The sequence below is a fragment of the Lytechinus variegatus genome, chromosome 6 (genome assembly GCF_018143015.1).
Source record: "Lytechinus variegatus isolate NC3 chromosome 6, Lvar_3.0, whole genome shotgun sequence".
Classification (NCBI taxonomy): domain Eukaryota; kingdom Metazoa; phylum Echinodermata; class Echinoidea; order Temnopleuroida; family Toxopneustidae; genus Lytechinus; species Lytechinus variegatus.
In genome coordinates this window covers 19,541,444-19,597,555 of record NC_054745.1, presented here as the reverse complement: position 1 = coordinate 19,597,555, position 56,112 = coordinate 19,541,444, and the positions used below count along the sequence as shown (strand labels likewise).

The following is a 56,112-nucleotide window of genomic DNA, read 5'->3' as shown; positions in this document are numbered from 1 at the left end:
TTTATATTGTACATAATAGAGTATACAATGGACTATGGCGGCCATTTTGAATATCAGGAAAATAAATATGTTGTCAACAATTATTTTTTTTAGAGTGTATTTTACTCCTGCCACACACTTTCATGCATTCCATAGCCAATGTTCGGACAATTTTAGGATTTTCATGGGTAATTTGCATATTTTGGCGGCCATATTTGATTTTGCCAATTTGCGGAAAATGCTCAAGGTTACACGAGTGGCATCATCCAGATTCGTAATCAGCACCCTCGAATTGACAAGAAACCATCAAAAAATATTGTATATATAAAAAACAAGGTTTGGTCAAGTTTCTATGCGGCCTATCCTGGACTATAGGCGAAGGATCAAAATTGGAAAACTGCCAACAAACCTTTTCTCATTGACTTTTATATATTATATATTTTTTTTACAAACTTCTCTCTAAAAAGTCTTTGGATTATGTAAAAACTTTATTTTAAGAAAGAAATTGACTAATAATAACTGACAAAGAATGTAAAATTTCAGAAGAAAAACTCGACATAATTTACAAAAAATGAGTACCTATTGACAACATACATCTGTAGTTTATAAGGAATTACCTGATTTTATTAATTTGATTTTAATTTGTTTTAAGTAGATATGAAGACTTTGTTGATCTTTTGTTGATATAAAGTTACTTCAAAGTTTTTCAGTTGACTTGAAGAATTAGAATTTGTACATGTTTCAATGGAAGTGATTTAAATCAATGATTTTTCAAAAAAAATCATGATTTAAATCGCGATTTAAATCACGATTTAAATCAACGTGATTTAAATCCGCCAACCCTGTGTAGGAGTAATTCTTTATCTTTAGACTGTAACAATTTGAGTTGCAAAGTTGCAAAAAAAAACAAGATGCAAGATTTTCTTTGACACATTATTTTAAAGCATAGAATGTGCTTTTTCAAACTCGATGCAATTCTCAAAATTCCTTTTGGGCGACCTTTGTTGGTTGTGGGGGTGGCTGCATGGTCACATATGCTATGGATTTCTGGTAGACATGGCCAGAAAACAGCTTGTTACACAGTAATTGACCCTTTCTAAACTTGCACTCACTCTGAACTCAATAACAGAAAGTTTAAACCTAATTAGCATTCCTACCAGAGGGGGGACAATTACTTTTTAGTTTTTTAAGATATATGTTTTTGCCTCAAAAATCAAGAATTTATATATAAAAAAAAGATTTTGTCAGACAAAATAATGACTTTACAGACCTTTCATGACGAGTGGCGGTATGTTTGGACATGTATTCCCCCCTTCATGAAGTTTAATCTTAGCGTTTGTTCGTTTACATGTTGGACAGGTCTTTGCTTTTTAAAACACACTCTTTGCACACACATGCTTTCGGTGTCCATCTGAACTGTCGTTCCAGTCAGTATTGGTAAAAAATAAATAAATAATGATTAAAAAAGCATTTTGAGATTTTCTTATTGAAAGTGAAAATTATATTCTATACATATTCAAATTTCTAGGCGGCAAATTATTTTTTGTTTTTGAGATGTGTTGGGATTTTCGCGGCGATGCAATACAAATTCTTGATTAGACATGTTAGATGCGCAAATCTATAGTTAACGTTTAATGTACTGAGCAAAACAGCAACAGTGGCTGCCATTCATTGTCCGTTATGAATGTCCACAAAATAGTTTACATTAAGAACTTATAAAAAACAGTAGGCCTTCCGTATGTCTTGTTTACATTTCAAATTTCACGTCACAAAGAGGGTGAATTTAAATCTCTCATTCAAGTTCAAGTCTTATTTAAACCAATCAAACAGGATACATATTACACAGTTGGGTATTGATACTATGTGGTGGATTTATTGTATCTGGCTGCGATAAAATCATGAAACATCGAATGGTTACACAATTTTTGACAGGCGTAATGAAAAGGCCTACATATACATTTACTTTAATAATTATATACATTGGAAGATCGATAGCATTAGCCTATAATACTATGGCGTATTTACTGTTTAGACACAACAACATAAATCTGATGAATACACATACAGCATCATGATAAAAATGAATAATATATGTATTAACGATTTATTTTTTCTTTAAATGCCCGACACGAATGATTTTCTAATGAAGGCGCGCTCTAGAGGTTGGGGCCAGCGATCCCTTAGTAAACAAAAGTGCAGCGTTGTGGCCTAGTGGATTAGTCTTGGGACTTTGAAACAGAGGGTCGTGGGTTCGAATCCCAGCCATGGCGTAATTTCCTTCAGCAAAAAACTGATTCACAATGTGCTGCACTCAACCCAGGTGAGGTAAATGGGTACCGGTAGGAAGTAATTCCTTAAAAAGCTGTGTGCGCTATGAACACCGAGCTTAGCTTAGGTAATATAGGAGCGCCTTGAGCACCTAACAAAGTGGATATGTGCGCAATATAAATACCTTATATTGTTATTATTATTTAATAGTTCTTAAAGAAATAGGGCCGTGTCTGACAATGTGAAAATATCCACAGGTAAGATAATACGAGTGCACAAAAAAGCGAAAAGAAAAATGTACATGTATGTTAATATAGACCAATATCCGTATTGTCTACTTTATATGAAGTATTTGAAAGGGTGATCTCTTCTTAAATAAGAATGAAATAATTTCCGATTTCCAACTTAAATTTCGTCTAAAACATCACATCTCATGCTACATTTTCATTTGTTGAAAAACACATAAAAGCTACTGACGGTTTTGAAAATATAATAGTCTTTGACGCTATAGTCATGAAATACTTCTATATAAACTAAACAATTATGGAGTTCGTAGAAATGCCTTGGAGTGGTTTAGAAACTACCACGTAAATTGTAACAAAATTGTTAGCATAAATACATACCGAAATGTCTTCTGTACAAATTGTTAATTGCGGCGTTCCCAAGGCAGCCTACTGGGCCCACTTTTTATTATCCTACTCCCGCTTTTATCAGTAAAAGTACTGAACATTGAACTGGATAAGTTGGTGTAATGGACAAGGGCTAAGATATTGTCAGTTAATATACAAACACGAATGTATGTCTTTAGCCATTCTTTATAGCAAGTACCATTTAATATCAAACTGGATATTATCTACATCAACAATTTTAGGTCTCATAATAGACAGCGCATTGTATTCGAAGACATATATTGGATCCATATGTCGTACAATTTCGCACAAATCGTGTTATCAGTGACGTTAAGAATTTACTTCCAGTGCATTATCTATACAACACTACTTAACATTATTTGAATTACGGGATGATTCTACATACATATGCACAAGCACCTCACCTAGATTGAATATTGCGTTTACAGGTGAAGGCGATGCGTGTTATTGCTAACTTATCCTGGAGACCACACGCAGATCACTTGTTATCAACAACAGAATGTTGAAAATAAAAACATTATTACACCGATATACTGGCAATTCATGTATAAATTTTACAATGATATGATACCACCAATCGTTAAGATGTCATTTAAAAGCTTTGAAAAACAGACGTCAATCTGATCAATTTCATCTACATGTACCCTTCACACGAACCACGCTTGCAAATCAAATTTTATTTCGAAGGCTCATGGCTTTACGACACTATTGATAATAACATCAAAGATAAAACTCTTTCAAATCTAAATACAAAAAGTTTGTCCAAGACAATCAGAATCGATTTAAAGCTTCATCACTCAAACACTCGTATAATTTTATGAAAGATGGATACCATTATAAGTACACTATTATAAATTCCCTTATCACATTGTCCTGTAAACTATCCCGTTGATCAGGGAGATTTTCATAATCATTTACTTTTAATTGGTTATATGCCCCAATAGGCTTCTTTTTTTTTGGGGGGGGGGGCAGTATATACTATTTACAATAATACATTTTTTTTAGAAGACTGCGAACTACAATACCCGCTTTCAGTAGCCTCCTCCATTCCCTATACGGAGTTAATTTATAATCGGGACTATAATTTTTGTATGTAGAAATTTGCTATAACTTACATTGCTTACGTATCAAAATGTACAAATAAATGTAAATGTTTGAAATGAAAATACAATGTAGAACGATATGAATATTAAAGATTTGTGATAGCACACGAGTACAGTCCCCCCCCCTTCACATTTAGAGAATAGATATATATACCCCAAAATATATGATATGATATGATCTAATGATAGGACAAATAATTCATCCATGGTATAATCTTGTGCAGTGGTGTATTCACCTGGTATCACACAGGGTATCCACAGACATCATATGCCAAACCAAGGAGGTATCACTTTTTTTGCCAGACCTTGGATTAGATTGATTACGCAAAGTTTGCATTTTCGACCCAACCATTATGGATGGAAAATCCAAAAGGAAACTGGAGAAAATTGCAGATCAACTCTTGCATGATGGGATATATCAAAGAAAAGCAATCCACCAATAGGCCTTACTGAAATTATCATTCATTGATCGTCAAAACCAATAGCAGTTTTGCATTGAATTATGGGTATACTGACGAGGATCTGAACAGAAGACGAGTTCATCTTCGTATCTTCATGTCGAGATGGGAGAGAAAGAACTAAACTATTTTTACAAAGAAACTCATATTGTGTGGCTTGTTCGAAAGTGGCTGGTTCGACCATAGAGCTCCATGGTTCGACAATACGAAGTATGCCATTATCGTCATGACGACAGAAGCATCAGTGCCATTAACATGATTAAGGGGACCATGGCTTTATCGTAAGATAAACTGGGCGATTCATTCATGATCCGATTTCAAAAATGTTTAATCTTGCTTAAATGGTATTTATATGGGGGGAGGTAGTCTTCGTATGAAAGAAAGTGAGCTGGAAGCATGACAAAAGCTATCGAAACTCCACGGATGGCAATAAGCTGCAATTGCCACTAGGCTTGTAGAATGTGGAATAATTTCTGCACCCTTTATGCATATTTGGTGTACATTTAAAAAAGGAACCAGATATGACTTGATATCAGCTGATGCATGATGAGATTCCTGCTACTGAAACAACTTTTTCAGACATAGATGATTATATTGCGGTGGATTGATAGAATGCTTATCATCGCAAAGCTTCCAGCAAAGATCTTAAATGACTGAATCTTTAATGGAATACCAAAAGCTAAAACAACAACAACAACAACTCGAATAGACCCCAAAAGGAAAAAGACGAATGTATGAACAGAGATGGTTATGGAGAAGAAACCATTTGAGGATGTAGATGAATATTGTGTGGCGTATTGGTTGAAGACTACACAATATAGTTCAACAAGAACTATCATAACGGTGAGAGACGTCTTCACAAAGAAGGTTAATGGTGAAGAAACACCATGTTTAGATGTAGATGATCATTGTGTGGTGGATTGGTTGAAGACTACAAAATATAGTTCAAGACGAACATTTCATAACGGGAGAGAGGCTGCTTAATAAAGAAGGTTGATGGTGCAGAAACACCATTTTTAGATGTAGATGATTACTGTGTGGTGGATTGGTTGAAGACTACAAAATATAGTTCAAGAAGAACACATCAAAACTGGGAGAGAGGCTTCTTAACAAAGAAGGTAATGGTGAAGAAACACCATTTTTAGATGTAGATGATTATTGTGTGGTGGATTGGTTGAAGACTACAAAATATAGTTCAAGAAGAACACATCAAAACTGAGAGAGAGGCTTCTTAACAAAGAAGGATAATGGTGAAGAAACATCATTTTTAGAAGTAGATGATCATTGTGTGGTGGATTTGTTGAAGACTACAAAATATAGTTCAAGAAGAACACATCAAAACTGGGAGAGAGGCTTCTTAACAAAGAAGGTTGATGGTGAAGAAACACCGTTTTTAGATGTAGATGATTATTGTGTGGTGGATTGGTTGAAGACTACAAAATATAGTTCAAGAAGAACACATCAAAACTGGGAGAGAGACTTCTTAACAAAGAAGGTTGGAGAAGAAAAACCCTTTTTAGATGTAGATGATTATTGTGTGGTGGATTGGTTGAAGACTACAAAATATAGTTCAAGAAGAACACTTCAAAACTGGGAGAGAGACTTCTTAACAAAAAAGGTTGGAGAAGAAACACCCTTTTTAGATGTAGATGATTATTGTGTGGTGGATTGGTTGAAGACTACAAAATATAGTTCAAGAAGAACACATGAAAATTGGGAGAGAGGCTTCTTAACAAAGAAGGTTGATGGTAAAGAGACACCATTTTTAGATGTCGATGATTATCGTGTGGTGGATTGGTTGAAGACTACAAAATATAGTTCAACAAGAACACATCAAAACTGGGAGAGAGACTTCTTAACAAAGAAGGTTGGAGAAGAAACACCATTTTTAGATGTAGATGATTACTGTGTGGTGGATTGGCTGAAGGCTACAAACTATAGTTCAAGAAGAACATATCATAATGTGGAGAAAGACTTCTTCACAAAGAAGGTTGGAGAAGAAACACCCTTTTTAGATGTAGATGATTACTGTGTGGTGGATTGGCTGAAGGCTACAAAATATAGTTCAAGAAGAACATATCATAACGTGGAGAAAGACTTCTTCACAAAGAAAGTTGGAGAAGGAATACCCTTTTTAGATGTAGATGATTATTGTGTGGTGGATTGGTTGAAGACTACAAAATATAATTCAACAAGAACATATCATAACGGGGAGAGATTTCTTCACAAAGAAGGTTGATGGTGAAGAAACACCGTTTTTAGATGTAGATGATAATTTAGTGGTCGATAGGTTGAAGACTCTAGCAACAAGAACATATCATAACGGGAAAGAGATTTCTTCACAAAAAGGTTAATGATGAAGAAAAACCATTCTTAGATGTAGATGATTATTGCGTGAGGTATTGAATGAAGACTACAAAATATAGTTCAACAAGAACACATCAAAACTGGGAGAGAGACTTCTTCACAAAGAAAGTTGGAGAAGGAACATCCTTTTTAGTAGTAGATGATTATTGTGTGGTGGATTGGTTGAAGACTACAAAATATAGTTCAAGAAAAACATCAACACTGGGAGAGAGGCTTCTTAACAAAGAAGGTTGATAGTGAAGAAACACCATTTTTAGATGTAGATGATTATTGTGTGGTAAATTGGTTGAAGAGTACAAAATATAGTTCAAGACGAACATTTCATAACGGGGAGAGAGGCTGCTTAATAAAGAAGGTTGATGGTGAAGAAACACCATTTTTAGATGTAGATGATTATTGTGTGGTGGATTGGTTGAAGACTATAAAATATAGTTCAAGAAAAACATATCAACACTGGGAGAGAGGCTTCTTAACAAAGAAGGTTGATGGTGAAGAAACACCCTTTTTAGATGTAGATGATTATTGTGTGGTGGATTGGTTGAAGACTATAAAATATAGTTCAAGAAGAACACATCAAAACTGGGAGAGAGACTTCTTAACAAAGAAGGTTGGAGAAGAAACACCCTTTTTAGATGTAGATGAATATTGTGTGGTGGATTGGTTGAAGACTACAAAATATAATTCAACATGAACATATCATAACGGGGAGAGATTTCTTCACAAAAAAGGTTAATGATGAAGAAAAAAAAATTTTAGATGTAGACGATTATTGTGTGGTGGATTGGTTGAAGATTACAAAAAATAGTTCAAGAAGAACACTTCAAAACTGGGAGAGAGACTTCTTAAAAAGGTTGGAGAAGAAACACCCTTTTTAGATGTAGATGATTATTGTGTGGTGGATTGGTTAAAGACTACAAAATATAGCTCAAGAATAACACATGAACATTGGGAGAGAGGCTTCTTAACAAAGAAGGTTGATGGTAAAGAGACGCCATTTTTAGATGTAGATGATTATTTAGTGGTCGATAGGTTAAAGACTCTAAAATAAAGTTTAACAAGAACATATCATAACGGGGAGTGAATTCTTCACAAAGAAGGTTAATTGTGAAGAAACACCCTTTTTAGATGAAGATGATTACTGTGTGGTTGATTGGTTGAAGACTACAAAATATAGTTCAAGAAGAACACATCAAAACTGGGAGAGAGACTTCTTAACAAAATATATGTGAAGAAACACCCTTTTTAGATGAAGATGATTACTGTGTGGTTGATTGGTTGAAGACTACAAAATATAGTTCAAGAAGAACACATGAAAACTGGGAGAGAGACTTCTTAACAAAGAAGGTTGGAGAAGAAACACCCTTTTTAGATGTAGATGATTATTGTGTGGTGGATTGGTTGAAGACTACAAAATATAGTTCAAGACGAACATTTCATAACGGGGAGAGGGACTTCTTAATAAAGAAGGTTGATGGTGCAGAAACACCATTTTTAGATGTAGATGATTATTGTGTGGTGGATTGGTTGAAGACTTCAAAATATAGTTCAAGAAGAACACATCAAAACTGGGAGAGAGGCTTCTTAACAAAGAAGGTTGGAGAAGAAACACCCTTTTTAGATGTAGATGATTATTGTGTGGTGGATTGGTTGAAGACTAAAAAATATAATTCAACATGAACATATCATAACGGGGAGAGATTTCTTCACAAAAAAGGTTAATGATGAAGAAAATTTTTTTTTAGATGTAGACGATTATTGTGTGGTGGATTGGTTGAAGATTACAAAAAATAGTTCAAGAAGAACACTTCAAAACTGGGAGAGAGACTTCTTAACAAAAAGGTTGGAGAAGAAACACCCTTTTTAGATGTAGATGATTATTGTGTGGTGGATTGGTTAAAGACTACAAAATATAGCTCAAGAATAACACATGAACATTGGGAGAGAGGCTTCTTAACAAAGAAGGTTGATGGTAAAGAGACGCCATTTTTAGATGTAGATGATTATTTAGTGGTCGATAGGTTAAAGACTCTAAAATAAAGTTTAACAAGAACATATCATAACGGGGAGTGAATTCTTCACAAAGAAGGTTAATTGTGAAGAAACACCCTTTTTAGATGAAGATGATTACTGTGTGGTTGATTGGTTGAAGACTACAAAATATAGTTCAAGAAGAACACATCAAAACTGGGAGAGAGACTTCTTAACAAAGAAGGTTGGAGAAGAAACACCCTTTTTAGATGTAGATGATTATTGTGTGGTGGATTGGTTAAAGACTACAAAATATAGCTCAAGAAGAACACATCAAAACTGGGAGAGAGACTTCTTAACAAAGAAGGTTGATGGTAAAGAGACGCCATTTTTAGATGTAGATGATTATTTAGTGGTCGATAGGTTAAAGACTCTAAAATAAATTTTAACAAGAACATATCATAACGGGGAGTGAATTCTTCACAAAGAAGGTTAATTGTGAAGAAACACCCTTTTTAGATGAAGATGATTACTGTGTGGTTGATTGGTTGAAGACTACAAAATATAGTTCAAGAAGAACACATCAAAACTGGGAGAGAGACTTCTTAACAAAATATATGTGAAGAAACACCCTTTTTAGATGAAGATGATTACTGTGTGGTTGATTGGTTGAAGACTTCAAAATATAGTTCAAGAAGAACACATCAAAACTGGGAGAGAGACTTCTTAACAAAGAAGGTTAATGGTGAAGAAACACCATTTTTAGATGTAGATGATTACTGTGTGGTGGATTGGTTGAAGACTACAAAATATAGTTCAAGAAAAACATATCAACACTGGGAGAGAGGCTTCTTAACAAAGAAGGTTGGAGAAGAAACACCCTTTTTAGATGTAGATGATTATTTAGTGGTCGATAGGTTAAAGACTCTAAAATAAAGTTTAACAAGAACATATCATAACGGGGAGTGAATTCTTCACAAAGAAGGTTAATTGTGAAGAAACACCCTTTTTAGATGAAGATGATTACTGTGTGGTTGATTGGTTGAAGACTACAAAATATAGTTCAAGAAGAACACATCAAAACTGGGAGAGAGACTTCTTAACAAAATATATGTGAAGAAACACCCTTTTTAGATGAAGATGATTACTGTGTGGTTGATTGGTTGAAGACTACAAAATATAGTTCAAGAAGAACACATGAAAACTGGGAGAGAGACTTCTTAACAAAGAAGGTTGGAGAAGAAACACCCTTTTTAGATGTAGATGATTATTGTGTGGTGGATTGGTTGAAGACTACAAAATATAGTTCAAGACGAACATTTCATAACGGGGAGAGAGACTTCTTAATAAAGAAGGTTGATGGTGCAGAAACACCATTTTTAGATGTAGATGATTACTGTGTGGTGGATTGATAGAAGACTACAAAATATAGTTCAAGACGAACATTTCATAACGGGGAGAGAGACTTCTTAATAAAGAAGGTTGATGGTGCAGAAACACCATTTTTAGATGTAGATGATTACTGTGTGGTGGATTGGTTGAAGACTACAAAATATAGTTCAAGAAGAACATATCAAAACTGGGAGAGAGGCTTCTTTACAAAGAAGGTTAATGGTGAAGAAACATCCTTTTTAGATGTAGATGATTATTGTGTGGTAGATTGGTTGAAGACTACAAAATATAGTTCAAGAAGAACACATCAAAACTGGGAGAGAGGCTTCTTAACAAAGAAGGTTGGAGAAGAAACACCCTTTTTAGATGTAGATGATTATTGTGTGGTGGATTGGTTGAAGACTACAAAATATAGTTCAAGAAGAACACATCAACACTGGGAGAGAGACTTCTTAACAAAGAAGGTTGGAGAAGAAACACCCTTTTTAGATGTAGATGATTATTGTGTGGTGGATTGGTTGAAGACTACAAAATATAGTTCAAGACGAACATTTCATAACGGGGAGAGAGACTTCTTTACAAAGAAGGTTAATGGTGAAGAAACATCCTTTTTAGATGTAGATGATTATTGTGTGGTAGATTGGTTGAAGACTACAAAATATAGTTCAAGAAGAACACATCAAAACTGGGAGAGAGGCTTCTTAACAAAGAAGGTTGGAGAAGAAACACCCTTTTTAGATGTAGATGATTATTGTGTGGTGGATTGGTTGAAGACTACAAAATATAGTTCAAGAAGAACACATCAAAACTGGGAGAGAGACTTCTTAACAAAATATATGTGAAGAAACACCCTTTTTAGATGAAGATGATTACTGTGTGGTTGATTGGTTGAAGACTTCAAAATATAGTTCAAGAAGAACACATCAAAACTGGGAGAGAGACTTCTTAACAAAGAAGGTTAATGGTGAAGAAACACCATTTTTAGATGTAGATGATTACTGTGTGGTGGATTGGTTGAAGACTACAAAATATAGTTCAAGAAGAACATATCAAAACTGGGAGAGAGGCTTCTTAACAAAGAAGGTTGGAGAAGAAACACCCTTTTTAGATGTAGATGATTATTGTGTGGTGGATTGGTTAAAGACTACAAAATATAGCTCAAGAATAACACATGAAAATTGGGAGAGAGGCTTCTTAACAAAGAAGGTTGATGGTAAAGAGACGCCATTTTTAGATGTATATGATTATTGTGTGGTGGATTGGTTGAAGACTACAAAATATAGTTCAAGACGAACATTTCATAACGGGGAGAGAGACTTCTTAATAAAGAAGGTTGATGGTGCAGAAACACCATTTTTAGATGTAGATGATTATTGTGTGGTGGATTGGTTGAAGACTACAAAATATAGTTCAAGAAGAACATATCATAACGGGGAGAGAGACTTCTTAATAAAGAAGGTTGATGGTGCAGAAACACCATTTTTAGATGTAGATGATTGTCATGATTATTGTGTGGTGGATAGTTTGAAGTTATAAATTATGGATCAACAAGTACATATTATAAAGTGGAGAGACTTCTTTATACACACTAAGAAATAAAGGTTCAAAATTGAACCCCGAAAGATTGATGCAAAATCAGCACCCTATGGGTTTAAAAATTGAACCCCTAATTTGGGGTTCAAAATTTGAACCCCGTGGTTGGGGTTCATTTTTGAACCCATAGAGTGCTGATTTTGGATCAATCTTTCGGGGTTCAATTTGAACCTTTATTTTTTTAGTGCGTAAAGAAGGTTGATGGTGAAGAAACACCCTTTTTAGATTTAAATAATTATTGTTTGGTTGATTGGTTGAAGACTACAAAGTATTGTTCAATAGAAACATACCATAACGGGGAGAAACTTCAATGATAACGTTTTATTTACCCAGGGTAGCCACTTCAGTTAGGAAACTGCTCTACCAGCGGGCCCTGCATAACATATGTTATTATACAAAGAGTGTTGATGGAGACGAACTCCATTATCAGATGCAGATGAATATTCTCCGGTAAAATCGGTGGAAGACTATACAAAATATAGATCAACTAGAAGATATCAAAAAACGGGGAACAACTTCTTCACGACGAAGACGTAACACCATTTTAAGATGTACATGATTACACGTATTCGTAGAGGACTTCTGTGAAACAACAAGTCAGATTCACTATCAGAGATCAAAAAGGGAAAAGCCCAACTGCATACACAAAAAAGGGTTTCATGGCGAAGAAACACAATTTTCAGACAAAGACATTAGTATCCTGTTGCAGGACCTTTATAAACAAAAGCGAGAATAGTACAAATTATGTAGCAAATATAAAAAAACGAACATTCGAATAAATACACGAAAGAGGGTTGATCACTATTCATGGCGACGGAAAGCCATTTTCAGACGTGGATGAAAATTCCGAGAAGAATGTGTAAGACGATAAGTAAACGTATCAACTATCAAAGTGAAAAAGGCGAAGCTCAGATACAACCTATAGCGGGTTGATGATGACGAAACACCATTTTCAGATGCAGATGACAATTCTGTGTAGAATTTCGTAACGCGAAAAGAACACGTATCAACTAGAAAATATAAAAAAACGAAAACCTCGAACCCACACACAGAGATGGTATGTGGTGACGAAACACCATTTACAGCAGTAGATGATTATTCTAATGTGGATTGGTAAAAGACTATACCAATATGGATCAACTAGAATAGAAAAAAAGAGCACGTCGAATGCTTACACAAAGACGGTTTATTGTGAAGAAATACCGTTTTCCAGATGAAGATGATTATTGTGTGGTTGATTGGTAAGAGGCTATAACAATATAGATCAAATAATATAGATCAAAAAGGTGGAAACGACTTCTCAACGAAGAGGGTTGATGGTGAAGAAACACCATTTTCATATGTAGAAGATTATTCAGTCATGTCAGGGTGGATTGGTATAGGACTATAAAATAAAATCAACTAGAAATAAAAGAGGGGGGGGGGGCAACATCTCTGCGAAGAAACACCATTTTCAGATGCAGATTATCTATTGTGTGGAGGATTGGTAGGAGGCTTATAACAATATAAATCAAGAACTTCTCAACTTCTCAACGAAGAGGGATGATGGTGAAAAACATCATTTTCAGATTATTATGTGGTGGATTGGTAGAAGACTATAAAGATATGGATCAACTAGAAAAGATAAAAAAATAAAAAAAGAGGGAGCGACTTCTCAAAAAAAAAAAACAAACAAACAACCATTTCCAGGTCGGGACTTGTTCGAGGCAACAGCACAGATCAGGTAACAAATATCTAAGAAGAAAACCTCCGAATGCATTTACATACAAGGTTGATGGTGAAACACTATTTGCAGAAGGAGATGATTAGTCTATTGGTCGACTTGAGTAGCAACACAGATCAACGAACAAAGATCCATAAAAAAAAACCCTGAATGTACACACGGATAGGTTTGATTGTGACGAAACACCATTTATCATACTGTATATCAGGAGATTCACCTCAATGATTCGTATACACATTGACTAATAGGGTAAAATAATGGTAAGTCAAATTATTCATGAATATAGTAAGAGTATTAGTATGCCATTCTTTCGATATTATTAGTTGCAGAGGGGGTTCCCTGTCACTGCATCTAGCCTCCGGAGGACACTCGTAAATAGGTCCCATACACACAGCGGGGAGGGTCTGGAAAGCCTAAAACATAGTCTGATGATATAATTTTGAACCACACTTGCTTGGCTTCGTGGTATATCTACTGCCATCGTGGAAATTATGATATATCAATCAATTCATTACAGTGCATATCATTTAATGGTATTTTACCATTCTTCATATTTTCACAATTGTTTTGATGAAGGGAAAAATTAACATTGAAATGGTAAATTAATTCTGATAGCCAGGTTAAACTAAACCTGGTTAAACCCAGATTTAAAATTATTTGTTGGAAATGATAACCCTCTTTTAACCAAGACTAGCACATTTTTTTGGAAATTACTGCTGCAGGGATAGCTGCAACAAAGTTGAAAAATGTCACTAAAGTCGTTCTTTTCTTAAAAATTTGAATTTCATGGAAACTTATTCCAACTCTTGTAGTGAAAGAAAAGCATTCATCACCCATATATGGTAAGAAATTTTCATTCAAATTAACTTTATTTTTGTTAATTACTAAAAACATTTAAATCCCAAACCGAGTGACCTGCACAATTTTTTGTGTATCAATCCCATTCATTGATTTTCATGTGTGTCAAAATCTAAATTGAATAGATTCCCCTCACAGTGACAGAGCTCACCAACTCTAGACTAGAGTGTAGACTCTAGTCCTAGATCTAAAATAATGAGTTAAGAGGTCGACATCTTTATTCTAATTTTAAGTAAGGGACATTTTTTTTTTACTTTTGAGAGTAGTCTTGGGTCTAACATTAGGCCTATAGTTAGATCTAGCCTTGGCCTAATTGTTTGGAGGAGAATTTAACATGTCATTGTTTTGACTTCTTTGACTTTACTCTCCTGAAGCAAAACATCTATATAGTGAGCAACCGAGGCTGAAACTAAATATTGGTCTAGGCCTAGAACAACATTCAGGGCTTAGGCTGGCTTAGCATTGGGACAGGGATAGATATAGATTATTCTAAATTAACCGTAGATCTAGTAGAATATACCTGATTTGTCTTAGACAAAAACTTTGTTTGAACAGTCTTTGTAATTGATTGTTCCGCTGACAGTTTAAGTTGGCCTCTCTCACCAAGGCAATGTGACATGACTGTAAAATGTCAGAATTTTGAAAATAAATCCCAGAAACAACGGTTATTCCTGTCTGCAATGTTAGATCTGACTATCACAGCATTGCTTGCCAAGACTAGGCCTGGCTAAATTAGAATTAGTCCTAGACATCTCTCTAGGGCCTTGCCCTACTCCTGTTTTACATGTAGTAGATCTAGGCCCGTATCTGTTTCTTTGAAGAGTTTTTATTTTAATTAAACATTTTTGGGGAATTTTTTTAGGTTTCCAGGTCCAGAACTAAAAATCAGGCCTAAACATAGACCAACAGCTCAGTCTTGACTAGACTGGGCCTGGCCTAGATTTATGTAAGAATTTAGATCTATACCTAACGACGTTAATCTGTGCTGTCTGTTCATTCTAGATTCTATTTCTAGCCTAGCCGGTAGCCCTAACGTTAGGACTGACTAATCTAGTCTCGTATTGACTGTATGATCTAGAATAACGCTGGCCTAGATCTAGACTAAATAACTATTTAGACTAAAAGTTAAACCCTATCTAGACCTAGAACTAGATCTACATGTATATCAATCTAGGTCTACATGTAATAGGTCTAGACCTAGAGATTTGTAGACTCTCAATATAGATTCTAAATTTTAAAAACGTAAATGTAGGCTAGTCTACAGTAGATCTACTCATCTAACGTTAGGCCTGGAAAGGAAGTAGGCTAGTAGAGATCTAACGTAGGACTATTTCTTTTACTAGATCTAAAGGATCTATATCTAGGCCTAGATCTAAAGCTAGGGACTGTAGTTCGAGATCTAGAGGTCAAGCACCCCCTTATAACTAGAACAAAGCCTACAGCTACATGTAGTTCTCTGTGTAGCCAAACAACACTTACTCAGTACTTAGCATTGACCATTGTATTAATCTTATTTTGGTGTGTGTAGTTACCATACAAACACTATTTTGTCTTTTGATGATTGCTTTACCTCAAGTCAAAACCTATGTGTTCTAAATTTCATAAACCTATAGGTTCAGTCCACAAGATGTGTTTACACATTTATTGATTTAATATGATGTTACCATGGCAACACAGTTTCCAACACACACAAATATATGTCTTGCAAATCTATACCTAAAACCAATGTGTGAGCCAACGTTTATAAGAATTGGTTGAAAACTAGTGAAGGAGTTCAGATTTTCACCTAATTTCATTATGTAATATATTGTTACCATGGCAACACGATTTCTGATACATACAAAAATATGTCTTCCACATCTTTAACTCAAGACTAATGTGTGTGCCAGATTTTATGAGCATTGGTTGAAAAAAAATGAAGGAGTTCGAACTACAAAATTTTCACCTTATTTTTGTTATTTAATATGTTGTTACCATGGCAACACAATTTCTGATACGGGCAAAAATAGACATCTTCACCTCAGCATTAATGTATGTACAAAATTTTTAAAGGAATTGACCAGTCTGAAACTGATAAAGTTTTTCAAATCACAAGATTTTCATATAAATTTTATATTTGATTTGTTACCATGGCAACATTAGTTTTTTATAGAGCCATAAAATATGTTTTGCAAATCTTCACATCAAGACTAATGTTTGTGCCAAATTTCATGAGAATAGGTTAGAACTAAGGAAGTAGTTGGAACAGCAATATTTATACATAGTTTTTTGCCCTAATATACCATTACCATGGCAACACAATTTCCGACACATGCAAAAATGTGTCTTGCAAATCTTCACCTTAAGACTTATGTGTGAGCCAACTTTCTTGAGAATTGGTAGAAAACTGATGAAAGTATTTTAAACGGCAACATTTTGGCCATAATATACTGTTACCATGGCAACAGATTCTCAAAAAAAGGGGAAAAAATTCTTACACCTCCTTATCTTGCGAACAATGTGTGTTCCAAATTTCATGAAAATCGGTTAAAAAGTGAGAAAGTAGCTTGTAAAGCAATATAGGCGTAAATTCTAAAAAAAAATTGTTGGCCATGATTTGTTGGATTTAAACCAGGCTTAAACTACCCCCTGCACGAGTTTAACTTTTTGAGGATTTATTACCACAATTGGACCAGGGTTAACTTAAACCTCGCTATCGGAATACGGACCATTGTCATCGAAGCTGTCCAGAATGGACTCGTCATTTCAATATGCCTTAACGATTGGCTAGGTATAAAACCCCTCAGAATGGAGAGGCCAACTTGTTCCGAAGGTCGGCTCAAACCAAGATTGCTGTACTGACGTTCTCTGGCTCAATCAACAGCTCAAACCAAGGTTGTAGTCCTGATGTATTCTGGCTCAATCATTGCACGTACTGTCTGTAAAAATATAAAGAAGAAATAAAAAACTTATCCAATCATCCATTATTAAAAAAAATGTCTTAACAACACCATTATACAACAGTAATACTACCTAAACTATTTCAAACCCAACCGCTGGTAAGTACCTTAATTGTATGTATACAGTGCGTCCCACACACACACAAATAAAAAAAAAGAAACCGAGATTTAGCGATGATTTATCATCATTTCATCACAGATACAATGGACAGATGACGTATCATTCTAAAGCTTGGAAACTCCCCTTTTATCTGGAATGACTTAGATTATTCCTCATTCACGCATAAGTGAGAGAAAAATGAATTAAGAAAGAATACCAAAACCTAAGAAAGAAAAAAATTACATACCTAAAAAGCTCCTTCGAATTAATGCTTGTGTTTCCATGATTTCATTTAGAAACGCGTTTTTACCACTTTCCCCAGAATCCCCACAGATTCCATCGCGCGGCAAAATACTACATGCATGGCTGGTCGTCAACAAAACGAAGTGCTCAGTGAGTCTGAACGTTTTCCTGTAAAATAACTTCCTTTTATGAAATTATTGAAATTCAAGCCTTATTTCAAACAAACATAACTTTATTTCTTCTGACCATTTTCGGTAATTGAGGGAGCAAATTAAAGAGCAGATAATGAACTTTTTAAGAATGTGGTTTTCTTTTTGAAACTCAGATACAACCCGCCAAGTGACTTTTTGCTATCCTTTCTTCAAATTAGGTGTGCTCAGTCATGCGTGAAAGGGAAATAATCTAAGTTATTTTAGATGAAAGACGAGACTTTAAGCTTCATAATGGTGGGTTATTATCTATTGTATTTTGTGATCATGCTGTAATAAATCATCGATAAATCTTGGTTTAGTTTCTTGTGGGACGCACTTATGGCACGCATATAGGGAATCAATTAAATATATATTTCACTTAAAAAATATATCTTTCTCTTCCACTAAACCATTTCACTTAAAGAAATTTATATTTCACTTTCAAAAATATATTCCACTTTATCAAAAAAATATATTTCACTTTAAAAAATATGTTTCACTTTAAAAAAAAAAGTATTTCACTTTTCCCCCAAAAATATGTTTCACTTTTCAAAAAAATATATTTCACTTTTCAAAAAAAAGATATTTCACTTTTCAAAGAAATATATTTCACTCTTCTAAAAGATATATTTCACTTTTCAAAAAGAAAATATTTCACTTTTCTAAAAAAAATATATTTCACTTTTCCCAAAAAATATATTTCACTTTCCAAAAAAATATATTTCACTTTCCAAAGAAATATATTTCACTCTTCAAAGAAATATATTTCACTCTTCTACAAGATATATTTCACTTTCCAAAAAAATATATTTCACTTTTCCAAAAAAATATATTTCACTTTTGAAAAAAAAATGTTTCACTTTTCAAAAAAAAATCATTTCACTTGATACATTTTAATTTTGAGAGAAAACAAATCCTTTCACTTTTGTTGGATAACACATGCGGCTGCCGTATTAGACCGTAACTATCCTCACGGAAATATCCATTCCTCTCGCTACGAAAAACATTTCACTCGTGTTGCAAATTCATTTCACTCAATTGCAAAAAAATACGTTCCTCTTTTTTCTCGGCCTGTAGGCGGCGCGCACCATTGTTGGCGGGATGAGGAGAAGATACATGATATATCTATCTATCTATCTCTCTCTCTCTCTCTCTCTCTCTGCCTAACATATATCCATCTGTTTAAATATGTCTATCCTTCTATCTATCTATCTATCTAATATCTATTTATTTCGTTTAATGTCTGTATATCTGTGTATTTATCATTCAATCTTTATATCTATCTATCTATTTATCTACCTATCTATCTTATGTCTATCTGTTCAGAATACATATGTCTATCCGTATGTCTACTTTTTATCTTTCAATCTAATAACTATTGATCTGTCTAAATAGTTATGTCTGTTTATTTGTTTGTTTAACTATTTAATATCTATCAAATTTGTTTAATATGTTATTCTATCTATCTACCTATCAATAAATATATCGATCTATTTTTTTTTTCTCTCTCTCTCTCTCTATCTATCTATCTATCTTTCTATCTATCTATCTATCTATTTATCTATCTGTCTGTCTATCTGTGTATGTATCTACCTGTCTCTGAATCTATGTGTATATCAAATATGATATCATTATCACCGCTGGGAATCATCGTATTTTTTCATCAATCATTATCAGTATCAGCCTCCTCATCGTATTTTTTATCGTCAATGTCTATCTGTCCGATACCTATCTATCTGTTTATATCTATCTACCTATCCATCTGTCTATCTATCTATCTATTAATCAGGGGCCGCGGAACGGTTTTCAAAGCGGGGGGGGGGCTGACCATGCAAAAAATCACAATCATACGGTCATTTTTACGGTTTTGGAAAAAAGTAAAGGGGGCTGCCCCCCCCCCCCCAGCTTCCGCGGCCCCTGTTAATATATATCTATCTATCTTCTATTCTATCCACCTATCATTTATCTCTCCAACAATCTATCTATTTATCTATCTTTCTTATATGTATCTGTTTGAATATGTATGTCTGTTTTTGTCTATTTATCTTTCATACTTATATCCACTCATTTGTTTAAATAATTATGTTTGTTTATCTCTGCATCTACGACAGACCACCTAATTCGTCCGTACGACGAATTAAAATCTAATTTCACTTGTTACATTTTAAATCTGAGATAAAACAAATCCTTTCACTTTTGTTGGATAACACATACGGCTGCCGTATAGACCGTGAGTAAATTTCGTTCTTCACGTAAATATCCATTCCTCTCGCTACGAAAAACATTTCACTCATGTTGCAAATTCATTTCACTCAATTGCAAAAAATACGTTCCTCTTTTTTCTCGGCCTGTAGGCGGCGCACACCATTGTTGGTGGGACGAGGACAATGCACCACGAGGTGGGCCCATAAACACAAATTGTAAAGTTTGAATTTATCGCTGATTATGCACAATAGCCAGGGCAATCAGCTGTTGCATTCGGCCCTACGATCAATCTTTAACCTTAGCACGGTCTGGCTATAGGCATGAGGCATGAATACTTCATACATACACTATCTACGGAGCTGAATGGTCAAGGTATAAGTGTTGAAATTTCCCTTTTCTCCCTTCCGTCTGTCTTTTACTTCATTGACATACGATGGTCATAATGATTGATGAAATGAAGCTTACAAAAAGCTACATTTCACCGGTCAACTCGCTTGTACCTGCACTGCAAAACCAAATTCTCTCCATTTTGTAAGAGTCATGAATGGGGGGTCACCATCCTTAGAACAGACATAAAAAGTGAGTATACGGGACTGAAGTTGGGTAATGACATCATGGACATTCTCGGCTAACACCACAGAGATGTACACTAATTGCGCGTTATATAAGTATCTCTATGGCTAACACCAACCTTTTCGGGCTGAGCGATGACGTCATCATCCATCTTCAAGGGGAAGTTCACCCTGAAAAAAAGTTTATTATAAAAATAGCAGAAAAAATAATAAAAAATATTGCCGAAGGTTTGAGAAAAATTCATCAAATAATTAAAAAGTTATTAGAATTTCAATTATTTGATTTGTGACGTCATATGCGAGCAGCATTCCTACATAGCGAATGGTAAAATATCAATGAAATGTCATTTTCTCAGAAAATTGAAAAGGGTTTTCACTGTAACTTTTGTATATCAATAGACAAATCATTTAATACCCGATCATGAAAAGAAAACAAAATTAAGTCATCAGGAACCATACAAAATTTGAAATTCATACATTTTATATTACATAACACATGGGGCAGCTGCTCGTTTATGACGTCACAAATCCAAAATTTTGAACTCTAATAACTTTCTTACTCTCTAACGGATTGTCCTCAAACCTTCACCAATATTTTTTACTATTGTTTCTGCTATTTTTACAACAAAGTTTTCTTCAGGGTGAACTTCCCCTTTAAGTCCCGAATACTCACTTTTTATGTCTGTACTAAAGATGGTGACCCCCCCCCCCCCCCCATCACGTCTCGGACAAAATGGAGAGAATTTGGTTTTGCAGTGCAGGTACAAGTGAGTTGACCAGTGAAATGTAGCTTTTTGTAAGCTTCATTTCATCAATCATTATGACCATCGTATGTCAATGAAGTAAAAGACAGACAGAATGGAGAAAAGGGAAATTTCAACACTTATACCTTGACCATTCAGCTCCGTAGATAGTGTATGTATGAAGTATTCATGCCTCATGCCTACAAAACGTATAGCCAGACCGTGCTAAGGTTAGTGATTGATCGTAGGGCCGAATGCAACAGCTGATTGCCCTGGCTATTGTGTATAATCAGCGATAAATTCAAACTTTACGATTTGTGTTTATGGGCCCACCTCGTGGTGCATTGTCCTCGTCCCACCAACAATGGTGTGCGCCGCCTACAGGCCGAGAAAAAAGAGGAACGTATTTTTTGCAATTGAGTGAAATGAATTTGCAACATGAGTGAAATGTTTTTCGTAGCGAGAGGAATGGGGATATTTACGTGAAGAGCGAAATTTACTTACGGTCTAATACTGCAGCCGTATGTGTTATCCAACAAAAGTGAAAGGATTTGTTTGATCTCAGATTTAAAATGTAACAAGTGAAATTAGATTTTAATTCGTCGTGCGGACGAATTAATTGGTCTGTCGTAGATACAGAGATAAACATACATAATTATTTAAACAAAGGAGTGGATATAAGTATGAAAGATAAATAGACAAACAGACATACATATTCAAACAGATACATATAAGAAAGATAGATAGATGGAGAGATAAATGATAGGTGGATAGATAATAGAAGATAGATAGATATATATTAACAGGGGCCGCGGAAGCTGGGGGGGCAGCCCCCTTTACTTTTTTCCAAAACCGTAAAAATGACCGTATGATTGTGATTTTTTGCATGGTCAGCCCCCCCCCCCCGCTTTGAAAACCGTTCCGCGGCCCCTGATTAATAGATAGATAGATAGACAGATGGATAGGTAGATAGATATAAACAGATAGATAGGTATCGGACAGATAGACATTGACGATAAAAAATACGATGAGGAGGCTGATACTGATAATGATTGATGAAAAAAATACGATGATTCCCAGCGGTGATAATGATATCACATTTGATATACACATAGATTCAGAGACAGGTAGATACATAGGTACATACACAGATAGACAGACAGATAGATAGATAGATAGAAAGATAGATAGAGAGAGAGAGAGAAAATAGATCGATATATTTATTGATAGGTAGACAGATAGAATAACATATTAAACAAATTTGATAGATAGATAGATAGATATTAAATAGATAAACAAACAAATAAACAGACATAACTATTTAGACAGATCAATAGTTATTAGATTTAAAGATAAAAAGTAGACATATGTATTCTGAACAGATAGACATAAGATAGATAAATAGATAGATAGATAGATATAAAGATTGAATGATAAATACACAGATATACAGACATATTAAACGAAATAAATAGATATTAGATAGATAAATAGATAGATAGATAGATAGAAGGATAGACATATTTAAACAGATGGATATATGTTAGGCAGAGAGAGAGAGAGAGAGAGAGAGATAGATAGATAGATATATCATGTATCTTCTCCTCATCCCGCCAACAATGGTGCGCGCCGCCTACAGGCCGAGAAAAAAGAGGAACGTATTTTTTTGCAATTGAGTGAAATGAATTTGCAACACGAGTGAAATGTTTTTCGTAGCGAGAGGAATGGACATTTCCGTGAGGATAGTTACGGTCTAATACGGCAGCCGCATGTGTTATCCAACAAAAGTGAAAGGATTTGTTTTCTCTCAAAATTAAAATGTATTAAGTGAAATGATTTTTTTTTTAAAAGTGAAACATTATTGTTTCAAAAGTGAAATATATTTTTTTGGAAAAGTGAAATATATTTTTTTGGAAAGTGAAATATATCTTTTAGAAGAGTGAAATATATTTCTTTGAAGAGTGAAATATATTTCTTTGAAAAGTGAAATATATTTTTTTGGAAAGTGAAATATATTTTTTTGGGAAAAGTGAAATATATTTTTTTTAGAAAAGTGAAATATTTTCTTTTTGAAATGTGAAATATATCTTTTAGAAGAGTGAAATATATTTCTTTGAAAAGTGAATATCTTTTTTTTTTGAAAAGTGAAATATATTTTTTTTTGAAAAGTGAAACATATTTTTTTTGGGAAAAGTGAAATACTTTTTTTTTGAAAAGTGAAACATATTTTTTAAAGTGAAATATATTTTTTTGATAAAGTGGAATATATTTTTAAAAGTGAAATATAAATTTCTTTAAGTGAAATGGTTTAGTGGAAGAGAAAGATATATTTTTTAAGTGAAATATATATTTAATTGATTCCTTATAGTTGCGTGCCATACGCACTGTATATATACATATATGTTGTGAGAGAAATGAATGAAGAGTGCAACGGTAGGCGTAGCGTAAATCAAGGTTCCCCAGAGCTAATCTGCCTTTTGGAAAATTGGTGATGTCGAAGAAATGCCTCTGCCGGGAATCGAACCCTGGTCCTAAGCTTTGAATGCCAATGCAATAACCACTAGACCACAGAGACGTATTAGTGGCTAGGGCGACCCCGATCCGTACATGTGTGGGTCGTTTACGGGTATATTGGTTAAGGCACGGGTGTTCAGAGCCGGAGGCTCGGGTTCGATTCCTGGCAGAGTCATTTCTTCGGCATCAATATTTTTTTCCAAAGGGCAGATAGCTCTGGGGACCCATGATTTGATCTACGACTACCATTGTTCTCTTCGTTCATTTCTCTCATGGTATATTTAAATACAAAAGTTGCCAAAGCTGTTGTACATGTATAATTTCTCACATGTGTATGATTTGCCCCGTACATGTACTGTATCTAAGCAATAGTTTTTTTCCAGCTGAGGCACAGCGGCTTGTCATGATTCAAAACCTGCCTACACCCGTCAAAAGAAGTTTAATTGGTGGTGCCGAGAATCTGGTTATCTGATTGCCAATCGGGGCGCCCTTGCTACTAACCTGACTCTGCGGTCTAGTGGTTAAGGCATCAACGTTTGAAGCTGGAAGTCCGGGTTCGATTCCCGGCAGAGGCCCTTTTTCGGCATCACCAATTTTTCCAAAGGGCAGATAGCACTGTAGAACATTGATTTATCGCAAATAACATAACAGAAACTGCAATTTGGCAATGTCCGAATGCGTTAAACATATTAGCCAAGAAAAGCAATCACGTACAAGACTTTGTCGTCTTTGAAGACCAGCAGCACCATGATTGATGCTGCTGAGTAGGGCCATCCTCCCGTTTTCATATATGAATTCACATATTTCATTTTATATATATTGTTGTTTGTTTTTTAACGGAACTAAATTCAATTCAATTCAATTTAATATGTATCTTTGGCCATGTAAGTCATGGGTAGCATTAGCATTTCTGAGTATGAACAATGTAATTTACTGGATGGTATGCAAACAATATGATCATGAATGGCAAATTTCTACTGTTAATAACAGCTCAACTGTATTGTAATGTATTGCAAACTATAAATAGGGAAATCTAATTTCGATGACTTTCTAATTTCGAGTTTGTCCTAATGCCATGCTGTTCTGTAATTTTGTTGCTTTCAGTTTTGTCAAGTTCCTTGCCATTTTTGTTTCATTTAAGACATATGGTGAATAAGTCTAAAGGGCCTTTACTTTTGATCTATGTCATCTTTGCCTTCATAACCTATTCACAATAAAATATTATTCATAATAATCCCAACCAGTCGCCATTCTGGTACCTGCAATATGAGGATCAGCTGTCGTGGTCCCCGCAAGATGAAACTGTTCAAGGACATTCCTTCACAACAATGAGACGACCCGATGACGTCAATGATGAACTGCTGCCACCTCGAGCTGCATTCGGATCCCTGCAGCCAACGTCCACGCTTTAAGATTGCTCCACCGTAACTGATGTCACCGCCATTGCTTGCAGCGAAGGAATCCTGGACGGGGAAAACGAAGACGTAATTCATAAATTTTATTTACATAATTTGTGAATCATACAGGTAGTTTTACTTCGGGGTGATTAATCAGATACTGACAGGCAACCATCCAAAACCTCGCATCTCTAGCAGTCTAGTTAACTTTTCAAAAAAAAAGTCTTTGTTGGAACCCTTTTGTCCCTTACTGGGAACCCTCCAGAAAAAATGGTTACCAAAAAGTTATTGTTTTTTCATGCTCAAGAACCTTAAATGGCTTTGGAAGAACCTGAGACAGGTTCCAAGGTGGCTTTTTATGGTAATAAAGAGCATATTAGCAAACCTTTAACCCTAATACTCCCGGGGTAGATCTCGGCCATGGGTCGCCCGATTGCCTCATTTTTTTTTCCACTAGGGTAAATGATTATGTTATCTACAAATTTTTATAGCAAAACTTACGAAAGTCCTTTTTATTAATTCGATACCAAATTTACCTGTACGTTTTTAATGTTAGAGCCGATTTTACTCGACACAAGTCACACAACACCCCAAACCTGTTAAAAAAGATCTTTTTTTACCGCGCAGTCATCGTAGCGCACCGTGTTGGCCGTGGGGTGTACATTGCCGTTCATTTTTGCACGGCGAGGACGATTCCTCTTTCACTCCATGAGAATGACATGAATTCCGGGCATAATGCAAACAAAAATAAGGGTTGATAACGCATATAAGGGCTACCCGCCCCTCTTCCACAGATAAAAGTTTCTTGTAGAATAATTTCAGCCCAAAAAACATCCTCATAGTAAAACATTCGTGGTGTTATATACTCTGCGTTTTAACCAAGTCTACAACGCTTGAGATAACACGGTTAATATTTTGTAGATTTTTAAGTGTAATTTTAATCTAATGATCATTTTGATAATGCCTTAAAATTATTTTCAGGATCTCATACACACTTTTTAGGCATGTGAGAAGCATGAACCAACATTCACTCTGGTCCATCTTAAAGTAACACATCACACAAAGTTTATATATTGCACATTGTTTAGCGTAATTTGTCTTTTACAGATTGGTTTTAAGTAGCCAATCAAAATTTGGTATCAAGGTGACGTCATATCGGCTTTGAATTATTTTCAGTCGATTCTCCGCCCCATATTAGCCTTAGTAATCATGTTTTTTTTTTTTTTGGAATTGAATTGAATTGAATTTATTCAGTTCAGTTCATTTATTTATTCATTTCTAAAAAAGGGCATTGAGTACAGATATATACATAGAAAAAAGACATTCAAATATATACATCAGTATTTTAAAACATGCAAAATACTACTTAAAATAAATACAATGATATTCATGTATAATTAGGCCTGTGTACAGTAATAATATGAGAAACGAAAAGGAGGACTTAAAATAAAGCCAAAATTGGCCTTGTGAGTTTAAGCCTCCTACGAATATTAAATGCTAATTCGGAGGCTACTTAGTATATACAATTATCAAAGCATGTATGACAACTTAATTTACAACAGTAAATGGATTAAGAAACGGACATACGGTATAAGATAAGCAAAAAAATAGAAAAAAATTATGGCAAATCGTCTAGAATATTGTAACATAGCTGCAAAATTAGGAATATTTAGAATACAAGTATTGTTTTAATTTTCTTTTAAAGAGGGAAAGAGACTGGCATGTGCGAACAAATTTCGGAATAGAATTCCATATTGTTGGGAAGCTGAAACGTATAGCTTTTTGTACATATGACTTTCCTACTTTCCATAAATGAAACAAATTACACTGATCTTATTTGGTAATAATCTTTTAAAGCAGAAAAACCCCAATATTGCAACTTGATATTGATAAAGGTGGAAAATATTTAAAGTATTAAGTTTACGGAATAAAGGAGTTGAGGTTGAAAGGTAATGACTGTTGGTGCATATACGAACTGCTCTCTTTTGTAATTTAGATAGTTTATCTAATTTAGATTTACTGCAATTACCACAAACAGCAATACAATAAAGAATGTGTGATAATATCAATGAATTATAAATAGAGAGTAATGCAGTTTTAGGAAGAAAACTTCTTAATTTATACATAATTCCAGTACATTTCGATACTTTAGTAGTTAAATAGTTTATGTGTGAATCCCAATTCAAATTTTCATCAACATGAACCCCTAAAAAACAAACAACTTTAGACTTAGATTATTGGGTTGAATTAATACTAAAAGTAAGATCATTACTTATATTGCTTGCATTAGATAATTTGTTATGAAAGTATATAAACGAGGATTTATCAATGTTTACCACCAGTTTGTTGGCTTTAAACCATCGGGATACATGTAGTAATTCAGAATTAATGTTTTCATTTAAATACTTAAAGTCTGGTTGGGTATACAAAAGTGTAGTATCGTCTGCACACATTATGAAATCAAATTTACTAGATAACATAACAATTTCGTTAGCGTAAATGAGAAAAAGCAAGGGACCTAATATCGAACCTTGGGGACTCCATGTTTAACTAAGCTATAAGAAGATGATTTATTGTTAGAGTAAATTGATAACGATTATGTAAATAATTTTTAAACCAGATAAATGGAAGCCCACGTACACCATAATATTGTAATTTGGTTATCAAAATATTGTGATCTACTATATCAAATGCCTACGAAAGGTCAATGAATATTCCTACCCCAAACTTATTAATGTTCAATGCCGAAACCACTTTATCCTGAAGGTCTATTATAGCATGACATGTGGAATGATTACTTCTAAATCCATATTGACTATCATTTAGTATATTATTAAGTATTAGGAATGAGTACAAACGATTATGTACATTTTTCTACTTTTTTAAAGTAAAAATATAACACGGAATATAATTTTGGCGCACTTTCAACTCATTCTGGCCCACTGTGCGCCGTAAGTCATGTGACCGAGGTATAAGTTGTTAATCGATGCAGCAGCTTGTGACATTATAATATAAATCATATTCAATATTAAATATTATTTAATTCACGAAAAACTCATAATCCTTTAATAAAACTATGGTAACTGAAGTATCTCTTCTGGTCAGTATGCAAATAGGGGATTTCAGTTTTTAATAGGAAGGAAGTGCATGGCTCATTTACTTGTTTACACTATAATCGAGATAAACAAAATAAAATAATAAGGAGATGTGAACATTTTTTAGCGAAATTATATAAAACCACAACATATTCATCTTACATCCAATTTTGATTAAAAACATTCCTTGGCTCGTTTGAATTGTCGTTAATCATGATAATTAATCGGTTGTAATAAAAGGCTTGGGATGTTCAAGAAGGAAAGATCTCAATTAATTTCATTTTAGGCCCATTCCAGGCTGAAATACATTTTATCCCCCCCCCCCGTGTAACTTTTCTTGTTTTCTTATTCTTCCTCTCTTCCTTTCTTTATTCAATATAATTTGTTCGCCGTTTCTCCTTGCTTTCAGTATCTTCTCAATTCCAGCTCATTACACATTTTTTTTTTACTTTTCATTGTCTTATTATTCTTCGTTTCCTTCCCCCCCCCCCTTTGTTTTTTTTTCTTCTTGATTTGTTATTTGTCTAGCTTCTGGTTATTTTCTCTCTCTTTTTTATCTTTTTGTTTTTACATTTCCCCCATTCTCTTTCTGCTCTTTGATTCATTTTTATCACCTCGCTGTGAACGTTTCACTCGTGTCGTATCTTTAGGAAATGATAATTAATTGATGAGATAAAACGATAAAAGTTAAACTGTTTGCATTTTTCTTTTCGCCTATCCAGTTTCTTTTCATCCTTCTACAATTTCTGTCCTTGTCCTCCTTTCGTTAATTTATTATCCTTTTTTCCACGTTTTATATATATTCCCAGTTCTTCCTTCATTCTTTTTCTCTTCTATATAAATTCTTGCTTATTTCTTCATGTTCTTTCTTTCTCCATTTCTTTCTTTCTATCGGTTTTTCATTTTTTAAATGCATTTGTTTTTCTTCTTGACTTAACAAAACCATATTTTTTTTCTTTCCTTATCTTTTTCCTTCATCTATTTGCCTTTCCATCATTTCTGATATACCTTTTTTATTTACTTTACACATCCTTTAATATTTCTCTAACCTTTTTATTATCTGTTTCCTTGCATTGTACCCGTTTCCCTCATGCTCTTTTGTTCGGGTCGTGTGGTCCAGTGGTTAGAGCATAGGACTCATAATTGCAAGGTTCGAATCCCAACTCTGTCATTGTCTCCACTTTGATAAAAAGGCCCAAGAGTGATATCTGTCGTCTATTACGTCAGCCACTATGACTGATTAACCTAGACGTAAAATGTTTCCAAGGTTATTGGTTATATACCAGCTTGGCGTTTACCAGCAAAATGCTGTCCTGCCGAGTTTCTACGGGAGTTACCACAAACAGAAAACATCGTATCCACATCACCTGACGACAATTTACAGTTATCCATATAACATTAAAATGCATATTATGCATTTCAATGTTATATGGATAACTGTAACTTCCACTTTGCGCATGATCATAAGACTATGCGCACGATCAGAGGAAGGTCATTTGTACTAAAGTGACATGGTGGTTTAAAATGTAATGAGATAATCACCAACTTTGATGTCTTTATTATTCATATATTTTGGGGGATTGTGTTTTTCATTTACATCCACAAAAAATAACAACAAATGCCTAACACAAAACAACAAAAGCCTATTAAACACAATGAAAGAAAGGAAGGGTCATTTCAACAATGAAGTAACTACGATATTGTTTATTCGTTGATGGCATATTGGACCCGTCATAAAATTTCTGAACTTTGTTCCTTTTAACATAATTGTAAATAAGCAAAGGTACCTTTCTCATAAAAATTCTAAGTACATTGAAATGAGTTTTATCATCTAACGTACTTGATGAAACGAACCTACACAAAAGCGCTATTTCAACACCACCCCTTTCACGTACGTGTTCGAACCCATTTTTCCCCAATGCCGGCCCTCAATTCAAGCGGTTCACCCCAAGGGCACACTGATATGATATGACAAATGACATATTTTAAAATTCAAACAAATTGTCTCGCTATGCAACCTACCTGTATAGTATTTGTTATAAACCATGACCATGATGAAGTACGAAATAGGCTCTTTAATTTTGCCCCTTTTCGTGCCTCTAATGTATATTTCAGGCTTGGCCTACTAACGCTATGAAATAGAAGCCATGTGAAATGCATTCTTTCTTCTTGTTGCAATGCCACCGCTATTGAATTTGCTCATAGGACTTGCATGTATCTTACCAAGGAGCTTCTTTAGATTCCAATCCCGGGCTGTGCCTGTTGATCCCCCCGCCCCCCCCCCGCAAGGTCATGAAACCCCCGGCGCATACGTTCGTAATTCCGAAGCTTCGTTATTGCGAAGGTTCGGATATTCCGAAGGTTCGTATTTCGGAAGGTTCATAATTCTGAAGGTTCGTAAGTCCGAAAACAAAATGAGGTTCGTAATTCATTTTCGGATTAACGAACCTTCGGATCAACGAACCTTATTTCGTTTTCGGACTAACGAACCGTCGGAATATCGAACCTTATTTTGTTTTCGGATTATCGAACCTTCGGAATAACAAACCTTCGGAATAACGCCACGAATGCTCGGATTAAAGAACCCTTTTACGTTTTCGGATTAACGAACATCGAGGTATAGGCAATTTACGTGTTTCGGAATTAAGAACCTTCGGAATTACGAAGTGGACTTCCATTCACGAGTGGAGAACATGCGCGACCATGAGATCCTCAAAAGCACCCTAAACACGTATTTTCCGTATTTTGAAAATGCACCTATTAACAAGTATTGGCGTGTGAAACCCTACCCTTAACAAGTATTGGAAACAAAACGATACCATTGGCAAGTATTCCCTGAACTGAACTCGTAAACAAGTACAGCAATATTTCAATGTTATGTCACGGACGTCGGTTTTTACCTTTGCCTACATCATTGGGTTTATACAGCCCACCTCGCGCAAATCGTACTCTAAACCCCCGGGGGGGGGGGGGGAACCAGTATATAATGCATAGTGGGTATGTGCCGCGGAGGAGACCCCCATTTTTGTCTCACCTGCGAAGCAAAGTGAGACTATAGGCGCCGCTTTTCCGACGGCGACGGCGATGGCGGCGGCGTCAACATCAAATCTTAACCTGATGTTAAGTTTTTGAAATGACGGCATAGCTTAGAAAATATATGGACCTAGTTCATGAAACTTGGACATTAGGTTAATCAAGTATCACTGAACATCCTACATGAGTTTCACTCACATGACCAAGGTCAAAGGTCATTTAGGGTCAATGAACTTTTGCCGAATGGGGATATCTGTTGAATTACCATCATAACTTTGAAAGTTTATTGGTCTAGTTCATTAAACTTGGACATTAGAGTAATCAAGTATCACTGAACATCCTGTGCGCGTTTCAGGTCACATGACCAAGGTCAAAGGTCAATGAACTTTGGCCGAATTGGGTGTATCTGTTGAATTACCATCATAACTTTGAAAGTTTATGGATCTGATTCATGAAACTTGTACATAAGAGTAATCAAGTATCACTCAACATCCTGTTCGAGTTTCAGGTCTCATGATCAAGGTCAAAGGTCATGTAAGGTCAATGAACTTTGGCCATGTTGGGGTTTTTTGTTGAATAACCATCATATCTCTGTAAGTTTATTGGTCTAGTTCATAAAAAGTGGACATTGGTCTAGTTCATAAAAAGTGGACATAAGAGTAACTATGTATCACTGAACATCTTGTGCGAGTTAGAGTAGTATTCAAAGTCAGCACTGCTGCTATATTGAACCGCGTGATGCAGGTGAGACGGCCAGAGGCATTCCACTTGTTACACTTAAATTTCCGTTCCAAGGCATAGCAATTCTGTCCTATTTAGAAAAAGAACAAAGAAAGCCACTCCAAAGCATAGCATTTTCTTTTTATCGAAAAAAGAAGTAAGATATCTGCTCCAAAGCTTCGCATATTTTCCGTTACGCCGTTCCGATCGGATTGATCTGCTACGATGATCAGCAATTTAAGCCCCTTTCACAATTGACGTACGACCATTTGCGACCTTTTGGTCGTGCGACAGGCTGCAACAGGCATCAATCGTCAGTTATCTCATAAGATCGCACAGAGGCTTTCACAGTTGCAACAGCTGTCGTACAACAAAAACAACCAGTAAAACCCATTGCACGAGTAAGTCGCTTATGATCCTATTGTGCTCGTGCGTTCACATGCGAGTGTTGCACGAGGGATTGCGAGGGGAACGGTCGCATACATGCAAATGAAACGGTAGTGCAATGTTGTAAGCCGTTGCGATCGGTCTTGCAACAGTCTTATGGCCCATACATTATCGCACCCAGTCGCAAGACAGGTCTCTGTACATGTAGGTCGCTAGCACATGTGCAAGTGTTGTACGACCCCCAGTCGAGTAGATTTAATTGTGCAACCTCTCGCACCAAGTCGTGCAACGTTGCACAACACTCGCACGATGATCGCCCGTTCGATGGTAAGACCCCGGATACGACATGATGCGAGTGAATCGATCGTATTTGATCGCGTTGGGATTTTGAACATGTTCAAAGTTCAGAAGTGACAAGTCACGACCACCTCGAGTTCGTGCGACCGTCTATAACGTGCTCGCAAGACACCTCCAGATCGATCGTGCAACAGCAAGAAAAAACTGTTGCAGCCGGTCGTAAACTGGTCGGACGTCAATTGTGAAAGGGGCTGAACGGTCGCATACATGCGAATGCAACGGAAGTGAAATGTTGTAAGCCGTTATTTCGATCGATTTGCAACAGTCTTATATTATCGCACCCAGTCTCTGTAGGTCTGTAGCACATGTGCAAGTGTTGTACGACCTCCAATCGACTAAATGCGACTATACGTAGTTGTGCCACCTCTCGCATCAAGTCGTACAACGTTTAACAACACTCACACGATGATCGCCCGCCCGATGGTACGACGTGACGCGAGTAAATCAATCGTATTTGAACGCGTTTCGATTTTGAACATGTTCAAATTCAGATGCGACCAGTCACGACCACCTCCGACCACCTCAAATTCGTGCATTTGTCTACAACGACTGCAAGAGCTCGCAAGACACCAAGAGATCGATCGTGCAACAACAGAAAAAAAAAATGTTGCAGGCGGTCGGAAACAGGTCGTACATATTGTAAAGGGACTTTAGGTGAAAAGCAGCCGCAGAGCGCTGTCCGACCATCGCCTCTGCGCTAGCGCACCCGGCGCCAGTGCCGCCGGGCTAGCTGCATGCCCGTATTCCCGTTCCATTGGGAGGCACACGCAGGCGACCCGTTCCAAGGACCCCCGTTTTCACAAACATTTGTAGTTCCAAAGCCCGTTCCGAGGACCCTCCTTTTTACAATAAGCCCGCTCCAAGGCCCTCGTTTTTTGCCTCACCCGCGGCTCGCACCTACTATTTTTTTGGTCGAGTACCCCCTCCCCCCACCCCGGGTTGATTCAGTCGGATGCACATTAAACCTTCATTGCAACATCACTGTTAATCCTGTCTCTGCATTTGAGTTATACTATATTACTATATAGGAACTCACGATACAACATAGACCATCATCGATGATGTAGATTGGAATTCAGGTTGACCTTTACGATCCGTCATGTCTGTGTCTAGTTTTGTTTGCCAGACTCAGGCCTTGCTTTTAGGTGTAGGCCTAAATGGTATATCAAGCATTTAAAAAGATATATCCATTCAAACTTTCAAACTTATACAACAAATCCTAATATGATATGATAATTTTGGGCTCAAACCAATGTATAATGCATCTTAGTGGTACATTTTCTCGTGCATTGATCGGAGGAGTTATTTTTTCGCCCGACAGGAATATTCTTGAATTGAATTAAATTTATTTTCATAGTTCACAACATAAAATAATAACATAATACAAGAAAATGATAACATACAACATACAAAATATAATGGCAGCAAACAAAGTGAAATATAAAGGATGACCTGCATATACAACAGAGCCAGTAATGTCTCATTAAATAGCACTTTGGTGTAGGTTCGTTTGATCAAATAGAACATTACAAGCAGAGCATGTAATGTCTTGCGAATCATGTACATAGTTTTTGCGGTTATACTTCGTAATTCCGAAACACGTATATTGCCTATACTTCGATGTTCGTTTATCCGAAAACGTAAAAAGGTTCGTTAATCTGAACATTTGTGGCGTTATTTCGAAGGTTCGATAATCCGAAAACGAAATGAGAATCGATGTTCCGAAGGTTCGTTAATCCGAAAACGAAATAAGGTTCGTTGTTCGGAACGGTTCGTAAGTCTCAAAACGAAATAAAGTTCGTTTATCACTTCGTTTTCGGACTAACATACCTTTGGAATCAAGAACCTCATTTTGTTTTCGGATTAACGAACCTTCGGAATTACAAACCTCCCTTCGTTTTCGGACTAACGATCATTCGGAATTACAAACCTTCGGAAATACGAGCCTTCGGAATAACGAAAAAAAAAATCCGCAATGCTCATTTCACTGCTTATAATAAAAACCACTTTGATAGATGTTATTAAGTGAACAAAAGCCTAATTTGGTCTATCCTCTGTTATTCAATTTCAGTAGTTTCATATTTTCTTAAATGAAAAGCAATCGACTATCATTTCTATTAACGAATTGGCCTACAATAGCTTACCTTTTTATCCGTGATGTTTTATTTCCCCTATGGGAAATAATCTATGGTGAGATATTAACGGATGCGAACGTTCATCTTTTCTGTACACATTTATCAGAAAACTAAAATATACGTTATCGAGACAGATACAAGGATCTCCGTGCTTTCCCCAGCTGCAGCTGTTGATTGGATGGCGCCTGTGCAAGTCTTCATGGGCATTATCTTGGTTTAAGTCACCAGTCGGTTCGAATGGCAGCTGTTTGATGAAGGAGTAATCTTGTCTTTAAAAAATATGAGCAGACCAAATAGGCAATAAACTGAAGGTCAAGTTAACAGTCATCATCTGACGAAATGGCTATTGTACGTGCCTTGTATCGCACTGATGCAACTTCTTTGCGAGAAACCGTGCGATGTTAATATCAAGTTTCAATGTAGAACGCCTTTGAACTTTGCATGTAGAGCTCATACTCAGGGTCAGCCTGAGGTTTAGCCTCTTGTCGAGGCCCTGCGGCTGCTTTCCGAGCGAACATGACGAAGCAAGGGAGAGAGCGAGGCAGAGCCCCGGGGGGGGGGGGGGGGGCCACTTACATTGACGAGTGGATACCATGCGCGACCAAAAAACACGTAAAAAGGATGTCTTTTTCACGATAGGGCACGTTACGTACGTAACGTGATAAGGGTGTCAAAAACACAAAAATAATGAAAAAAAGGGTATCTATTTCCCTTGGAAAATTACGTGTTTAGGGTCGAATTTGCGGGGATGATAAAATAAAATCAAAATGTTTTATAAAGGATGTCCTTTTTGCCCCAACACTTCGTGTTTAGAATCCGATTTGCGCGAGGTGTAGAAGGTGGGGTCATACTAAACCAAATAAGGTAAAGCCGACGACCGAAGGACCCTTAACAATAAATAATTCCTATACTTGTTTAGGGGTTCATTTCAGGGAATATTTGCCAAGAGTATCGTTTTGTTTCCAACACTTGTTAAGGGTAGGGTTTCACACGCCAATATTTGTTAAGGGGTGCATTTTCAGAATATGGAAATTACGTGTTTAGGGTGCTTTTCGAGACCCCATGGTCGCGCATGGTATCCACTCGTGAATGGAAGTGGCCCCCCGGGGGCAGAGCGCCTGGCTCGCGCAAACACACGGAAGCACCCAAACCCACATCCCCCCCACACACTCCCTCACATACTATGAAACATAATATTACGCGCCGAATAAGCTAAAACAACAACAACATAATTTTAAAGAGAATCTAGTCTCGCTACTTCAGTCTCGGCATTATGCTCTATGCGAATTGGAATACCAAGGGTCTGTGCCTGCAGACTAAGACTAGGCTCCAAAGCGATCACATTCACGTCACGTGATCATGGCAATATGGGGACCAGCTTTTCATCAACATTTAGTTTCATTCGGGATATGGGCTTATTCCCTAGATAGTTCATTGTATTGCGGATAGAGAGCGGAACATATAAGTTGAGGAAGCGTAAAGTACAATCATTGCGGGGGGGGGGGCACTTACTGTACATCGACGAGTGGATACCATGCGCGACCAAGACAACACGTAAAAAGGGATGTCTTTTTCAAGATAGGGCACGTTACACTGTACGTACGTAACGTAATAACGGTGTCGACAACACTAAAATCATGGGGGGGAAGGGTATTTATTTTGGCTAGGAAGGCTACGTGTCTCGGGTCAAATTTGCGAGGGTATAAAATAATAAAGACTATTTTGTTTTATAAGGGATGTCATTTTTGCCCCAACACTACGTGTTTAGAATACGATTCGCACGAGGTGTGGGAGGTGGGGCTGTACTAAACCCAATGATGTAGGTAAAGGGCCGGGGGGGGGGCAAATGTATTGTTGTACACACACGTGGCCGAATTATTCCCAAACAACCCTAAACAAGTTTTTCTGTGTGCAACATTACCCCACAACAAGTTTTTTGCAGGCTTTTTTTTTTTTTTTACACATTTTGGCCTCTAAACAAGTTGTCGCCAGAATATTACCCGGAGAAAAAGCTTGGGGAAAAAAACATACCCTAACACGTTTGGCCAGTCTTTGCCTGCGCGGATACCAAATTTGATGACAATAATATGACGTAGCAGCGTGGCTCTGCAGATCCTAAAGTATTGTCCAGTATCACCTGTTGGCCGCCGAATACAATTATAGAGTAATCTGGATATGTTTTGTAAACCTAACTCTAAGACCCCCACCAAATATGATAAGCATCTTCACTTCACCTTCTAATATGGCTTCTGTCTGCCAACTGTAATGATAAACTGGGAAAAAACAGAAGTTACAGGTTTTACCAGATTTTCCACAAAAATATGGTTACCATGGCAACCTATGTCTCCACCCGCTCAAAAATCATGAGGCGGCTTTGCTTTACCATATTAATATGGTTTTCGTGAATTCCTACAAACAAGCCTTAAAATGCCCGGCCTCTTCAGGTCTGAATTTCCTAAATTTTAAGGTCGCGCTTCGCGCAAAATAAATTTGATTAGTGAGATGCGTATGTTAATCATGTTTACAATGACTACAAATGTTCCCTGTGTTTAGATGTAATTCTAACAAAATCAAATCAGCAAGCGCTTGGCACTTGTATTAGATGACTGTGGTAGATATGTTTACTCTTAATGGATTCACAAAACATAGTCCTTAAAATTTCCCTGTTTGGGGCTAATATATACAAAAATTGCAGTCCGTGCTTTGCGCTCGCATTGTTTGTTTAGCGAGATAGGTACGTATCATGGTTACCCAAATTTGCTTATTGTGTCCCTTTTTAGGCTTGAATACAAAAAAAATCTTCAGTTCGCGCTTTGCGTTCACATTATTTGTTCAGTGAGGTACATATCCGTTTAATGGCACTGTCCTTAATAAAATGTCTCTATTAGGTCTGCAGACCCGGCAACTGTTTGAGAATGTTTGAGAATTTGTGAAAATTAGCTTCTCACAATTTTGTTTAAATTACATTTTATGAGCATTGGCACTGTCTTGTCGGAAAAAAGTTCTTTCTCCAAAGTATGTCAGGAGAAGCTCTAGCAGGGTCAATTCGTGCCAGTAGCGGACCGTGACCCGGAGTAGACATAGCATTGGGGGTCACTGCATTGTTCGTGAACAATGCCGTGCCCCCCCCCCCCCCTATGCTTTGTCTCCTCGGGGTCACGGTCCGCCACTGATTCGTGCTGTATATCGAGATTTGTTTTATTTGTGGTGTGGTATTGGCGACTTCGAAGGTGTTTCATACGCCTGCAAATGGCAAAGCGAGTCGCACGGCTTCAGGTTTCTCCTGGTCGACGTGGGTAATAACACTTAGCATCCTGGAAAAAAATATATTTAGAATACAACACATGAAGTAATTTTGAAGGATACCATACCAAAACTGCAAACTACAGGTTACGACTAAGGTTTTAATTTTTCGTTTTAAACAGTTCTGTTTGCTAAGAAGTAACGCTATGAATACTTATGCTGTCATGTATAGCAAAACCCATATCCCATAACCTGCAAAACCCATTCAGGAAATCTGAAGCACCTTACTGAAAGAGTAGGTTTGCAGGTTAAGAGATGATCATAACCCTCATGACATAGGCCCCTGATACACGTGCGTCGTGTTTGAAGACTGTCCCGATGAAGGTTTTGTACTCATGTCGGCGGTTTGAAAGCGCCTCGAGATAAGAAACAAGTTCGTAGTGACTTCATGGACAATTTTGGTCAAATGTCCTTCCATTTCTTTCATTATGATAGGCAGATTTCAAAGCAAGATATTACGTATGCTTGCCTTTACATCGCAGGACGAAGAAATCGAATAGACCAGGGACTAGAAAAGCTCACTAATGAACACTTTATGAAGGTATTTTTTGCATTCCTACTTCGAATGCATATCATAGCATGTTGCACAATGTACTTGGCAAACTGTGAAATACCAGTCGTTTGTGGACGCATTGTTGTTTTTTTGTGGATGTAAATTAAAACCACTATTCGAAAGAATATATGAATAATCAAGACATCAGAGTTGGTTCTTATCTCATTAGATTTTAAACCACCATGTCACTTTAGTACAAATGACCTTCCTCTGATCATGCGCATAATATTTTTATCATGCAAAGAAAGTAACTACGATCTTGCTTATTTCATACTTTGGTGAACTAGCATCAAGATTTTGATGTCTATCTTCTGCATGTCTGTCAGGCAACCAGTGTAGCTGCAGTCGGAGAGGTTTTGAGTGAGTCCGAAGGGGAGCAAAGAAGACAAGCCTAGCAGCTAAGTTCTATAATATCTGAAGTCGATCTAGGCTGAGAACATTGAACATTTGCAACATTCTATTTATTGGTATGTGATAACATCCATATTTAAAGGGATGGTCCGGGCTGAAAGTATTTAAAGCTTAATAAATAGAGTAGATTTCACTGAGCAAAATGCCGAAAACTTCATCAAAATCAGATAACAGGTAACAAAGTTATTGAACTTTAAAATTAGCAATATTTTGTGAAAACAGTCGTCATGAATATTCATTAGGTGGGATGATGATGTCACATCTCCACTTGTTTTTTTTTGTATTTTATTATATGAAATAGGTTTATTCATTTTTTTTTCCTCCAAGAACTAGAAAAATTGGATTGACAACTAATTTGGTGCATTCGATATTCATTGCTGCAACTTATTTCATTATAAGGGAGACATATTATTCACACAAGTATGAAATAATGAAAAAAATATGATTTTATGTAATAACATAAAAAACGGAAAATTGGGATGTGACATCATCAGCCCACCTAATGAATATTCATTACGACTATTTTCACAAAATATTGCTAAACTTTAAACTTCAATAATTTTTTTATTTGTTATCCGATTTTGATGAAATTTCCAGAATATTGATCAGTTAATTCTACTCTATTTATTAAGCTACAAATATTTTCAGCCCTGACAATCCCTTTAACCACGTTGTTGAATGCTAAGCATGATTAAATTTGCAACAGGGGAATGGTAATCCAAGTAGACAATAGGGACTGCTGCCGGGGGGGGGGGTGGAGTGGGCACTCAGTATGTAATACGTGGTTGGTATGTGCCGCGGAGGGGACCCCCATTTTAACACAGTCAAATTTCCGTTCCAGGGCCTAGCATTTTTATCTCATTGAGAAAAAAAAACAAGAAGAAATCCGCTCCAAAGCTTCGCATATCAATATCAAACAAAACAACAGTTTTTAAAATATGCATAACTTTTTTTCGAAATTGACAAAATAGATATACAATGTTACATTGATTAAAAAAATACACAGTAAGGAACTAAGGATAAATTAAATATGTTTAAAATTTACAGTCTCTTAAGTAACTCGTTAAATAAAACATGGCGCAAAATAGCATTCATCTTAAAAAGAAAATATCAGAACTAAAACTAAAATAATGCCCCTCTAGCATGTTAAGATATAGACATCATTTACAAATTGAATAAAATTATCTTGCACCTCCACTATGAGAGTACTTTAGAAAAATATAATTTACATTATTTGGACAGATATTCTTCATAGTCTCTTTGAATGGTAAATTATTGTTACAAATTCGTTAATTTAAAGGTAGGGAATTTAAAATGATAGGTCCTACATATTTTATTGGTTTAGGGGGCTAATTGGGTTGATACCCGGGGGATGATACATGTGTATGTTATGGTCGAAGCATGTATTTCGTCAAGAATTGGCGCGTGGATCAAGCATCTTATTTTTAATTTTCTCTGAGCTATTGCTGCCTTCTGCTGGTTATGATTTTAAAAATCCCCGTAGGAAAGAAAATCAAAATGGAAAATGTCCCCTTTTTTTACTGTGCCCTTCTTCGAAATTGGATAGCCTTTTGGAGGTACAACATGACACATTTTAGGGAAGAAAATTACAACTTTTTTTGCTTGCGCTTCGCACTCACCTCAGTTATTATGTAGTACAGCACTCGCCCTATATATGGTTATAAGAATGCTTAGAATGTTTAGTTTTCAGGTTTAAACGTCATATATTTTCCCCTCGCGCTTCGTGCTCGCATTATTCGATTGGAGAAATATGTATGCTATTAATGAGTCGCTAAATGTCGTCCTTAACATGTTCTGTTTCTGGTCAGTATAGTTAAAATGTCAAAAATTGTGAGGTCGTCTAACCTGTCTTATGTTGTACTTCAAAAAGGTTTACTTATTTCGAAAAAAGGGCACATTTCATTTTTGACCCCCTTCCCTGGTTTTACCTTTGCCGGAGGGCTTAGTTGAATTTAGGAAGGGATTGAATTCCAAATAACTGGTCAGTTTTTTTTTTTTAATTGAGAGAGAAGTATTGCACTGTGGGGTATGGATGTTTCGAGTATTTCTTATAGAAGAAATATGTAAAGATGTGTTTGTTTAATTGAAAATAAATTTGAAGGAATTCAATTGTTCATAAGAAAATGTAAACAAAAATGCGATATTCATTTTATTCAAATCCATTATAATTTGAATTTTCAAAGATCTAAACAAAAGTCGAGAATGACAATTCAAATGACAATGATAGTTCCAAACTTCATATCAATAAAATTTTACTTTTTCAAAAACACTAATAATAATTATTAAAGATACAGTTTTGTTTCATCATTCCAAACCACTCTTCTGTTCATAAAATGCTGTACAACTATACATTTTTGTTTCAACTCTCTAAAAAAAGAATTGCCCACAAAGACGATATTCAAACTCCTCAAAGCCATTATTATCATCTTCCTCGTACTGTCCTTTTTTACATAATTCAATTAATGTCACGGGCCCATGCATTATTCAATTTTGGAATCATCTACAAACAGACTTAAAAGATACAGTTACCATGGTTACATGTATACTTTTATCTGCTTATACCCGATATATATACATATATATACATATATATATATACATATATATATATATATATATATATATATATATATATATATATACATATATACATCTATCTGAATGATAATCCCGTGGCTCTATAGTCATGATAATGTTCCTCTGAATTATTTACCATTTTACCCTCATCTCTTTTTTCCTGTTTCTCCCTTTCTTTTTACTTATTTTTTCTCTCTCTCTTTCTTTTTTGAGGTATTGATGTTAAACCAAATTGAAAATATTTATGGGTTATTTGTAGGGAAACTATAAATTACAAGCTCTGTTTTAATAGTTTAATCCTCATATCCTCCTCTTATTTATATACCTGTCTCATATTTGGAACATGTTAAATTGCTGTGATGTACTGTATCATTTTATCATTGATGATTTATTATTTCCTGGGACCCGTAACACAAAGTTTAGCAATGATCGTAGAGCATTTTTCTACGATTGATTCCATTGACTACCAAGGTACAATCAATCGCTAAAATCGAGCGTGCGATTCATCGCTTACCTGTGTTACGGGACCCGCATGGACGTTACCATGGTTACATTGTATTTAATATTTTGGGTGAAAACAAGCCAAGCTGAAACAGGAAAGCTTAGATTTGTTTACCGGGTCCAAGCCTTCCGCTCAATCTTCCATACAAAAATTTTCATATAAATGGTGATTTTTAGCTCAAACCAATATAAAATTGCTTTCCAGCGGTGCAGTTTCAATTGTATTTAATAGTTTTATTAAAGAAAAGTTTTAATACACACATGGATCAGAGGAGTCATAGCGTGTACACAGCAAAAACTGTGGTGTTAACCGGTTTACATAGAGGACCACACCAGTTGTTTTACACCGGTGTTAAATTGGTGGTGTTAGTTTTACACCCATAGGTGTTATTACAACACCTTTGGTTGTTATATTTACACTCTTTTGTGTTATGTTCAATCTCGGGGGTGTAGTTTTAACACCTAAGGGTGTGGTCCTCTATTTACACCAACTGGTGTAAGTTTTAACACCACAGTTTTTAGAGTGTATAATTCTCCGGAGCTTCAGTTGTATCCAATGGCCCTACAGGAATATACTTATAAATCATGTACACAGTTTTTCCTATTAAGAAAACCCCCTTGAACATGTTGAAGTTCATTTAATTTTATCATAATAATCGATTTGATAGTTTATCGTGGCAAGACTTCCATATGTCCCCTCCACAATAATTGAGGGAAAACGAATAAAGAGGTTTGTCAAGAATTATATTAACATAGGCCTATATCTAAGAGATTTTAGGGAAGGGAAAGTTGGAGACTTACCAAAATATGGCTTTATTCCGTCAAAATCTCGAGCGTGTGTTCCCAAATGGCATCGGTTTATTTAGTCAGAAAATAGATAGCCAATACTCCTGGAGAGCTATGAAACCCATTGCTTTCAACTATTCCTGCTAGCTCAGTGAATAAGGCGACAGATCTGGAGATGCCTCATTCTACATATTCTGCTGCAAGAGGTTGGAATCCAAGTTTCAAAAGGTAGTAAGAAGGGGGGGGGGAAGAAAAAAGAGAATGAACGAAGGTAGTTTTGGAGAAGTGTTTTTAAAACTTAGTGGAAGGGACATAAAGACGACATTCCTTTATAGTTTATGTTATCTCGAACAAAAGTAACTTAATTTGATTTATTTTCTGTTTTCTATTTCAATAGTTTAATATACATAGAGAATTGTACGTAAGCATGTGACTTAGTTTAGTCGGACCACATGATTCATACATCATGTACATGGTTCACAATGTAAGATATTGCTAAATCCCAACACTTGCATGCTACATTGTAAGTAAAAAGCAATCGAGTACCATTTATGTTGATTAATAGGCCTACTATATCTTACCTGTTTTATCCGTGATGTTTTCTTTCCCTGGAGGGGTTAGTAGCGGATGCAAATGTTCAACTGTCCGGTACACATTTCTAAGAAAACCAGAGTACGTTAAGCCCCTTTCACAATTGGTAATGCGACTGCTTACACCCGTTGCGATTCTGTGCAACATATTATGTTGTGACCAAATGATCGCAAACTATCGGACGAGCAATTGTGAAAGTCCCTTTATTGACATGATTGAGGCAGATACAAAGACCTTCGCGCGTTTCCAGCTCTCGAAGAACTTTCATGTCGATTGGATGACGCCAAGGCAAGACTTCACGAAGAAAGAAATCATTCGAATGGCAGTTTCACCAGCGTACACAGCATCAACTACGACAAACACTAGGTGAATAACAATGGATGTAGTCTCTATTGTCCCCAGACAATTGGGCCCATGAAATGCTTTGTAGGATCCGACAGCAATGCAAGACTTAGAAATGAACCATTCCAATGGCAGTTGTTTGATGAAGGATTGATCTTGTCTTTCAAGTTCTCAGCAGATCAATAAACCGCTTCAGGTTAGGCCATCATCTGAACAAATGTGTAATTGTGCTTATCGCACCGCTGCACAGTGGGCCAGAATGAGTAGAAAGTGCGCCAAAATTATATTCCGTGTTATATTTTTACTTTAACATGTACCATGGTAATTTAGGGCGTAGAATTGACTGAACATAATTTAAAGCCGATATGACGTCACCTTGATACTACATTTTGTTTGGCTACTTAAAACATTATGTGAAAAGACAAACTACGCTAAACAATGTGTAGTATATAAACTTTGTGTTATATGTTACTTTAAGATTGACCAGAGTTAACATGGTGAATGTCGGTTTATGCTTCTCACATGCCTAAGCAGTGTGTATGAGATCCTAAAAAATTATATGCTATCAAAATTATCATTAGATAAAAAAATACTTTAATATCTGAAAAATATTAACCTAGCTTGCTTTATCAAGCTGTGTAGACTTGGGTAAAACGCAGAGTATATAACACCACAAATGTATCATTATGAGGAGGGTTTTGGGCTGAAAATTTCAAGTAACTTTTATTTCTTGGAGATGGGTGAATTGCCCTTATTTTTTTTTACATTTACGCCCGGAATTTATGTCATTTTCATGGAATGAAATGGGAATCGTCCTCACCATGCAAAAAAAAATGAACGGCAATATGTACATCCCATACGGTGCGCTGCGATGACCATGATGACTGCGCGGTGTAAAATGCCCGTTTGGGGGTGATGTGTCGAGTAAAATCGGCTCTGACATGAAAACGGGCAGCTAAATTTGGTATCGACTTAAATCTTAGACATCGGGAAAATGATGCTGATAGAATTAAGACGGAAATCCAAGCGTTTCTGATGCAAAGGCCAAGAAAATGGATTATCAGTTTATTTTATCAATGTTCGCACTAATTTAGTTACATTCGGGCATCATATTCATATTATGTCATTTTATCTGGCCTCTGTCAGAAAAAATAAATGTTCTAAAAATATTAATCTTCCCGTGGCAAATATGAATAGGCCTACCCCTCTAGCTATACACTCTTGGCGGACATTATCCGGCGAGTTGGATGATATAGGCCTATTCATACCAAGATGTCTCAAACTATGGCCTTAAAGCTAGTGTATAGTTTTGGTAAATCCACCAAAAGGCACCTATCACTATTCCAATTCATTGCTAGCTAATATGAATGGATATGCCCTATAACAGTTATGATGTGGAGGATATGAAATGAAAATGTGTTTTACAGGATAAATTTTGCGATTTTACATGGAAATTTAACTTGATCGGGTCACCCGATCAAACTAAAATGTCTGTGTGTTTTTGTCTTTCAATTAAATCCTATTCCAAATCATGGAATGGGCTGAAACTTTCAAGATTTGTTCTTTGTCTGTAACTTTTGGATATCTAATCACTAAATTTATAAGATAAGTGCTTGAATGCCCATTTTTTTTATTTAAAACAAGCATCGCCGAGAGAGGGCGCTATATATCCAAGATTTGAATATTTGAAATTTTCTCAGAGAAGTGCAGTTGGAAAAATATCTAACGGTCTCTACGCTTCAGTAAGACTGTCAAATTAGATGATATACAATTATCAATCACATTATTGACCCTTTACCAAAGCTATACACAGGCTTTAATAGAGGTAAAAAAAACTATCCATGGGTACCATTCGTGCAACTGCTCGATCATTGATATTCTTTTTAAACGAAAAGTTAGTCTTGCACTTCTTGATTCTCATGCTTGGGAATTAATATTTTTGTTGTCAGTGCTTAAGAAGCAACGTTGACGTTCGGATAAAACGGGATAAAATAAGCGTGTAATCCATCTGTATCCGGTCCCACAATCATAAGTTAAAAAAGTCATTAATTCAACTTATTTTTGTGTGAATCTTCCGTGTCAATCTCAATTCGAAAAGAAAGCTGCAACATTTTCGAAATCGGCAGTATTTATATCGATGGCGTTAATTTTCAGTTCAGTTCGTTGATAACGGAAACTATTGAGAACCATCGACTTATCGAGATCGAGAATTGTTGGCATATTCACATGCGCACGTGTTGATCTGTAGTACTCGAACGCCATGCGACACGATGCGGCCGAGCATATTCTAGCTAGCTGTAGTCATTTCCAATACTGATAGAGCGTGCTTGCATGAAATGCTTCGATACGGACATAAAAGAGGAACAGGAACGCCTTTCATTATCATGCTTTTAAATATAATAATTTGAAGTCGAGCAGCACGACAAGTGGAACTAGTACAGGCACCACGACGGGTTAATACACTTCGTAATTCCGAAGCTTCATAATTCCGAAGGGTCTTTATTCCGAAGGTTCGTAATTCCGAAACACGTAAATTGCCTATACCTCGATGTTCGTTAATCCGAAAACGAAAAAGGGTTCGTTAATCCGAACATTTGTGGCGTTATTCCGACGGTTCGTTATTCCGAAGGTTCGATAATCCGAAAACGAAATAAGGTTCGTTGTTCCGAAGGTTCGATAATCCGAAAACGAAATAGGGTTCGTCGTTCCGAAGGTTCGTTAATCCGAAAACAAAATAAGGTTCGTTAATCCGAAAACGAAATAAACATGTAAATTTACAACTAAAAGATTATTGACAATTTCCACCATTTTGCCAGGAGAATTGTCAGATTAAACCAATGAGAGGGAATGGAGGTAAATATTTTTTTAATGTGACAATTATTGTCAATCCGCGAATTCAAAATTAAGTGAAAGTGTTTTTACTAAGAAGATCGAAAAGTTCCAAAAATAAGAGGAAAATAATCAGCATTTAAATAGATGATCATTTCAAAATAAGCCTACATCATTTCACTTAGAATAATGACATTGCGGCTGATGAAAATTAAGATGGAAACAACTATAAATCACATTTCTTTAGATATGTACAAGATATTATGATAATGATGATCAGGCCCAACGGGTTGAAAGGCGATCACCCTCTACATTTTTTTTAATAGTTCAAACAAAGAAGAGAAAATCGAAGGGAATTTGTACAATTGTATATGTATTGGCACTTTCATTATACCCCCTATTTTTCGTTTGATAAAAAGTGTATATAACGCTTAGATCGTTTGCCCCTATCAACATGATCAAAAAGATGATAGTGCTTATCAAGGGCATCGCCAGGAGGGGGGGGGGGTGGCAAAAACCGGCTCAATTTTTTAGTTAAAAAAGAAAAGAGAAAGAAAGTATGATGTTCGCCGCCCTAATAATAGTAATTATAACGATGGCAATGATGATCATAATAAAAAATAATGATTTCAATGATAATTATTAATAGTGACAATGATGATAGTCATAATAATGATAATACTAAAGAAAACAACAATAAGTTAAGAAATAATTCATCACTTAGACTCCCCTTTTCGTGACATAAAAAAGGACAAGTTTGCCGGCCGATCCAATTACAAAGCCTTTGACATCTTGATTAAATTATAATATTCAAACTGTTGAAATGATTCGAGTTCATTTTAAGACATGAAATTCGATATGAGTACAATGCTCCTATTTCTAATTGATTGACAGTCAGTGAAAATATTGTAGCTAGGAGTTGCCACCTGTATGGGCCCGAGCCCTAAATCAGCGCAAATAATTATATAGCCCACATTTTCAGGGGACTATATTAAATTCTAACTTTAAATAAAAAACATATATCGTCAAAATATATGCTTTTCCTATATATTTTGTGTGATCACTTATATTTTGCTTCTTGTTTATTATCCCCGTACGATACCGGCGGTGTGATTACAAATTTCAGTGTAGTGTTCCAGAAGTAGAAAACTGCCCTGCCCCCCTCCCTCAAGTTTTCCACTCCATTATGTCTTCGGCATCACCTTGTTAATTTTTGGTATTCCCATATTGTTGCCTATTTTTTTTTTTATATATTTCCATTTTTTATTTATAAATTAAGTGAATCAAACTTGCATAATTCTTCAAATTAAAATTAAGAAAAAAAAACGGAATTGAGCTTCAATAGATATTGCCAGACAAACCAAAATGTTAAAGGGGGTTCATCATCAAGCTTTAAACCAAAGAGGAGAAATTACTTTTAGACTCGATTATTATTTCTTCCGGACCTGGTGGGTGTTTCATAAAGCTGTTCGTAAGTTAAGAGCGATTTTAAGAACGACTGGTGATCCTTTCTCATGGTAAATTATATTCACCATTTATGTTCATTGGTGATTATTTAGCACATAAGAAAGGTTCATCAGTCGTTCTTAAATTCGCTCTTAACTTACGAACAGCTTTATGAAACGGCCCCCTGGGCTAGTTTGCCGAAAATCAATTAATCAGGAATAATAAAAACGGGAATAAAAATAGTGATGATTGCCAAATAATTGCCTGTGCGCAGAGGGAACTAATCAGCCCCCCATGGCTGACCTTTGACCGCGCGTATCATGTTTTCAGTGCGCGTGTCGCCACTCTGTCTATTGATAACTCTGACGGAAGTGTTGCTTTTAGGAAGGTCCACTCGATACGCGCATGCGATTGAAGTGCGCGCACAATTTGGTAGGCATGCCAACGAAACCATAAACCGACGCAATACATTCAAAGATTAATGGCAAAATAGAGGTAATCTAACAAATTATGACAAGGCTAAATTCCAGTAATAGAAATACAAAAATTTGAAAATGATTGACAAGAAATGTACAACATTTTAAATTGAAAAAAATTACCACATTCTTGTCTTATGTTTTTTTAATTCTTCAGTAAGACAGCCATCAAATAAACCAATCTGCTAATTTCACCCCGATCTAGTCAAGCTCATTTTGTGACCGCTATTAAGCTCCTCCCCTCACTCAGCGCACTTTTTTAGTAAATTGTAGAGTTGATTTTTTTTTCATTTCCTCATTTTCAACATTTTCACTTGAAAGATTTTTACATCAAATATCACGCTTAAAAATAAATAATATTTATTCCTGTATTTTTCCAAAAATATTACGTGGTGGTGAAAACAAATTTATGACTTTTGCATATCAATATGAAAACAAATATACGTGAGGTTTAACATTCTTCATCTCAATTTCGCTGCACCACATTAATGCGCCTACACAATCCAGCGGCAGTGCCATAGCTTAAGTGTAAGCGCCATGGCTGAACGCGCCGGCGCCCCGGCCGGCCCGTTGATGCGGAGGTACGATACGGTTGGCAGGTAAATTTTGTGCATTCTATAAATTTTGATGAAATTATAGAATGAAAAAAGCAGCTGTGACATATACCTCCGCCTCTTGATAGTTCACAAGTCAAGTCCCGTCAAAACGTATATGGCTCGATACTGGACCAGGTAATTTGGTCTTTTAATTAGATCTAACTTTAGACTAGGACTTACCTGGCCTGGGCTTGGGCTTGGCTGGTGGTCGTGTTCGATCTCTGCCTGATGAGTTGCCAAAAGTTTGGTCGGATTTGTGGATATCACATAATTATTTTATATTTTCATGCTCCGATCTACACTGTAAGGGAAAATTAGGATTCTAACCTTGACCATATAGCGTTGCAACTGGCAGTTAATGCCACATCAATGACAGATCAAGTCCATATATATCGTTCAGGTCCATGTCTGGCTAGGTCGTGTAGCGTCGAGATATCCTGCCAGTCCTGGTAGTGCGGCCAGCGCTGCTTTCGCACAGTACGCGCACCGATGTGTCCCGGGAAGTTTAGGCGCGGTCATGCCAGAAGATCAAGGTATTGGCTCTGGCGTAGCTTGGTAGGGGCAGCGAAATTAAGCAGAAAAGGGGTTATACAATGTCATCAGACTATGTATTTCTATTGACGTGCAAACTATAAGAACCTTGATTACGATTTGTCTTGCTTCAATTTTTCTAAAAATAAATAATTATGTATAAAATAATATTTAGCATTATATCGTGGAGTTTTCAGTATTCTTAAAAAATATTGAAATCGAACAAAGGAAAAAAAAAATCAAAACTCAACAATCTACCAAAAAATTTCGCTGAGTGAGGGGCGGAGCTTAAGTGGTCACAAAATCTGAGCGTAGTGGACCTTCCTAAACATGCTAAAAGCAACACTGATGTATGTTGCTGCCCTCTACGTTCGTTGCTGCCAAATAAGGAAAGGTTCACTTAAGTGACTTTTCAGAATACCAAAATGCTAATTGAGCTTTCAGAATAATGCCCCTGTGCTCCAGTTTTCCATAGCAGTCTTACAGCAAAACAAAACAAATGCATGTGTGGTATGTAATTTGCCAACACTTAAGGAGAGAAGGCTGACAATGTGTAAAAACTTAGCAAAATCACTTTTAACTCATCCTCTGTGTAAGACATGGCTACCTCGAAAAAAATCATACAAACAACTATCAACAATTTCTAATAAGAACAACGAGATTTAAAAACAAGTCCATTGTTGACATACTCAAGAAAAGATGAGTGTGCCGACTAGGAAAGCTAGGCAATGCTAAATGGTCATCCCCACCCCACCATACAATTATTTTTGTCATTTTAATAAGTGTCAGTCTCCTCTCCTTCAGGTCTGCCACTATCATATAACATTCATTCATTCATTCGCTCATTTCATTCCTTCATTCTTTCTTTCTTTCCTTAATTCATTCATTCATTGCCTTTTATGCTTTATCTAAGTTGTATTAACTTTAAAATGTAAAGCCTTTTAAGGCACTTTACTGGGTCATTCTCAGAAAAATGAACCAATTGATGGGGAAAAAATCGTAAAAATGAAGTCTACGGAATGGGTTGAAAGATGCATATTGTGAAAGTACCATGTATGAGAAAGTGGCAGCAGAAAAGGGGCAAGTAGATGTTGCGTCAATTTGAAGTACTGACCGGAATAAGTCGAGCACTGTATATCATCGTTACGGAGGTTAATCGTTAGCATGGCCCACTTATTTTACTCGATTAAATCACTTTTGAAATGATTGAAATTGAAATGCACACAATTTGGTTTTAGTGTGGTATCAACAATTTCATTTTCTGAAGCAAAAATGTTTGCAAGATGGAAAAACTATTCAATATTGTTTTCATAAGCAGGACTTTACCAAATAACATATAACAAAAAGTACCATAAAAATCATGGCACATCTTTCGTTCAGTTTAATGTTCATAATTTGAATGAGGCAACCTTAAAATAATTTTCATCCATAAGCTGAGATCCTTAGCAATGCATGACCAATGCTAGGAATCCAAAGATAGTTTACCATTAAATCCTCTCGATAGCATTTAACCTTGTCAATCTTCGTTACGGAAGTTAAAATCAAGTTGCAAATTGCAATACTTATTTTGTTAGCTTGGGAATATCCATATCAAGGTATTCGTCTACCTTTTTTTATATTTATTAAAGATTAATGTGGAACGCATTGCTTAATCCCCCCCAATAAAAAAATGTTAAAAACAGAACAGGAAGCGGACAACTGTCATTTTTGTTGTCGTTCTTGTTCAAAGTTAAAATGAGAAAACTGAATAACCAAGCCACAGAATTGCAGTTCATCTTAAAGGTTTCTGGCAATAAACAAAATATAACAATCGCAGTCCCGTAACCAGGATGAGTTCTCTGGGTTACGAGGAATCCCGCCGCTTGCCAATAGCCAAAAAAGATAGAGAGAAAAAAAAGAAGAGAATTAAAAAAGGACATGGGGAAATGAATAATAATAAAGTGAGGTGAATGAAACAAGAGGCTAAAAATTCACAAATACATGAATTATTTATGAATTCTAAATGATCTAATTGCGATTTGTTTTCATTATTTTGTTTCATTGAGATACGCAATTACGCATCCTGATCGTGATTTTAAAAAATATGAATAGCCAAAATGTTTGATTATCGAAATACGTATAATAAATTCCAACAAACATGACAAACCGTGAGTGTTTGAAATATCTCTTTCCATGTTTTCATGTCATAGGCCTATATCAATTATTTCAGCGCTTTTTCATGCGCATTAAAGGGGTCATCCAGGCTGAAAAATCTGATCTGAACAGATAATAATCAGACAAAATACTGCAAATATGATCAAACTCGAACAAGGAATAAGAGCGTTATGCCATATGAAAGATATGCATTGTTTTAGTGAAACAGTTTGGTCTATGCATATCTTCATGAATATTAAAAGAGTTGATTGATGGTGTACATAATGTATAATCCCCACTTGTTCTTTTGCATTCTCTTGCATGAAATTATTTTTTATTCAATTTATATCCTCTTTTTTTAAAGTGTGCTTAAAATGTCTGGTTTTCATATTGGAATGACATATTTTCAGCTCGCGCTTCGCACTCGCTGCTTATCATTTCCTTAGCAAGACACCCATCCTTTTTATGATTACAGAAAGTTAATAGAATGTCCCATTTTGGGTTCTAAACCTAAATAAGCGAGCGTTTTACCCTTGCAATAATTGTTTATTGGATATATATCTTGTTCTCAAATTAAAACGTCCAAAAAATTATTGTTCTCTGATCAAAATATAAAATATTTACAGTCGCATCAATTAAGATAAACATCCTTGTAATTAGTACAAACAGTGTTTAGAATGTCAAGGTTTCAGTCAGAATACGAAAAAAATCAGCTAGCACTTTGTACTTGCATTAATGCTTTATTCAGATAACATCCTGATCATTTCTACAAAAAAATGTCAAGTTTTCAGATTGGACTATTCACAAGATTTAGCTCGCGCTTTGCGCTCACATTTTTGATCGGTGAAATAACCTTCCTCATGAGTCATTGCAAATAGTTTTCCTTCCCCTTTCCTTGTCCATAAAAGCTTAATTGTTTCTCCTTCTTCCCTTTTTCTCCACCGTTTCTACCGACTTCAGAATTAGACAAAGGCATGTCACCTGTTCTGGAACTAGAATCGTACTATCAATCTCAGCAAAGTACAGCAGAGAAGTTTATTAACTTCCGTAACAGTATTGTTACGGAAGTTAATGCACTTTCTATAGCAAAGAAATTTAGAAATTTTAAGTTCTAAAGAAGATTCCAATATTCAAAATTTGTAGTGTGAATTATTTACAATTCCAAAAGCATTAAATATCGAATATAATTCTTGGGAAATTGTTTTCGCTGGCAATTTTCCCTCTTTACAAAGTGATGTTGAAAATAAGATGTGCAATAATAATTTTACAAGGATGAATAGCTATTATTTCTAAGGGTACGTAGGTGGAGGGTACCTTATATAATTTATATCTGTATGATCCGGAGTGATGCGGTATAGCACAAATTGGTAGCGTATTCAAGAAAAAATGTTACGGAAGTTAATGCGTTACGGAAGTTAATGTCTTTGTGCTTTGTGGTCCAACGTGGACCTTATTTAGCAGCCCTACCTTTGAAAACTGTATTTATTATGAAAGGTGTCTCTTATCCTATATAATACTGAATCCTTAACAGAACTGGCAAAGTGCATATTTTCTTAAGGTGCGTTACGGATGTTAAACCTGTTTAGTCATACATTTCATTTTTTAAGAATAGTCCTTTATTTTATGTAATACAGGAAAGACATAAGATACTTCCCTATCAATTATTTATTAATGAATATCACTCTACTTGCAGACACATTATCATGTAATATCATTCAGTTTAAAAGGGAGAAAAAACTTGTGGCAGTATTCGTTACGGAGGTTAAAACGAATTGAGGACAAAGTTAAAAGTGAAATTAATCACAAAGTGATCATCAAATACTAGGATAAGCCCAGTTTGTCAGACGTATACACCATGCTGCAATCACCAGACAGTAATGTAGGAAAGAAATACAGAGTACATATAAAAGAGAATGATAGTAAAATAAAAAACTGACCCAAGACAGTGTATATTCTAACAAAAAGCAAAAACAAAGGGCCTGTGTAATAAATTTAGAGCTTTACTAGTCACTGGTCGCATATGGTTTGTGGAGGTAGACTATTATTGTCATTTTGTTGATAATATTTTTGTAGAAAATGTTCAGGGTTGTGAAACTAGCGGGCATAAGATAGTCGAGACACGTTTTTTGTGAATTGTAACATTTTTTTGAGATTGACCCTACTATGGTGTTTACAATGTATTGAATTGTGCCATCACCAACTTGTAAACATGATTTTTCCAGCTCTTGCTGTTTTTTCATGTATGATTGTTGATATGTTTGATTATCAATACAGACCATTTTTTTAATGATGTTGCTTAAAGACGACGGGAAAGTATTCACTTGTACCTGAATACAATGTACCTGAAAAAGTGTGTAACTTTCATCCAACCAGTTGTCAGATCTGACAACTTTCCTTGAGTTTGATGTGATGAGAAGCACTATTAGTACCACAACTTTTCAGGCGCGCCGGAACTTTTTTTTGTGGGGGGGGGGCAAAATCCCGAAGTGCCACAATATTTTTGACAGCGTGAGATACCGAAGCAATCGAGTGGGAGAGGGTGTGGGACGCCCACGGTAAGGACTTTGTTTAAAAATGGAGTATAAAAATTGCGTTTCTAAGAGCATTCAAAAATAAATTTCCTGAGAATTAAACAGTTTGGGAGTTCTTTTTGCTCCTTCTGTTTCCTCTCTTCTGACCAAGACTGGTGTTTCTTCATGATCAGGGTCGCAGTTCCAGAAAATGACGAGCCTTATTGCAAACGAAATTGTTTCAAACAAAAGTAATATAGGCGTTTTAAAGACTTTAAGATGACAAGCCTGACCGTACGCAGCCGGGGGCCGCCGATCGAGAATGCAAAATTCACCAAAAGTGTGCACGAAATCCTTCAATTTTAATCTAGAAAATGCAAAAGCTCCCCCCCCCCCATCACAAACCCCCTCAGTCGCTCTTAAGTTTCTTCGAAAATTTAGGTCTTGCAGCCCCACCCACCGCCGGATTTTTATTTATTTTTGCAAACGTCCATTAATAACAAAAGCTGGGATGAACCAGAGAACATAGCGCTGCCATCTCGATCTGATTAGTAACAGTAATGGGAAGTTTTGGAATCTAAAATACATAAGTGCTATATCATATCAACTGAAATAGTATCAGACGAAACGCCTGCTAATCATGCCAATGAAAAGGAATAGAGGAAAACACGGGGCTGTGAAAATATCTTAAGATTTTTTTTATAGTAGAGCAGTACTGTATCGCTTATTTTTTTTCTTTTATATTCTTTATTTACATTTTTATTCATATCTCGGATAATATGAGTCGGGTCAAGTAGACACTTTCACAGATGATTTTATTTTTTCATGTCTAAACATTATCTCTAAGTTGCTTTCAAGTGGGATTCACCATTTTCACAAATTATAAATCATAATCCTCTACACATTATTATTTTGTGTGTAATTTTCTTAAACATGTCTATATTGAGTTGGAATGACCTTGGTATTTTCTTCAGGGCACTGACTTGTTATCATTGTATTTAAATAACTCAATTCATATTTAGTTGAAAATGAAATAATTGAAACAAGCTTTCATAATTTAAATCTGTATCTTTCATTAAACTATACTTACTATTTCAGGGATAACTTACTCATGCAACAAGTATATGAGATAATGACGATCTCGAGATGTTATGGTTTCTGGACTTGACAGCTATGATATAGATTCCATATGTTGCTCGAGTAACTAGTGTTCACGCGCGTTAGTAATATCGGGCCCGGTCTGAGCGTTTCTGGGCGACCGCACGTTTGTTAGCCGACATTGCCAGCATCATAAAGTTATAAACCTAATCACTGGTGGACCACTATCAATTTGCCATTCGGTTTTAGTCTGAAATGTATTCATTAAAAGGTTTTAAACGTTATCACACTGTAATAAGATGAAAAAGGTATGTTTAACAGAGGAACATGTTTGTCAGAAGACGCGAGGCTTACTATGATAACGTTTTTGTCCCGTCAGAGGCGATTTTTTTTTTCTTTTTTGACAATGGAAATGACA

General features: G+C 35.9%; 1 protein-coding gene and 1 long non-coding RNA gene across 2 annotated transcripts; one reads left to right on the top strand and one right to left on the bottom strand.

Annotated features, from left to right (window-relative positions):
* Positions 1 to 5,202: 5,202 nt before the first annotated feature.
* Positions 5,203 to 7,645, top strand: LOC121417621. The gene is made up of 4 exons (XM_041611357.1): positions 5,203 to 5,355; positions 5,528 to 5,666; positions 5,919 to 7,054; positions 7,181 to 7,645. The coding sequence occupies exons 1-3, from the start codon at positions 5,203 to 5,205 to the stop codon at positions 6,695 to 6,697; spliced, it is 1,071 nt and encodes a 356-aa protein (XP_041467291.1). The 3' UTR covers positions 6,698 to 7,054; positions 7,181 to 7,645.
* A 7,722-nt stretch (positions 7,646 to 15,367) lies between these two features.
* LOC121417153 lies at positions 15,368 to 44,854 on the bottom strand. The gene is made up of 4 exons (XR_005970320.1): positions 43,724 to 44,854; positions 43,158 to 43,339; positions 25,126 to 25,329; positions 15,368 to 17,277 (listed from the first exon to the last, which is right to left on the bottom strand). It is a non-coding gene; the product is annotated as an uncharacterized LOC121417153 (long non-coding RNA).
* Positions 44,855 to 56,112: the final 11,258 nt, after the last annotated feature.

Coding starts and splice junctions, on each gene's coding strand:
- LOC121417621 (XM_041611357.1), top strand. CDS start 5,203: ATGGTTATGGAGAAGAAACCATTTGAGGATGTAGATGAATATTGTGTG. Junction 5,356..5,527: donor AAGAAACACCATGTTTAGAT/GTAGATGATCAT, acceptor TACAAAATATAG/TTCAAGAAGAACACATCAAA. Junction 5,667..5,918: donor ATATAGTTCAAGAAGAACAC/ATCAAAACTGAG, acceptor CAAGAAGAACAC/ATCAAAACTGGGAGAGAGAC.